Raw genomic sequence first — 72,089 nt, forward strand, 5'->3', positions numbered from 1 at the left:
ATGACACTTAAGCACAGAGACTTCGATCCATTGGGATCGGGTCGCTAGATTTTTAAAGCGTGATAAAATGCTGATTCTTTTCAAAGAAGATTAATAGACAAATTACCTAGGTTTTCCTAATTTTTCAGAATTGTTGGAGTAGCGGAAATATGGTTGGAGTACAGATTACTACAGACTGTTCTGTTTCTGACAAATTCTGTTTTCAATGCATAGTTTGCTTGTTTTCTAGTTTCTATGGCTTATATTGCTCAATATAAATTGTGGAAATGATATACTATAGTAGGCATTACGTTGAAACAATTATGAATCTTGTCTTTGACAGTAACAAAGTGAAATGGTTTGCTCTTTATCATACTAAGCCATCTCACAAAGTTCCGTTAAGTTTTGTATGATTGAAGTTTTTAAGTTTTGAGTGAGATGTCGATATTAGGAGAATCAGGAGTGACAAGACCCTAAGCTTGGGGATGCTGAAGGCACCCCAAGGTAATATTCAAGGAAGATCCAAGCAACTAAGCTTGGGGATGCCCCGGAAGGCATCCCCTCTTTCGTCTCCAACATTATCGGTAACCTCACTTGGAGCTATGTTTCCATTCGTCACATGATATATGTTTTGCTTGGGGCGTCAATTTATTTTATTAGGACTTGCTTTCTGTTATTCAGAATAATATTTTGCATCTTTTATTTCAATAAAAATATCAAGTATAGCCTTTGCCATGCTTATCTTGCAAGTATATGAGTTGCTGTTTCAAAACAGAAAGTTTATCGATGTTGCAAAATTTCCCTAGAAAAGTCAGAATCTGATACAATGTTGAAACTTTTTGCACAATAAGCTCTATTAAATTTTCTATAGTGTGTTAAATTTTCAGAAGTTTTTGAGTTGAATAAGTATTGGTACTCTTACATTCTTTACAGACTGTACTGGTTTGGCAGATTGCTGTTATGTTTGGATTGTTTGCATATGTTTGCTTATTTAATGATTCTATTTGAGGATAGGAGTATTACATATGCAGATGCATTTAGTATGCAATGTTGAATAATAATTTTAGTGATTTGCTACTGTAGAGAATGGTAAGGTTTTTGCATTGGTTTATACTAACTTATCTCGCGAGTTCTTGTTGAGTTTTGTGTGGATGAAGCTTTTGAGATGTAGGAAAACCGTGATATCATAGGAATTAAGGAGACACAAAAGTTGGAGCTTGGGGATGCCCAAGGCATACCAAGATAATATTTCAAGAAGTCTCAAGCATCTAAGCTTGGGGATGCCCCGGTAGGCATCCCACCTTTCTTCTTCAACAATTATCGGTTAGTATCGGTTGAGTCTAAGTTTTTGCTTCTTCACATGATGTGTGCTATTCTTGGAATGTCATTTTATTTTGTTTTTCTTGCTGTTTTAATAAAATGATTAGATCTGAAAGTTTTTGAATAAGAGAGAGTCCTCAAATGGCTACCTATTTACTTAACTACTCGCTCGATCTTCACTTATATCTTTTTGGAGTAGCTTGTCATTTGCTCTAGTGCTTCACTTATATCTTTTTGAGCAGGGTGTGCTTTACTATTTTTGAAGAAATTCTCTCTGGCTTCACTTAAATTAATTTAAGAGAAATAAATACATGAAAATTAGTTCCAAAGTGATAGATATCCAAGAAGGATATAATAAAAACTTCCATGAAGATCATTGGACAAAATAAACTTGATTCATCGTAATAGTTTTGAGATATGATGATGTGATATGTGAGTCATGTTGATGAGTAATTATGCTTTAGTAAGAATATTGGTGTTAAGGTTTGTGATTCCCTATGCAAGCACGAAAGTCAATAGTTGTGCAATGAAATTACATCCTACTTGTGGTGCATTATTTGGTGTTAATTATGCCCAATGCTTGCTTATGAGATTATTCGTTTCTTGGTTGGTCGCTTCTCAATCTTTTGCTAGCCTTGATTTTGCACTAAGTATGATCACTACTTGTGCATCCAAAATCCTTTAAACCAGTTTTGACACATGAGTCCACCATAGCTACCTATCTACGGTATTCTTTTGCCGTTCTAAGCAAATTTGTATGTGCCATCTCTAATTTTCAAAATAAATTTCTCTTTTGTGTGCCCGTACCGCTCGCGAGGCAGTGAGGGGTGGCCAATATTTTCCATGCTAGATGGGTTATTATCACGATGAGTGTTTATTCACTTGTCATTGCACGTGAGTAAGGCAACGGTATTAGGGATGCCCAGTCCCGATATAAAAGATGAATTTACGTTATGTTGTCAAATAATAAATTCCTTGGAAAGTGTTGGTATGGAGGGCACCCGTGGATACGGTTAGCCATGGAAAGTGAAAGTATGGTGGAAAAAGGAATAAACTTTATTTTCTGCTTGGGAACCACCTATGATATATCTAGCATGGAAAGTGTAGGGAGCTCGAAGTCGTTTTCATTGGTGGGAAAAGTATGCCTCTCAAAATGTTTTTATCTCTCAATTTTCGCTATGAGCTCTGGCACCTCTACAAATCCCTACTTCCCTCTGCGAAGGGCCTTTCTTTTACTGTATGCACTTTTTATTTTTAATTTGAGTCTCCATCTTCTCTTATAAAGCACCAACTAGGAGCACTATGATCATACTTGAGCATTGGGTGTAGCTAATATGCTAGTGTGTTTCATGAAATGATTGAGCATGATGGGCTAGGGATAACTTATTTTAGCGTTGGCATTTTGAAAGACATGGTTACTTGTTGGTATGCTTGAGTATTTAAGTGCTCATGTCAAAACTAGACTATTGCTTTGAACCATATAAAAGTCCAAATGTCCATGCTATAACGAAAAGAATATGAGATGACATGTTAGGCAGCATTCCACATAAAAAAATCGGTTTTTATCATTTACCTACTCGAGGACGAGCAGGAATTAACCTTGGTGATGCTGATTTTTTGATTGTTCCATGCTGTTATATTATCATTCTTGGATGTTTTACAATCATTTTATAGCAACTTTATATCATTTTTTGGGACTAACCTATTGACCCAGTGCCCAGTGCCAGTTGTTATTTTTTGCTTGTTTTTACATCGTAGGAAATCAATATCAAACGGACTCCAAACAACGCGAAACTCTTTGTGGATTTTTTATGGACCAGAAGACCACCAGTGGGCCAGAAAAGCACCTGGGGGTGCCCCGAGGGGGGCACAACCCACCTCGGTGGCCTCCCGCACCCCCTCTTTGCCCTATAAAATCCAAAGTATTCCAAAAACCTTGGGGGTTAACCTTGATCAGATGTTCTGCCGCCGCAGGCCTTTGTAGCCACTGAAAACCAATCTAGACCCCGTTCCGACACCCTGCCGGAGGGGGAATCATCTCCGGTGGCCACCTTCATCATCCCGGCGCTACCATGATGAGGAAGGAGTAGTCCACCCTCGGGGCTGAGGGTTTGTACCAGTAGCTATGTGTTTAATCTCTCTCTCTCTCTCTCGTGTTCTTGAAATTTCACGATCTTGATGTATCGCGACCTTTGTTAATACAGTCGGATCATATGGTGTTTTCCCCTCTCTATCTTGTTGTGATGAATTGAGTTTTTCCCTTTGAGATTTCGTTGTTATCGGATTGAATACTTTTATGGATTTGAGATCACTTGATATATGTCTTGCATATGAATACCCGTGGTGACAATGGGGCAGCATATTGATTCACTTGATATGTGTTTTGGCATTCAACTCGCGGATTCCCGCGGTGACATTGTGGTAATCTACGCATATGGGTTGATGCACATTCTCGTCTTTTGTTTCTCCGGTAGAAATCTTGGGGCACTCTTTGAGGTTCTTTGTGTTGGATTGAGTATTATGAATCTGAAATTATTTGGTGTTATTTTAGTACAAACTCTTGGATAGATCGATCGGAAGGAATAACTTCGAGGTGGTTTCGTACCCTACAAACGATTTCTTCATATGTTCTCGGCTAGATAGGAACTTCGGAGTGATTCTTTGTTGCACGTTGAGGGATGGGTAGATGATCCAATTATATTAGCATTGTTGAGAGATTGCACTAGCGAAAGTATGGACCCTAGGCCTCAATTTTAAGCATTGTAGTACCGTTTTTGTGCCTGTTTACTATTTGCTACCTTTCCATTTTTATTTATTCAGATTATAAAAATATATTTCTACCATCCATATTATAATTTTATCACCATCTCTTTGCCGAACTAGTGCACCTATACAATTTACCATTGTATTCGGTTTGTTGGGGACACAAGAGACTTTTTATTATTTTGTTGCAGGGTTGCTTGAGAGAGACAATCTTCATCCTACACCTCCTACGGATTGATAAACCTTAGGTCATCCACTTGAGGGAAAGTTGCTATTGTCCTACAAAACTCTGCGCTTGGAGGCCCAACACGTGTCTACAAGAATAAAGTTGCGTAGTAGACATCAATGGGCTGAATCAAGAACGATGAACTAACCATATTTACAAAAACAAAATAGGTTGAGTTCATACCAGATTTTCCTTATCTCAACCATTTCATCATATATCATCATTATTGCCTTTCACTTGCACGACCGAACGGTGTGGATAATAATAAGAGTGCACGTGCATTGGACTAAGCTGGAATCTGCAAACATTTATTGAAAGGAGAAGACAAGGTAATATGGGCTCTTTGTTAGATCAACAATAATGCATATCAGAGCCACTCAACATTTTCATCGTGGTCTTCTCCTCTCGTCCCAAAGAAAAGAAAAATAATTTCAAAGAAATACACCAATTTTTTTTGAAGTTTTTGTTTTCTGAAGAAAGTAAAATAAGAACGAGAAAAACTATTTACATGGGAAAGCTCCCGACAAGCAAAAGAAGAACAAGAAATCTTTTTGGGTTTTATTTTAATACTACTACTAAATAAACTTAAAAAGAAAAACTGAAAAGAAGCTATAACTATTTTTTTTGGATTTTCTCAAAGTTTTTCAAACCCACAAGAAGAAAGTGAGAAAAATAGACTAACATGGATGATACAATGAAAAGGAATGAACACCGAAAACTGAAATGAGTGTGTGAACATGAATGTAATGTCAGTGAGAAATATGTACTCCCCCAAGCTTAGGCTTTTGGCCTAAGTTGGCCTATGCCCACGGATGGCCTGTCGGATATCCAAAGTTGTAGTCGGGGTTGTACTCGGATGCGGTAGCTAGTGCCTGAAGGGCTTTAGCATGGAGGCGAGCAACCTCCACCTCTCTCTCATACTCGTTCGCCTCCTCTCTTATTGTAAAGTATCTTCGTTTTACCTGAAAGTTAAAGAACGCAGGAGCAGGAATGGTAATATGGACAAGATGCTGCCTGTCAAAGATCAGTCGGTACAGGAGGGACCGTTCGTTCCTCTCAAGAAACTAGTAGCGCACCATAGCATTATAATCAAGAAAAGCAGTTGGTAACTCAATGCCATTCTCCCTTATGGATACCCCAAGATAATTGTGACGCCCCCGATTTGACCGTACACTAATCATGCACGCAAATGTGTACGATCAAGATCAGGGACTCACGGGAAGATATCACAACACAACTCTACAACATAAATAAGTCATACAAGCATCATAATACAAGCCAGGGGCCTCGAGGGCTCGAATACAATTGCTCGATCATAGACGAGTCAGCGGAAGCAACAATATCTGAGAACAGACATAAGTTAAACAAGTTTGCCTTAACAAGACTAGCACAAAGTAGCAACGATCGAAAAGGCAAGGCCTCCTGCCTGGGACCTCCTAACTACTCCTCGAAGCCGAACTCCATGTAGAATCATCCTCGGGATCTCTAGCTCCTGAACTCCAGCATCTGGTTGCGACAATCCGGTATAGAAAAAGGGGAAAGAGGGAGAAAAGCAACCGTGAGTACTCATCCAAAGTACTCGCAAGCAAGGAGCTACACTACATATGCATGGGTATATGTGTAAAGGGCCATATCAGTGGACTGAACTGCAGAATGCCAGAATAAAAGGGGGATAGCTAGTCCTGTCGAAGACTACGCTTCTGGACATCTCCATCTTGCAGCATGTAGAAGAGAGTAGATTGAAGTCCTCCAAGTAGCATCGCATAGCATAATCCTACCCGGCGATCCCCTCCTCGTCGCCCTGTTAGAGAGCGATCACCGGGTTGTATCTGGCACTTGGAAGGGTGTATTTTATTCAGTATCCAGTTCTAGTTGTCATAAGGTCAAGGTACAACTCTGGGTCGTCCTTTTACCGAGGGACACGGCTATTCGAATAGATAAACTTCCCTGCAGGGGTGCACCACATAACCCAACACGCTCGATCCCATTTGGCCGGACACACTTTTCTGGGTCATGCCCGGCCTCGTAAGATCAACACGTCGCAGCCCCACCTAGGCTCAACAGAGAGGTCAGCACGCCGGTCTAAACCTATGCGCGCAGGGGTCTGGGCCCATCGCCCTATGCACACCTGCACGTTGCGTATGCGGCCGGAAGCAGACCTAGCCCCCTTAATACAAGCGCGAGCTTACGGTCCAATGCGGCGCGCGCCACTCAGTTGCGGACGTCAAAAGAGCTTCGGCTGATACCACGACGTCGGGATACCCATAACTACTCCCACGTAGATGGTTAGTGCGTATAGACCAAATGGCCAGACTCAGATCAAATACCAAGATCTCGTTAAGCGTGTTAAGTAACCGCGAACGCCGACCAGGGCTAGCCCACCTCTCTCCTAGGTGGTCTCAACCTGCCCTGTCGCTCCGCCATAAAGTAACAGTCGGGGGCCGTCAGGAACCCAGGCCCACCTCTACCGGGATGGAGCCACCTGTCCTTTCAGCCCCCTCATCAGAATCACTTGCGGGTACTCAACGAGCCGACCCGACTTTAGTCACCACATGTGTCATGTATATAATGTATAAAGTATATACCCGTGATCACCTCCCGAAGTGATCACGGCCCAGTAGTATAGCATGGCAGACGGACAAGAGTGTAGGGCCACTGATGGAACACTAGCATCCTATACTAAGCAGTAGGATAGCAGGTAAGGATAACAACTGTAGCAACAAAGACAGGCTATGCATCAGGATAGGATTAACGGAAAGCAGTAACATGCTACACTACTCTAATGCAAGCAGTATAGAGAAGAATAGGCGATATCTGGTGATCAAGGGGGGGGGGGGCTTGCCTGGTTGCTCTGTCAAGTAGGAGGGTTCGTCAACTCCGTAGTCGAACTGGGGTTCGCCGGTAGTCTCGGGGTCTACCGGAAAGAAGTAACGGAGGGGGAACACAATAAATAACTGAGCAATCAAAACAACACAAAGCGTAACATGACAATACGCGATGCTAGGTGTGCCCTAACGCGGTAGTAGGTGATATCGGCAAAGGGGGGAAATATCCGGGAAAGTTTTTCCCGAAGTTTGCATTTTTCGGACAAATGAAACGGTGGGGGAAAGTTGCAAGTTTGCTATGCTAGGGACGTCTGGCGGACGAACGGACTACGTATTCGGATTCGTCTCGTCGTTCTGAGCAACTTTCATGTATAAAGTGTTTTTATCCGACTTATAGATTATTTTATATGATTTTCCAAAGTTTTTAAACATTTTCAGAAATTCCTGGAATTAAATTAATTTGAAAATAATTTAAACGCTAAATGCTATGGGTACACAGAAGTGTACCCAGAGATGTTCATGTGTGGCTGACAAGGGGGCCCAGTTGACTGGGTCAACTGCCCAGTCGGCAGAGGCTGACTGGTGGGGCCAGGGGGCTGAGTCAGCATGTACAGTCAGCAATTTACCAGTCAACGTTGACTGGTCAACAGGGTCAGCGGGGCCCACATGTCATTGACTCCTACCTTTTAACAGGGTCTTGTTTTAATTTAATTTATCCTAATTAGTAGGTGGGGCCCTACTGTTAGTGTCTATTAGAGGTTAGCTAGTTTGGCTAATTAGATTAGTTCCTAATCTAATCTACTGGGGCCCGCGTGTCGGTGGCACGTGCTGCTCACGCACGAGCACACCCAGAGGCGGGGCGCCGGCGGTTGGCGAACGTGGCCTACGGCCATGGCGGAACGGCTCCGGTGAACCACGGCGGAGGGGCTCCGGGAAGCTACGAGAGCAGCGGCGGCTGGAGTCGTCGCGGGCGGGGCCAGCGGCAGGCAACACGGCCGGGCGGCACGGGCGGAGTCGGGGGCCCGACGGGAGCGGCGGCGGTGGGCACGCACAAGGATGGTGCGCGGGTCTGCGGGGACCGAGCGCGGCCACGGCGTTGGGACGGAGGGGGGAAGACGGACGGGGCCCGATGGGGAGCTCACCCCCGTTGAAGAGAAGAGGGCGGCGAGGCGCGGGGAGGACCGACGAAGGAGAGGCGGGGACGACACGGTCCGGTGAGGGAGGTCCGAGAGGTGACGGGGTTCGGCGTCGATCGGCGCAGGTGGCGGCGGGACGCGCCGGGCGGTGGCGTCGCGACGTCGGGAGTGAGCGAGGTGCGCCTGCGTCGTGGAGGGCGGCGGTGCTAAGGGAGAGCGAGGGGAAGGGAGGTCGGGCGTGGAGGCGCCTGGCGGCGGGGGGAGGCGCCAGGGGCGCGATCCAGATGTGGATCGTGGGGGGGGGGGGAACGGGGACCATGGGGGGAACGAGGTGGGAGTGGGGGTAGGTCATGTGGGTAGTTAGGGTTTGGGGGGTGGGGGTTATACAGCCGGGGTGGGCCAGCTGGGCCGCGTGGGTGGCCAGCTGGGCCTGTTGGCCCAGTTGGCTGGGGGGGTCCTTTTCTTTTCTTTTTCTTTTTTGTCTTTCTCTTTTCTTATTTTTGCCTTTTTTTTAGTTTCCTTTTATTTTAGTTTTAGTAAATTACCAAGGTGGCACCTAAATAGATTTTACAAATTATGCCACTGCCACAATAGTTTAATACTTATAACAATTTAGTTTTGAAAATGTTTATTATTTTTAAAGCATTTAAATAATTGTATTTGCTACTGTTTTATTCATTTTAGAGTATTTTATACATTTTATAAAAGTGTGGTTTCTCCACCATAATTACCTATGCAATATTTGGTTCACTCCGAACATTTTAGTTTTAATATTTGAAAAACTTTTATTGTTTGCTTTTATTTAAATTTTGAATTTGTTTCAGTTCTGAACTATCGAGAGTTTATCAACAGTAACCGCGGTGACATGGCATCATTAGTGGGGGATCACTGTAGCTTAATTATCCGGGCGTCACAATTCTCCTCCACTACAAGAAATCTCGTCCCGAGATTTAAGAGGGGAGTAAGGGGGGAAGGTTTGGTAACGAATCTAGCGGGTCTTCTCATCCTGGCTTGCACTTCTGGAAGAGGCTGGTCCAATACATTGATGTCTTCATTTCTCTGCTTCGGTCATCATGATGAAGTCGGCGTCCTTTCTTCAGGAACTCCATCGTACTTACGAAAGAATAAGGGGTGGGCATTCTGGGAGAACGGGCCTTGGCAAGGTTGTCTATCGGGTCGACAACATCGAGGAAGGTGGCAAAAAGTAACCCTCGAATCGAAACTTAAGAAAATATCGAGAACAAAGTAAGGAGGTAACCTGGGAAGTTTCGAGCGGGCAGGCAATCGTTCGATGCCTGTTATAGGGCGTGAAAGGGTCAAAACAACGGGAATAAGTATTGTGCCCGATATCAGACCTGAAGGTGGCTCGTGAATTACATACGAGGCCAGGTGCGAGGAACAACCTTGGAAACAGGGGGTGTACATAAGAGTCAGGTTTCGATCCTGTGGAACTGTGGGTTATGGGCCCACCATGTGGGTTAAAAGTAGGAAGGGCGGTGACATCTTGCACGATCATGATAGCAAGGCATGGCAGAGGGTAGCCTGTCAGTTATATGTCAGCAACATCGTCGGTACCAAGGGCGAGGGACGAGGAGAACCATTTTCCTGCTCGTTGAAACGAGGCGGACCATTAGGCAAAGTTCTCGTCCATCGGTGGTTACCGAAATGTCACCAACAATAATAACAGGATCTTACTGACAGAGTTGTACACCGAGGTGTTTACATAAGCAGGAGAATATTACTGCTTAGATCATATAGATCACCAGAAAGGTTAAATCAAACAATGGAAAGGAAAATATGATTATCAGATTAAACAGAAGAATGGAAAGGAAAATGTGTTAAAACACATATTTCAAGGGTATATTCTTCCCAAGGGTAAGCAGAGCATGATATCCATGACGGGATATAACGTAGAAAACACTTTAGGTACGGGAGAGAAATTTCATGACATTACCGATACAACGGTGTGTGGATAATTGAGCAGGAAACAATTAGCTTTGGGCTTCAAATGTTCCTGTTTAAAATCAGAGTACCATAGACATGCTTCGAGATAGCATTGACATGGTCAACAGGTGAAGATCAGACTTTGGAAACAAAAAGGATCCATCAGGAACAACTTATAGAGTAAGTCTTACAATTTCCTCATGGAAGAATAGCTAACCTTGCTAAAAAGTAAAACTTATAACAATAGGTCCTCCCGCCAGGTGTGTTAGGCATGACATCACCTTACCGGGTCATAAATAGGCCAATGTTATAACTCTTGGAAATATGTTCCAACCATCATATCTGACCGAGATTCAGATCTGATTGATGTCAGGATAACTCAGACTCAGGATCCCTGAGAAGAAAAGGTGCAACACAAATTGTCAAAACGACATCGAAGATTCTCGGGAGATGAACTATGGAAGCGAGTTCCGAACAAGGGTTCATAATTAAATCAAGGAGAGGTGAGGAGGTGACTGCTTGACTCAGCGACAATCCATTGAGATTTCCAAAAGATGGATTTCCACCACTATGTGAACAAGGAGATAACATTAGCTAGATCGAATGACTTAATGATGTATGCTCGAGGAAAACATACACAGTTAAACATTGGTTGAAATGTGCACCCGAAATATGGGCTAGGTAGCACAATCAATGTTCGAATGATGATTCATTAAGCCATAGACGTAGAATGAAACTATAAACCAATGACTTCAAAGCAATAGGGTTGCTAGAAGTTTAGAATTTACACATCACAGACCATTTGTTGGTATTCCTTTTAGAAACAACATGGGGACCAAGAAATAATGGTGACGGGGAGAAGTATCACTGTACCAAGATGTCATGCGAGGTGGTGAAATTCTTACGACATACTTGACATGAAAGATGGTAATACTCCAAGGTAAAGAAGAACAATTGCTGGATAGCAAGGAACTCAAGGTATAACACCAAACATGAACAAGCTTGTGTTGGTGGGAAGGCAATAAAGTGGTCGATGATAACACAGATCATCGAGGGCAAGGATGGTATTTCTCATCATGAACTCAATCGATATCCTGGAAGAGCGCATAAGGTTGATGATGATCACGACACATTTGTCGAGAGATTTCATGAAGATGTAATCAATCAGCGACGACATCAAGTCAAAGGAATGATGAAGCAGACGGTTATTGGAACCATGGGTAGGACACACGCTTGAAAGAAAGCTTGTTGTTCAAGGTGAAATGGTATGAGAGGAAGATCGGCGTAATCTTAGCTCATCATCGAAAGTTATGCTCCGGGGTTAAGGACCAGGTAGCACAGTTAAAATTTAGCACGCTAATGATATAGCCGATCAGGCTAGGAATGACTTAATGATTATTAAACTCGTAAGCAACGAAAATTACCTAGAGTTATTGAATCGGGGTGCGGACTTGATTCACTATTCGGTGTTCTCGGTTGACAAACAACCCAGAGCCCATGAAGTGACAAAGACAAGGTAAGGTAGTACTTCATCAAAGTTTATAAGATGTAGTGCAATGGAAAGATATCCCCGAGATACCAGGGGTAATACTCAAAGGTAGATCATAATAGAGGTTGGGCAGGCGTATTGACCTGCAGAAGACAAGTGATTTAACTTGTCCAAGAAATGGTATTTAAAGGAGAACATGGTCAGAAATCACGATCATAAATGATCGAACCACGGATACAAGGGGATAATTATTTTAAGAGAAGCTTCCATGATAAGGTATACATCGTGTCCATGGGCATGAACACAGGGTTCAATGTCGACTCCCACTTGTTCAACGCATAACCTTTCATTTACTTCTCATTTTTCAAAGAAGTTGTAGTGTTGAAATTTTATCTGGCAAAATACCAGAAGAGTATGACTCATGAAAGCTTTCGAGTTCACACATATTATGGACGACATAGGTTCAACCCATCGGGGCATCGTGGAAACATATACCACAACTTCGGAGTAAATAATACAAGCTCGAAAGTAGAGCATGGTTCACAAAACGGATGATACAATTTACCAAAGGCATTATATACCCATGGAAAGGCTCACAAGGTCATTCAATAGGAAGGACACTGTCGGATATAATCCAAGAAAGGAACCGATGGTCCACAAGGGATCTGATGTGAGCATCGGTACTCAACCAGAGGAAGAAGAATACAAGGAGATCTGATTATAGAAACAACTGACTAACTCAAAGTTCAAATGCAAAAGAATTATGATTTCCAAATCATGGGGTCAGAAGCAACGCTCTGATCAAGGATGGATAAGTTGAGTAGGCTTAGGGGTACAATCGATGACTATTTGATTGGTCGAGATCCAGCTCATGTTAAAGATGTGTGAGCCGGAAGGATGAATTCTAGGATCTGATTGAGGATTGCGAGCATTCGCAACCTATTGAATCAATGGACTCAAAAAGATAATGACAAGAGATGCCAATAAGATTATGAGAATTAAGATTAATCATAATGCAAGTAAGCAAGAATTTCAAGAGCAAAAAGGCTCCTGAAGATTTTCGGAAGATCGAATGATATCTTGAACACTTTTGTGAAATACTTGAATCAACTGGGGATGACCGGATACTCGGTAAGTGCTAGAAATTATCCGTAGTGGTATTCATGTGGCAAAGAACAGCAAGGCAGTAAGCTCAAAAGATTCTCGGAGCAGCAAAGAGAATTTTGGGGTATCTTGTAATAACAAGATCAACTGGGAAACATTGTATGAGTGGCGAGTATACGTGGTTATCCATAGGAGTTTATCGATGAAAGGGAATTGCAAAAGCGATAAACACAAGTTCTCGGGTTATCAGCGGAGAGTATCTTCAGGGTCTTCTCGGGCAGCAGACGATCATCAGTAATAAGGGGCTCTCCGGGTGAAAGTGATAACGAGATCCTAATGTTAGATTTAGCAAAATTCATTTAACCCGAGTAGAAAAGAGATCAGAGTCCCAGAGTATAGACAAGGAGTAAAAGATCCTAATACCACCCAATGGCAACGTGGGCCCGTAAGCCACACAACCATGTTAGTAAAAGTTTTTCAATGACTAGACTCGACTTCGGCCAAGGAGTGTGGAAAGGGGGATTCCTACAGGCAGTCGGCTCTGATACCAACTTGTGACGCCCCCGATTTGACCGTACACTAATCATGCACGCAAATGTGTACGATCAAGATCAGGGACTCACGGGAAGATATCACAACACAACTCTACAACATAAATAAGTCATACAAGCATCATAATACAAGCCAGGGGCCTCGAGAGCTCGAATACAATTGCTCGATCATAGACGAGTCAGCGGAAGCAACAATATCTGAGAACAGACATAAGTTAAACAAGTTTGCCTTAAGAAGACTAGCACAAAGTAGCAACGATCGAAAAGGCAAGGCCTCCTGCCTGGGACCTACTAACTACTCCTCGAAGCCGAACTCCATGTAGAATCATCCTCGGGATCTCTAGCTCCTGGACTCCAACATCTGGTTGCGACAATCCGGTATAGAAAAAGGGAAAAGAGGGAGAAAAGCAACCGTGAGTACTCATCCAAAGTACTCGCAAGCAAGGAGCTACACTACATATGCATGGGTATATGTGTAAAGGGCCATATCAGTGGACTAAACTGCAGAATGCCAGAATAAAAGGGGGATAGCTAGTCCTGTCGAAGACTACGCTTCTGGACATCTCCATCTTGCAGCATGTAGAGGAGAGTAGATTGAAGTCCTCCAAGTAGCATCGCATAGCATAATCCTACCCGGCGATCCCCTCCTCGTCGCCCTGTTAGAGAGCGATCACCGGGTTGTATCTGGCACTTGGAAGGGTGTATTTTATTCAGTATCCAGTTCTAGTTGTCACAAGGTCAAGGTACAACTCCGGGTCGTCCTTTTACCGAGGGACACGGCTATTCGAATAGATAAACTTCCCTGCAGGGGTGCACCACATAACCCAACACGCTCGATCCCATTTGGCTGGACACACTTTTCTGGGACATGCCCGGCCTCGTAAGATCAACACGTCGCAGCCCCACCTAGGCTCAACAGAGAGGTCAGCACGCCGGTCTAAACCTATGCGCGCAGGGGTCTGGGCCCATCACCCTATGCACACCTGCACGTTGCGTATGCGGCCGGAAGCAGACCGAGCCCCCTTAATACAAGTGCGAGCTTACGGTCCAATGCGGCGCGCGCCACTCAGTTGCGGACGTCAAAAGAGCTTCGGCTGATACCACGACGTCGGGATACCCATAACTACTCCCACGTAGATGGTTAGTGCGTATAGACCAAATGGCCAGACTCAGATCAAATACCAAGATCTCGTTAAGCGTGTTAAGTAACCGCGAACGCCGACCAGGGCCAGCCCCACCTCTCTCCTAGGTGGTCTCAACCTGCCCTGTCGCTCCGCCATAAAGTAACAGTCGGGGGCCGTCAGGAACCCAGGCCCACCTCTACCGGGATGGAGCCACCTGTCCTTTCAGCCCCCTCATCAGAATCACTTGCGGGTACTCAACGAGCCGACCCGACTTTAGTCACCACATGTGTCATGTATATAATGTATAAAGTATATACCCGTGATCACCTCCCGAAGTGATCACGGCCCAGTAGTATAGCATGGCAGACGGACAAGAGTGTAGGGCCACTGATGGAACACTAGCATCCTATACTAAGCAGTAGGATAGCAGGTAAGGATAACAACTGTAGCAACAAAGACAGGCTATGCATCAGGATAGGATTAACGGAAAGCAGTAACATGCTACACTACTCTAATGCAAGCAGTATAGAGAAGAATAGGCGATATCTGGTGATCAAGGGGGGGCTTGCCTGGTTGCTCTGTCAAGTAGGAGGGTTCGTCAACTCCGTAGTCGAACTGGGGTTCGCCGGTAGTCTCGGGGTCTATCGGAAAGAAGTAACGGAGGGGGAACACAATAAATAACAGAGCAATCAAAACAACACAAAGCGTAACATGACAATACGCGGTGCTAGGTGTGCCCTAACGCGGTAGTAGGTGATATCGGCAAAGGGGGGAAACATCCGGGAAAGTTTTTCCCGAAGTTTGCATTTTTCGGACAGATGAAACGGAGGGGGAAAGTTGCAAGTTTGCTATGCTAGGGACGTCTGGCGGACGAACGGACTACGTATTCGGATTCGTCTCGTCGTTCTGAGCAACTTTCATGTATAAAGTTTTTTTATCCAACTTATAGATTATTTTATATGATTTTCCAAAGTTTTTAAACATTTTCTGAAATTCCTGGAATTAAATTAATTTGAAAATAATTTAAACGCTAAATGCTATGGGTACACAGAAGTGTACCCAGAGATGTTCATGTGTGGCTGACAAGGGGGCCCAGTTGCCTGGGTCAACTGCCCAGTCGGCAGAGGCTGACTGGTGGGGCCAGGGGGCTGAGTCAGCATGTACAGTCAGCAATTTACCAGTCAACGTTGACTGGTCAACAGGGTCAGCGGGGCCCACATGTCATTGACTCCTACCTTTTAACAGGGTCTTGTTTTAATTTAATTTATCCTAATTAGTAGGTGGGGCCCTACTGTTAGTGTCTATTAGAGGTTAGCTAGTTTGGCTAATTAGATTAGTTCCTAATCTAATCTGCTGGGGCCCGCGTGTCGGTGGCACGTGCTGCTCACGCACGAGCACACCCAGAGGCGGGGCGCCGGCAGTTGGCGAACGTGGCCTACGGCCACGGCGGAACGGCTCCGGTGAACCACGGCGGAGGGGCTCCGGGAAGCTACGAGAGCAGTGGCGGCTGGAGTCATCGCGGGCGGGGCCAGTGGTAGGCAACACGGCCGGGCGGCACGGGCGGAGGCGGGGGCCCGACGGGAGCGGCGGCGGTGGGCACGCACAAGGATGGTGCGCGGGTCTGCGGGGACCGAGCGCGGCCACGGCGTTGGGATGGAGGGGGGAAGACGGACGGGGCCCGACGGGGAGCTCACCCCCGTTGAAGAGAAGAGGGCGGCGAGGCGCGGGGAGGACCGATGAAGGAGAGGCGGGGACGACGCGGTCCGGCGAGGGAGGTCCGAGAGGTGACGGGGTTCGGCGTCGATCGGCGCAGGTGGCGGCGGGACGCGCCGGGCAGCGGCGTCGCGACGTCGGGAGTGAGCGAGGTGCGCCTGCGTCGTGGAGGGCGGCGGCGTCGCGACGTCGGGATTGAGCGAGGTGCGCCTGCGTCGTAGAGGGCGGCGGCGCTAAGGGAGAGCGAGGGGAAGGGAGGTCGGGCGTGGAGGCGCCTGGCGGCGGGGGGAGGCGCCAGGGGCGCGATCCAGATGTGGATCGTGGGGGGGGGGAACGGGGACCGTGGGGGGAACGAGGTGGGAGTGGGGGTAGGTCGTGTGGGTAGTTAGGGTTTGGGGGGTGGGGGTTATCCAGCCGGGGTGGGCCAGCTGGGCCGCGTGGGTGGCCAGCTGGGCCAGTTGGCCCAGTTGGCTGGGGAGTCCTTTTCTTTTCTTTTTCTTTTTTGTCTTTCTCTTTTCTTATTTTTGCCTTTTTTTAGTTTCCTTTTATTTTAGTTTTAGTAAATTACCAAGGTGGCACCTAAATAGATTTTACAAATTATGCCACTGCCACAATAGTTTAATACTTATAACAATTTAGTTTTGAAAATGTTTATTATTTTTAAAGCATTTAAATAATTGTATTTGCTACTGTTTTATGCATTTTAGAGTATTTTATACATTTTATAAAAGTGTGGTTTCTCCACCATAATTACCTATGCAATATTTGGTTCACTCCGAACATTTTAGTTTTAATATTTGAAAACTTTTATTGTTTGCTTTTATTTAAATTTTGAATTTGTTTCGGTTCTGAACTATCGAGAGTTTATCAACAGTAATCGCGGTGACATGGCATCATTAGCGGGGGATCACTGTAGCTTAATTATCCTGGCGTCACAATAATTAGCCAAACGGGTGATACGTCTCCAACGTATCTATAATTTATGAAGTATTCATGTTGTTATATTATAATTCTTGGATGTTTTACAATCATTTTATAGCAACTTTATATCATTTTTTGGGACTAACCTATTGACCCAGTGCCCAGTGGCAGTTGCTGTTTTTGCTTGTGTTTTACATCACAGGAAATGAATATCGAACGGGGTCCAATCACCATGAAACTTTTTGTGGATTTTTATGGACCAGAAGACAACCAGTGGGACAGAGAAGCACCTGGTGGTGCCCTGAGGGGGGCACAACCCACCAAGGCGCGCCTGGGGGCCCAGGCACGCCAAGGTGGATTGTGCCCACCTCGGTGGCCTCCTGCATCCCCTCTTTACCATATAAATTCGCAAATATTCAAAAACCCTAGAGGTTAACCTAGATCACAAGTTCCGCCGCTGCAGGCCTCTATAGCCACCGAAAACCAATCTAGACCCTATTCCGGCACTCTGCCGGAGGGGGAAATCATCACCGGTGGCCATCATCATCATCCTGGCGGCCACCACGATGAGGAGGGAGTATTCCACCCTCGGGGTTGAGGGTTTGTACCAATAGCTATTTGTTTAATCTCTCTCTGTCTCGTGTTCTTGATGGCACGATCTTGATGTATCGGGGGCTTTGTTAATATAGTTGGATCATATTGTGTTTTCCCCTCTCTATCTTGTTGTGATGAATTGAGTTTTCACTTTGAGATTTCGTTTTCTTGGATTGAATACTTTTATGGTTTTAAGAGCACTTGATATATGTCTTCCATATGAATACTCATGGTGACAATGGGGTATCGTATTGATTCACTTGATATATGTTTTGGCACTCAACTCGCGGATTCCCAAGGAGACATTCGGGTAATCTACGCATAGGGGTTGATGCACATTCTTGTGTTTGTTTCTCCGGTAGAAATCTTGGGGCACTCTTTGAGGTTCTTTGTGTTGGATTGAGTATTATGAATCTGAAATTATTTGGTGTTATTTTAGTACGAACTCTTGGATAGATCGATCGGAAAGAATAGCTTTGAGGTGGTTTCGTACCCTACACGTAACTTCTTCTTATGTTCTCCGCGAGATAGGAACTTTGGAGTGATTCTTCATCACACTTTGAGGGGTGGCTATATGATCCAATTAGATTAGCACTGTTGAGAGATTGCACTAGCGAAAGTACGGACCCTAGGCCTCATTTTCAAGCATTGCAATACCGTTTGTGCTTCGTTTTATCAATTGCTACCTTGCTGTTTTTTATTGTTACTATTACAAAAATCAATATCTACTATCGTTACTACACTTTTATCACCATCTCTTCACTGAACAAGTGCACCTATACAATTTACCATCGTATTTGGTGTGTTGGGGACACAAGAGCCTTTTATTATTTGGTTGGAGGGTTGTTTGAGAGAGACCATCTTCCTCCTACGCCTCCCACAGATTGATAAACCTTAGGTCATCCACTTGAGGGAAAATTGCTATTGTCCTACAAAACTCTGCACTTGGAGGCCCAACATGTGTCTACAAGAATAAAGTTGCATAGTAGACATCGAGCTCTTTTCTGGAGCCGTTGCATGGGTGGTGAGTGCTTGAAGGTATATCTTTAGATCTTGCAATTGAATCTTTTAGTTTCTTGTTTTATCACTAGTTTGGTTTTATAATAGAAAACTACATAAAAATGGAATTGAGGTTGCATCATATTATTGATCATCTTTATAATATCTTTCTTGAAAATGATGGATCGGAAAATTGTGCTCAATTGTTAGAAGAAGAAGTCAATAAAATGTTTGGCACAAAATATTTGAATGACGAGCATGATTGCAATGTTGTTAGTATGAATTCTTTGAATATCCAAAATGCTAAAGATGATTGCACAAGTCATGAGAAAAATGATTTTTATAAGCATGTCAATTTTTGTGGAGTGCATAAAGTTTGTGAAGACGTGCCTTATAGGGAAGATAGATTATGTAAGAAGCATAAACTTGATAGAACCAATTCTTTGCTCAAAGTGATATACGAACTTGCTACAAAATTATGTTCTCTTTGTCCTATTACTTGTGAACTTTCCAATAAGGTTGGTCATCTTAATTTCCAATGCAAACTCTTTCATGATCGAATCGTGTCCAAATATTGCAATAACTTGATCACCCTAGAACTTTATAATGAACTTTGTTTATTTTTGGGGAGTGAAATTGACATATAAAAATAGTTGGTTTGAAGTATTCATTCTCATGGACGACATTGAAACTAAACTAATATATATATATATATATATATATATATATGTTTTGCATGGTAAATTGCAATGAGAATGCTTATATTGCCAACTACAGAAAGATGGGAAAACCAATAGAATATAAAAGGAATATTAATGAAAGGGTAAAGATTTCCGCTTTCCCTCCTATTGTCTCTCATGATGAAATAGGTGACGAGGAGGAGCTCCCTATTCAACCAATCTCATCAATAAGAAGTTTGAAAAAATTAATTAAACCCACACGTGAGGTGTTGAAGAAGAAAAGGAAAAGAAGAAAGAATAGAGGTAAAAGGTATCTCTCCCAAATAATGTTACTCCTATTACTGTTATGCCTCATGAAAATGAATCAAAAATAATTGTGGAAGATGATGCACTTGATGATGATATTGCTTCTATGTCTTATGGCACAATGTCCGAGAGCACCATTGATGATGATTTTGTTATGCCTATTACTTGTTGTGATGATTATGATTGGGAAGATAATGATACTTCTTATAATCTTGGAAATCTTTTTGGCACCAACTTGGGAAATTATGATGATAGCAATTGTTATACCATTGCTGCTATTCATACTATTAATGATGAGAATGATTATGCTTATGATATGCCAAGCCACAAGCTTGGGGATGCTATGTTTGATGAGAATGACATGTTTGAGAATTTATTTGCTGCAATTAATGTTTGTCCCAATCTCGGGGATGCTATGCTTAATGAAGATGATATTTTTAGTCCCCTTACCTTGAATGATCAAATTCGCTATGATGATTGCATGCCTCCCACTTATGATGATTATTGTGGTGATACTTATGTTATAAAAAGTAGTGATAATTATTGTCTTAATTATGAATATCCTTTTACTGAACATTACTCTTTTAATGTGGGAACAATTTATAGTATTCGAGTTTCCTATGATACTCCCAATATTATGAATGAGAATAAAATTGCTTATATGGAGATTAATAAATTTTCTATGCTTTTGGATCATGAAAAGAATGCTTTATGTGATGGTTATATTGATGAATCTATTCATGATGCTATTGAAAATTATTATGAGAGATGAACTTATGATTCATGATGCTCTCTTTATGTTTCAATTCTTATCTTTTATGTGAGCATCATTGAAATCATCATGCCTAGCTAAAAGGCATTAAAGAAAAGCGCTTGTTGGGAGACAACCCAACACTTTTACCTACTGTTTTTGTTTTTTCACATGATTATGCTACTGTAGTGATCATGTTTTATTACTTTTGTTTCAATAAAGTTCCAGGTAAAGCTTTTGGATAGTGTGGATGATAGTTGACTCGAATCTGTGCAAAAAACAGAAACTTTTGCGTCCAGTGCAGAAATTCTTATATTTTACTGGAACATGGAAAAATTCTGAAATTCTTGTACAGGTGATAGATATACAAATTCTCTACGATGTCGTAATTTTTCGGAATTTTTGGAGTAGCAGAAATATGGTTGGAGTACAGATTACTACAGACTATTCTATTTTTGACATATTCTGTTTTCAATGCACAGTTTGCTTGTTTTGTAGTTTATGGCTTATATTGCTCAATATAAATTATGGAAATGATATGCTACAGTAGGCATTGTGTGGAAACAATTATGTATCTTGTCTTTGACAGTACCAAAGTGAAATGGTCTGCTCTTTATCATACTAACCTATCTCATGAAGTTCCGTTAAGTTTTGTGTGACTGAAGTTTTTCAGGTTTTGGGTGAGATATCGATAAGAGGAGAATAAGGAGTGACAAGACCCTAAGCTTGGGGATGCCCAAGGCACCCCAAGTTAATATCCAAGGAAGATCCAAGCAACTAAGCTTGGGGATGCCCCGGAAGGCATCCCCTCTTTCGTCTGCAACATTATCGATAACCTCACTTGGAGCTATATTTTCATTCGTCACATGTTATAAGTTCTACTTGGTGCATCATTTTATTTTAGTAGGATTTGCTTTATTTTATTTAAAATAATATTTTGGATCTTTTTTTTCAATAAAAATTCCAAGGATAGCCTGTGCCATGCTTATTTTGCAAGTCTACATGTTGCTGTTTCAAAACAGAAAGTTTACCGCTGTTGCAAAAATTCCCTAGAAAAGTTAGATTGTGATAAAATGTTGAAATAAGCTCTGATAAATTTCTACAGTTTGGTAAATTTTCATAATTTTTGGAATTTAATACGTATTGATACTCTTGCATTCTTTACAGACTGTACTGGTTTGGCAGATTGCTGTTATGTTTGCATATGTTTGCTTGCTTAACGAATCTATTTGAGGATAGGGGTATTAAATATGCAGAGGTATTTAGTATCAATGTTGAATAACAATTTTAGTGATTTGCTACAGTAGAGAATGATAAGGTTTTTGCATTGGTTCATACTAACTTATCTCACGAGTACTTGTTGAGTTTTGTGTGGATGAAGCTTTTGAGACTTAGGAAAACCGTGATATGAGAGGAATTAAGGAGACACCAAAGCTCAAGCTTGGGGATGCCCAAGGCGCCCCAAGATAATATTTAAAGAAGTCTCAAGCATCTAAGCTTGGGGATGCCCCGGTAGGCATCCCACCTCTCTTCTTCAACAATTATTGGTTAGTATCGGTTGAGCCTAAGTTTTTGCTTCTTCACATGAGTTGTGCTATTCTTGAAATGTCATTTTTTTGTTTTGCTTGCTGTTTTAATAAAATACTTAGATCCGAAAGTTTTAAATAAAAGAGAGTCTTCAAATAGCTACCCATTTACATAACTACTCGCTTGATCTTCACTTATATCTTTTTGGAGTAGCTTGCCATTTACTCTTGTGATTCACTTATATCCTATGAGTAAAGTGTTGAATAAGTTGAATATAATGAAGCTGAAATTATATGTTCATATCATACCTAGTGGTATCTTCACATTGGGTTTAGAAAGTGAAATCTTTTGAAGCTTGACAATCACAATATTGGTCATACTAGCAATTCCTGAATGATTACTACAAGGAAGAGAACCTTCACATGCAAATACACTATCTTGGAAATCTTTTGTGATTGTGAGCCCCCATCAAAATATTATATGCCAAAATTGTTGACGTTGGACAAGGAATACAATGTAATGGTTTATATTTGTTCATGTTCACATAGAAGTTATATTGTCATAGATCCTTCAATACGTGGTGCTTGGCCCCCATCTTTGCTAGCCAAAAAATTCTTCACCAAGTAGAGATACTACTTGTGCATCCAAAAACCCGTAAACCCAAATCTTATCTTCAAGAGTCTACCATACCTACCTAAGGATTGAGCAAGATCCTTCAAGTAAGTTTTCACCGGTGCAATAAGGCAATAAAAATTGCTTCTAAAAGTATTAGATCATTTAGTGTAAGGGAAAAAATGAGCGTTGTACGAACTTGTGATGGCAAAGTAATAAAAGCGACAGACTGCATAATTAAGGTTGCTATCGTAAGGGGCAAGATGGCGTGACGTTCTTTTGCACTAAGGGTTGAGAATACAAACAAAAAGCGCATGGCAACCTATGCTTCCCTCTGCGAAGGACCTACCTTTTACTTTTATATATTTACTTTAATACAAGAGTCAAAGTTTTTCTCTCTATTCCTTTTTATTGTTCTCTTTTGGCAAGCATCATGTGGTGAGGAAAGATCTAGGAACATATATCCAGTTGGATATGGGTAGCATGAGTTATTATTGTTGACATCACCCTTGCGGTGAATACGTTGGGAGGCGAAATTATAAGCCCCTATCTTTCTATGGGTCCGGTTGAAACGTTTTGCGCATGTGTATGCGGTGAGTGTTAGCAATCATAGAAGACTATATGATGGCTGAGTGTGTGGAGCTCTTACTTAGACTCTGTTGAATAAGTTGAATTGCAATTGCTTGGTGACTAAGAATATAGGTTGTTGAGTTTCAAGAGAATTCATTGTTTGAACCTTAACATGTGAATTGGTTGCTACTTTAACATGAGAAACTTCATGAGAAAGAATAGTTGTTATGATGCTAGGAAAAGTGATTGAAATTGTCATTGATCAAACTTGTGCACCTTGCTAGCATTCACACTTCATAAATTATTTCTTTTATCATTTACCTACTCGAGGACGAGTAGGAATTAATCTTGGGGATGCTGATACGTCTCCAACATATCTATAATTCATGAAGTACCCACCTCGGTAGGGGTTGTGCCCACCTCGGTGGCCTCCCGCACCCCCTCTTTACCCTATAAATTCCCAAATATTCCAAAAACCCTCGGGGTTAACCTAGATCAGATGTTCCACCGCTACAAGCCTCTGTAGCCACCAAAAACTAATCTACACCCCATTTCGGCACTCTGCCGGAGGGGGAAATCATCACCGGTGGCCATCTTCATCATCATGGCGGCCACCACGACGAGGAGGGAGTAGTCCACCCTCGGGGCTGAGGGTTTGTACCAGTAGCTATGTGTTTAATCTCTCTCTCTCCCTCTCGTGTTCTTGATGGCACGATCTTGATGTATCAGTGGCTTTCTTAATATAGTTGGATCATATGGTGTTTTCCCCTCTCTATCTTCTTGTGATGAATTGAGTTTTCCTTTGAGATTTCATTTTATCGGATTGAAATTATGGATTTGAGAGCACTTGATATATGTCTTGCATATGAATACTCGAGGTGACAATGGGGTATTGTTTTGATTCACTTGATATATGTTTTGGCACTCAACTCATGGATTCCCGAGGTGACATTGGGGTAATCTACTCATAGGGGTTGCTGCACGTTCTTGTCTTTGTTTCTCCGGTAGAAATCTTGGGGCACTCTTTGAGGTTCTTTGTGTTGGATTGGGTATTATGAATCTGAAATTATTTGGTGTTATTTTAGTAAGAAATCTTGGATAGATCGATCAGAAAGAATAGCTTCGAGGTGGTTTCGTACCCTATAAATAATTTCTTCTGATGTTCTCCGCTAGATAGGAACTTTGGAGTGATTCTTCATCGCACTTTGAGGGGTGGTTATATGATCCAATTATATTAGCACTATTGAGAGATTGCACTAGCGAAATTATGGACCCTAGGCCTCATTTTCAACCATTGCAATACCGTTTGTGCTCCGTTTTATCAATTGCTACCTTGCTGTTTTTTATTATTACTATTACAAAAATCAACACCTACTATTGTTACTACACTTTTATCACCATCTCTTCGCCGAACAAGTGCACCTATACAATTTACCATTGTATTTGGTGTGTTGGGGACACACGAGACTTTTTATTATTTGGTTGCAGGGTTGTTTGAGAGAGACCATCTTCATCCTACGCCTCCCACGGATTGATAAACCTTAGGTCATCCACTTGAAGGAAAATTGCTACTGTCCTACAAAACTCTACGCTTGGAGGCCCAACACATGTCTACAAGAATTAAGTTGCTTTGTAGACATCAACGGGTTGCATAAATCCCACCAAAGAAATCTCCATCCTTAGCATTAAGATGTAACCTCCTTGCAATAATAGCCCCCCAGTTATACCGTTTATCACCCATTACTGCACGCTTGAGGACACTAAGATCTGAATCGCAAAGGTGGCTATGATCATGTTTACCATTAATGAATCTACCTATGAAAAGAGCAAAATAATGTATGGCAGGAAAGTGAATGCTCCCTACGGTGGCTTGTGTAATATTTCTAGTTTCTCCCACAGTGATGCTAGCAAGGAAATCGTTATATTCAGTTTTGTGAGGCTCACTATGAGTGCCCTAGTTTCTCCCACAGTGATGCTAGCAAGGAAATCGTTATATCCAGTTTTGTGAGGCTCACTACGAATGCCCCATTGTGGGATTTTGCATGCATCATTAAAACTATCTAGGTCCATGGTATAAGATTTATCATAAAGATCAAACAAAACAGAATGTGTGTTATGCTTGGATGTAAATTCAAACCTCTGCACAAAAGACTCAGCAAGGTAATAGTATTGCCTACACTTATCTGTAACGAAGTCTTGAAGGTCAGTGTTTTGTTTGTACGCAACAAATTCCTCCTTGAAACCAGCATGCACCATGAATTCATCCAACGGCCATTCACAAGGCCGCACATGAGCCTCCCTTGGTGGTTCGAAATCGGGCTCACGAATCGTGAGCCTAGGGGCTTTCTTGCTTGAGGAACCACCTTGGTATATTCTCCTAAACATTTTTCTTCCTTTGAAAAAATTATGAAATTTTTAGTGACTCAAAATAAAAGTGAACGAAACTCGAAAAAATTGATAGCAACTACTCCCACAAGTGCCTAGTGGCTACAACATGCATAAAAACTACTTGGGACCATATAAATTTGACATGCAAGCTCAAGAACAAGGTCGCCACAGCAGCAAAAAATTGCAATATATAAAGCACTAGAACAAAAACTAATTGGACCATTGGAGGAGACACATACCAAAGAACAATCTTCCAAAACAGTTTTGCAAATGGAGCTTTGCACAAGGAGATCGAAAATGGCAGCAAGACGAGAAAGAACACAGGTTTGAGCAACGGGATGATTTTTTTCTGGAGGAAGACGAAGTGGATAGGTACTGTAATAAGTGAGGGGGACCCACGTGGGACTCACAAGGCAGGGGGCGCGCCCTCCACCCTTGTGGCCCACTAGTGCAACCCCTTGGTGTGTTCTTGAAGGAAATATGCCCTAGAGGCAATAATAAAGTTGTTATTTATATTTCCTTATATCATGATAAATGTTTATTATTCATGCTAGAATTGTATTAACCGAAAACTTAGTACATGTGTGAATACATAGACAAACAGAGTGTCACTAGTATGCCTCTACTTGACTAGCTCGTTAATCAAAGATGGTTAAGTTTCCTAGTCATAGACATGAGTTGTCATTTGATGAACGGGATCACATCATTAGAGAATGATGTGATTGACAAGACCCATCCGTTAGCTTAGCACTATGATCGTTTAGTTTATTGCTATTGCTTTCTTCATGACTTATGCATGTTCCTATGACTTTGAGAGTATGCAACTCCCGAATACCGGAGGAACACTTAGTGTGCAATCAAACGTCACAACGTAACTGGGTGATTATAAAGATGCTCTACAGGTGTCTCCAATGGTGTTTGTTGAGTTGGCATAGATCGAGATTAGGATTTGTTACTCCAATTGTCGGAGAGGTATCTTTGGGCCCCCTCGGTAATGCACATCACGACAAGCCTTGCAAGCAACGTGACTAATGAGTTAGTTGCGGGATGATGCACTACAGAACGAGTAAAGAGACTTGCCGGTAACGAGATTGAACTAGGTATGATGATACTGACGATCGAATCTTGGGCAAGTAACATACCGATGACAAAGGGAACAACGTATGTTGTTGTGCGGTTTGACCGATAAAGATCTTCGTAGAATATGTAGGAACCAATATGAGCATTCAGGTTCCGCTATTGGTTATTGACCAGAGGAGTGTCTCAGTCATGTGTACATAGTTCTCGAACCCGCAGGGTCCGCACGCTTAACGTTCGGGGATGATTGGTATTATGAGTTTATATGATTTGATTTATCGAAGGTTGTTCGGAGTCCCGGATTAGATCACAGACATGATGAGGAGTCTCGAAATGGTTGAGACATCAAGATTGATATATTGGACCATGTTGTTCGGACACCTGAAGTGTTCCGGAGAGTTTCGGATAAAACCGGACTGCCAGAGGGTTACCGGAACCCCCCGGGAAGTTAATGGGCCACCATGGGCCTTAGAGGAGAGAGGGCCTGCGAGGAGGTGGCGCACGCCCCCAGTCTGAATTGGACAAGGGGTGGGGGCGGTGCCCCCCTCCTTCCTTCTCTCCCCTTCCTCCTTCCTTCCCCTCCTTGTTGGACTAGGAAAGGGGGGAACCTACTCCTAGTAGGAGTAGGATTCCCCCACCCTTGGGCGCGCCCCTTGAGGCCGGCAGGCCTCCTCCATTCCTCCTTTGTATACGGGGGAGGGGGGCACCCCATAGCCACACAAGTTGATCTTTTAGCCGTGTGCGGTGCCCCTCCACAGTTTCACACCTCGGTCATATCGTCGTAGTGCTTAGGCGAACCCCTGCGCCGGTAAATTCATCATCACCGTCACCACGCCATCATGCTGACGGAACTCTCCCTCGGCCTCAACTGGATCAAGAGTTCGAGGGACGTCACCGAGCTGAACGTGTCCTGATCGCGGAGGTGCCGTGTGTTCGGTACTTGGATCAGTTGGATCGCGAAGACGTTCGACTACATCAACCGCGCTACTAAACGCTTCCGCTTTCGGTCTACGAGGGTACGTGGACACACTCTCCCCACTCGTTGCTATGCTTCTCCTAGATAGATCTTGCGTGATCGTAGGTAAATTTTTTCAAACACTACGTTCCCCAACAGTGGCATCCGAGCAAGGTCTATGCGTAGATGTTATATGCACGAGTAGAACACAATGAGTTGAGGGTGATAATAGTCATATTTCTTACTAGCAACATCTTACTTTGATTCGGCGGTATTGTTGGATGAAGCCGCCCGGACCGACATTACATGACCGCGTTCATGAGACTGGTTCTACCGACGTGCTTCGCACACAGGTGGCTAGCGGGTGTTAGTTTATCCAACTTTAGTTGAATCGAGTTTGACTACGCCCGGTCCTTGTTGAAGGTTAAAACAACACACTTGACAAAAAATCGTTTTGGTTTTGATGCGTAGGTAAGAATAGTTCTTGCTAGAAGCCCATAGCAGCCATGTAAAATTTGCAACAACAAAGTAGAGGACGTCTAACTTGTTTTTGTTGGGCTTGCTGTGATGTGATATGGTCAAGATGTGATGATATATAAATTGTTGTATGAGATGATCATGTTTTGTAACAGTTATCGGCAACTGGCAGGAGCCATAAGGTTATCTCTTTATTGCATGAAATGCAATCGCCATGTAATTGCTTTACTTTATCACTAAGCGGTAGCGATAGTCGTAGAAGCAATAGTTGGCGAGACGACAATGATGCTTCGATGGAGATCAAGGTGTCAAGCCGGTGACGATGGTGATCATGACGGTGCTTTGGAGATGGAGATCAAAAGCAAAAGATGATGATGGCCATATCATATCACTTATATTGATAGCATGTGATGTTTATCCTTTATGCATCTTATTTTGCTTAGTACGGCAGTAGCATTATAAGATGATCTCTCACTAAATTTAAAGGTATTAGTGTTCTCCATGAGTATGCACCGTTGCTATAGTTCGTCGTGCCGAGACACCAGATGATGATCGGGTGTGATAAGCTCTACGTTCACATACAATGGGTGCAAGCCAGGTTTGCACACGCAGAATACTCGGGTTAAACTTGACGAGCCTAGCATATGCAGATATGGCCTCGGAACACTTAGACCGAAAGGTCGAGCGTGAATCATATAGTAGATATGATCCACATAGTGATGTTCGCCATTGAAAACTACTCCATCTCACGTGATGATCGGACATGGTTTAGTTGATATGGATCACGTGATCACTTAGATGATTAGAGGGATGTCTATCTAAGTGGGAGTTCTTAAGTAATATGATTAATTGAACTTTAATTTATCATGAACTTTGTACCTGATAGTATTTTGCATGTCTATGTTGTTGTAGATAAATGGCCCGTGCTACTGTTCCATTGAATTTTAATGCGTTCCTAGAGAAAGCTAAGTTGAAAGATGATGGTAGCAACTACATGGACTGGGTCCGTAACTTGAGGATTATCCTCATTGCTGCACAGAAGAATTACATCCTGGTAGCACGCTAGGTGCCAAACCCACTGCAGGAGCAACACCAGATGTTATGAACGTCTGGCAGAGCAAAGCTGATGACTACTCGATAGTTCAGTGTGCCATGCTTTACGGCTTAGAACCGGGACATCAACGACGTTTTGAACGTCATGGAGCATACGAGATGTTCCAGGAGTTGAAGTTAATATTTCAAGCAAATGCCCGGATTGAGAGATATGAAGTCTCCAATAAGTTCTAGAGCTGCAAAATGGAGGAGAATAGTTCTGTCAGTGAGCATATACTCAGAATGTCCGGGTACCATAATCACATGACTCAGCTCGGAGTTAATCTTCTGGTTGATAGTTTCATTGACAGAGTTCTTCAATCACTACCACCAAGCTACAAAAGCTACGAGATGAACTATAATATGCAAGGGATGGATAAGACAATTCCCTAGCTCTTCGCAATGCAAAAGGCTGTGGAGGTAGAAATCAAGAAGGAGCATCAAGTGTTGATGGTCAACAAGACCACAAGTTTCAAGAAGAAGGGCAAAGGGAAGAAAGGGAACTTCAAGAAGAACGGCAAGCAAGTTGCTGCTCAAGTGAAGAAGCCCAAGTCTGGACCTAAGCCTGAGACTGAGTGCTTCTACCGCAAAGGGACTGGTCACTTGAAGCGGAACTGCCCCAAGTATTTGGCGGATAAGAAGGATGGCAAAGTGAAAGGTATATTTGATATACATGTTATTGATGTGTACCTTACTAATGCTCGTAGTAGCGCCTGGGTATTTGATACTGGTTCTGTTGCTCATATTTCCAACTCGAAACAGGGGCTATGGATTAAGCGAAGATTGGCTAAGGACGAGGTGACGATGCGCGTGGGAAATGGTTCCAAAGTCGATGTGGTCGCCGTCGGCACGCTACCTCTACATCTACCTTCGGGATTAGTTTTAGACCTGAATAATTGTTCTTTGGTGCCAGCGTTAAGCATGAACATTATATCTAGATCTTGTTTGCTGCGAGACAATTATTCATTTAAATCAAAGAATAGTGGTTGTTCTATTTTTATGAGTAATATCTTTTATGGTCATGCACCCTTAATGAGTGGTCTATTTTTATTGAATCTCGATAATAGTGATACACATATTCATAGTTTTGAAGCCAAAAGATATAAGTTTAATAATGATAGTGCAACTTATTTGTGGCACTACCGTTTAGGTCATATTGGTGTAAAGCGCATGAAGAAACTCCATGCTGATGGGCTTTTGGAATCACTTGATGCTTGCGAACCATGCCTCATGGGCAAGATGACTAAAACTCCGTTCTCCGGAACAATGGAGCGAGCAACAGACTTGCTGGAAATAATACATACTGATGTATGCGGTCCATTGAGTATTGATGCTCACGACGGGTATCGTTATTTTCTAACCTTCACAGATGATTTGAGCAGATATGGGTATATCTACTTAATGAAACGTAAGTCTGAAACATTTGAAAATTTCAAAGAATTTTAGAGTGAAGTGGAAAATCATCGTAAAAAGAAAATAAAGTTTCTACGATCTGATCGTGGAGGAGAATATTTGAGTTACGAGTTTGGTCTTCATTTGAAACAATGTGGAATAGTTTCGCAACTCACGCCACCTGGAACACCACAGCGTAATGGTGTGTCCGAACGCCGTAATCGTACTTTATTAGATATGGTGCGATATCTGATGTCTCTTACTGATTTACCGCTATCGTTTTGGGGTTATGCTTTAAAGACGGCTGCATTCATGTTAAATAGGGCCCCATCTAAATCTGTTGAGACGACACCATATGAACTATGGTTTGGTAAGAAACCCAAGTTGTCGTTTCTTAAAGTTTGGGGCTGCGATGCTTATGTGAAAAAGCTTCAACCTGATAAGCTCGAACCCAAATCGGAGAAATGTGTCTTCATAGGATACCCAAAGGAAACTGTTGGGTACACCTTCTATCACAGATCCGAAGGCAAGATATTCGTTGCAAAGAATGGATCCTTTCTAGAGAAGGAGTTTCTCTCGAAAGAAGTGAGTGGGAGGAAAGTAGAACTTGATGAGGTAATTGTACCTACTCCCTTATTGGAAAGTAGTTCATCACTGCAATCAGTTCCAGTGATTCCGACACCAATTAGTGAGGAAGCTAATGATGATGATCATGAAACTTCTGATCAAGTTACTACCGAACCTCGTAGGTCAACCAGAGTAAGATCCGCACCAGAGTGGTATGTATCCTGTTCTGGAAGTCATGTTACTAGACCATGACGAACCTACGAACTATGAGGAAGCAATGATGAGCCCAGATTCCGTGAAATGGCTTGAGGCCATGAAAGTTGAGATGGGATCCATGTATGAAAACAAAGTGTGGACTTTGGTTGACTTGCCCGATGATCGGCAAGCCATAGAGAATAAATGGATCTTCAAGAAGGAGACTGACGTTGACGGTAATGTTACTGTCTACAAACCTTGACTTGTTGTGAAAGGTTTTCGACAAGTTCAAGGAGTTGACTACGATGAGACCTTCTCACCCGTAGCAATGCTTAAGTCCGTCCGAATCATGTTAGCAATTGCCGCATTTTATGATTATGAAATTTGGCAAATGGATGTCAAAACTGCATTCCTTAATGGATATATTAAATAAGAGTTGTATATGATGCAACCAGAAGGTTTTGTCGATCCAAAAGGTGCTAACAAAGTGTGCAAGCTCCAACGATCCATTTATGGACTGATGCAAGCATCTCGGAGTTGGAATATACGCTTTGATAGTGTGATCAAAGAATATGGTTTTATACAGACTTTTGGAGAAGCCTGTATTTACAAGAAAGTGAGTGGGAGCTCTGTAGCATTTCTGATATATTATGTAGATGACTCATAACCCACAAGTATAGGGGATCAATTGTAGCCTCTTTCGATAAGTAAGAGTGTCGAACCCAACGAGGAGCTAAAGGTAGAAAAAAATATTCCCTCAAGTTCTACCGACCATCGATACAACTCTACGCACGCTTGACGTTCGCTTTACCTAGAAAAAGTATGAAACTAGAAGTACTTTGTAGGTGTTTTTGGATAGGTTTGCAAGAAAATAAAGAGAACGTAAATAAAAGCTAGGGGCTGTTTAGATGAAGACACAACTAAATTAGTTTTAGTAGAGAGCTTTTTGTTACGAGAAAGTTATTTGTCCCTAGGCAATCGATAACTAAACCGGTAATCATTATTGCAATTTTATATGAGGGAGAGGCATAAGCTAACATACTTTCTCTACTTGGATCACATGCACTTATGATTGGAACTCTAGCAAGCATCTGCAACTACTAAAGATCATTAAGGTAAAACCCAACCATAGCATTAAAGCATCAAGTCCCCTTTATCCCATACGCAAACAACCTACTTACTCGGGTCTGTGCTTCTGTCACTCACGCCTCCCACCATAAGCAAATCATGAACATATTGCAAACCCTAAAGCGGGAATCCCTCACGCTTGCGCGACACGGAGAGCACCATAGGACAGCACCAATAATAAAACATGCAACTCAAACCAATCTTGATCATCAAACAGCCCATAGGACAAAACGGATCTACTCAAACCAAGCTTGATCATCAAACAGCCCATAGGAAAAAATGGATCTACTCAAACATCATAGGATAGCCATACATCATTGGGAAATAATATATAGCGTTAAGCACCATGTTTAAGTAGAGATTACAGCGGGTAAGAGAGAGGTTACACCGCTGCATAGAGGGGGGAAGAGTTGGTGATGATGGCGGTGAAGTTGTTGGTGAAGATTGCGGTGATGATGATGGCCACGGCGGCGTTCCGGCGCCACCGAAAGAGAAGGGGAGAAGGGGCCCCTTTCGTCTTATTCTTCCTTGACCTCCTCCCTAGATGGGAGAAGGGTTTCCCCTCTCGTCCTTGGCCTCCATGGCGTGGGAGGGGCGACTGCCCCTCCGAGATTGGATCTGTCTCTCTGTCTCTCTTTGTTTCTGCGTTCTGTTCTGCTGCCCTTTCACCGTTTCGTATATATATGGAGATCCGTAACTCCGATTGGGCTGAAACCCTCGTCGTGATCTTTTTCCAAAAATTAGCTTTCTTGCGGCCGAAGAAGGGCATCAACCGCCTTACGGGTGGCCCACGAGGGTGGGGGCGCGCCTGCCTGGAGTGGCCGTGGGCCACACCCTCGTGGCCACCTCGGGCACCGTCCCGCGTTGATTTTCTTCCCAAAAATCACAAATATTCCAAAATAATTCTCTGTCCGTTTTTATCCCGTTTGGACTCCGTTTGATATGGGGTTTCTGCGAAACATAAAACATGCAACAAACAGGAACTGGCATTGGGCACTGGATCAATATGTTAGTCCCAAAAATAGTATAAAAAGTTGCCAAAAAGTATATGAAAGTTGAATAATATTGGCATGGAACAATCACAAATTATAGATACGACGGAGACGTATCAGCATCCCCAAGCTTAATTTCTGCTCGTCCTCGAGTAGGTAAATGATAAAAAAGATAATTTTGATGTGGAATGCTACCTAGCATAATCTTGATCATGTATCTAATCATGGCATGAATATTAAGACACGAGTGATTTAAAGCAATAGTGTATCATTTGACATAAAAACAATAATACTTCAAGCCTACTAATAAAGCAATCATGCCATTTCAAAATAACATGGCCAAAGAAAGTTATCCCTACAAAATCATATAGTCTGGCTATGCTCCATCTTCACCACACAAAATATGCACATCATGCACAACCCCGATGACAAGCCAAGCAATTGGTTCATACTTTTGACGTTCTCAAACCTTTTCAACTTTCACGCAATACATGAGCGTGAGCCATGGACATAGCACTATAGGTGGAATAGAATATGATGGTGGAGGTTGTGTGGAGTAGACAAAAAGGAGAAGATAGTCTCACATCAACTAGGCGTATCAACGGGCTATGGAGATGCCCATCAATAGATATCAATGTGAGTGAGTAGGGATTGCCATGCAATGGATGCACTAAGAGCTATAAGTGTATGAAAGCTCAGACTGAAAACTAAGTGGGTGTGCATCCAACTTGCTTGCTCATGAAGACCTCGGGCGTTTGAGGAAGCCCATCATCGGAATATACAAGCCAAGTTCTATAATGAAAATTCCCACTAGTATATGAAAGTGAAAGCATAGGATACTCTCTCTATGAAGAACATGGTGCTACTCTGAAGCACAAGTGTGGTAAAAGGATAGTAACATTTCCCCTTCTCTCTTTTTCTCTCATTTTTTCCTTTTTTTTCTTTTTTTGGTGGGCTTCTTTGGCCTCTTTTTTTTATTTGGGCTTCTTTGGCCTCTTTTATTTTTTTTGTAAAGTCCAGAGTCTTATCCCGACTTGTGGGGGAATCATAGTCTCCATCATCCTTTCCTCAATGGGGCAATGCCCTAATAATGATGATCATCACACTTTTATTTACTTAGAACTCAATATTACAACTCGATATCTAGAACAAAGATACGACTCTATATGAATGCCTCCGGCGGTGTACCGGGATGTGCAATGATCTAGCGTAGCAATGACATCAAAAAATGGACAAGCCCTGAAAACATCATGCTAGCTATCTTACGATCATGCAAAGCAATATGACAATAAATGCTCAAGTCATGTATATGATGATGGAAGTTGCATGGCAATATATCTCGGAATGGCTATGGAAATGCCATGATAGGTCGGTATGGTGGCTGTTTTGAGGAAGATATAATGAGGCTTATGTGTGACAGAGTGTATCGTATCACGGGGTTTGGATGCACCGGCGAAGTTTGCACCAACTCTCTAGGTGAGAAAGGGCAATGCGCGGTACCGAAGAGGCTAGCAATGATGGAAGGGTGAGAGTGCGTATAATCCATGGACTCAACATTAGTCATAAAGAACTCACATACTTATTGCGAAAATCTATTAGTCATCAAAACAAAGTACTACGTGCATGCTCCTAGGGGGATAGATTGGTAGGAAAAGACCATCACTCGTCCCTGGCCGCCACTCATAAGGAAGACAATCAATAAATAAATCATGCTCCGACTTCATCACATAACGGTTCACCATACGTGCATGCTACGGGAATTACAAACTTCAACACAAGTATTTCTACAATCCACAACTACCCACTAGCATGACTCTAATATCACCATCTTTATATCGCAAAACTATTGCAAGGAATCAAACATATCATATTCAGTGATCTACAAGTTTTATGTAGGATTTTTTGACTAACCATGTGAATGACCAGTTCCTGTCATCTCTCTAAATAGATATAAGTGAAGGAAGAGAATTTTAATTCTTTCTACAAAAGATATGCCCACGCTCTACCAAATATAAGTGAAGCAAAAGAGCATTCTACAAATGGCGGTTGTCTAAGTGAAGAGAAACAGGCAATCCAAACTTCAAATGATATAAGTGAAGCACATGAAGCATTCTATAAAGCCATACTCAAAAGATATAAGTGAAGTGCAATGAGCATTCTATAAATCAACTGTGGACTATTTCATACCAGCATGGTGCGTAAAAGAAAAGTGAAAACTAAAGCAAAAGACGCTCCAAGATTGCACATATCGCATGAACGAAACGAATCTGAAAACATACCGATATTTGTTGAAGAAAGAGGGGATGCCTTCTGGGGCATCCCCAAGCTTAGACGCTTGAGTCTCCTTGAATATTTACTTGGGGTTCCTCGGGCATCCCCAAGCTTGAGCTCTTGCCTCTCTTCCTTCTTCTCACATCGAAACCTTCTCGATCATCGAACACTTCATCCACACAAAACTTGAACAGAAAACTCAGTAAGATCCGTTAGTATAATAAAGAAAATCACGACTCTAAGTACTGTTGCAAACCAATTCATATTTTGTTTTTGCATTGTGTCTACTGTAATATAGATTTTCCATGGCTTAATCCACTGATATAAATTGATAGTTTCATCAAAACAAGCAAACTATGCATCAAAAACAGAATCTGTCTAAAACAGAACAGTCTGTAATAATCTGAACATTCACCATACTTATGGTACTTGAACAATTCTGCCAAAATTAGGAAAAATAAACAATTCGTATAGAAATACAGTTCAAAAAGAATCAGAACCATTTGGCGTTCCAGTAAAAAATGTAAAATCGAACACTACAGCCAAAGTTTCTGTCCTGCACCGTACGAACCAACAAGCATCGTAAACATCCTAAAGGCAAACCTTGTCACATTAATTTTATAATACAATGGAATTTTACAAGGGGATAATTATTTTTATTGAAAAGTTTCTGTAATCAAGATTCACAAAGTTTCCGTGAGCATGAACAAAGTTCAAGGCTAGCTCCCACTTCAACAATGCTTGTCTCTCTCACTTTCACTTTCCTTTTTGAAAAAGTTTTGGGTTCCCCTCTTTATTCTTGTTGTTTTTAAACTATATGAAAGCACTCAACAGAAATAAATGACTCTCTAAAACTTTTGGGTTGTCTCCCTGGCAGCGCTTTCTTTAAAGCCATTAAGCTAGGCATATAGTGCTCAAGTAGTGAATCCACCCGGATCCCAAGGTATATCAAAGCCAACTTTAATTAGCAATGATTTGTAATTTAGTAGTGAGCACAAAGCAACATATATCATGTAATGACGAAGTCTAACTCTCTTCCTATGAATCGGCATGCCATAAAAGAACAATTCATGCACACATAGTAAAGGCCAATGCATAGTATAAACAGTTTCTTGCAATTTTATCGTGTGGGAAACATAGAGAGGTGGAGATATAGTTCCTCTCTCATAATAATTGCAAGTAGGAGCAGCAAGCACATGCATATTATACTCATCAAAATCATCATGTGTAGTAGTAAAAGGCAACCCATCAATATAATCCTTAATAAGCACAAACTTCTCCGATATAGTGTAGTCGGGAGAGTTCAAAAAGATAATAGGACTATCATGCGTGGGTACAATAGCAACAATTTCATTTTTAACATAAGGAACTATAGCAAGTTCATCACCATAAGCATAATTCATATTGGCATCTTGGCCACAAGCATAGCAAGCATCATCAAAAAGGGATATTTCAAGAGAATCAACGGGATCATAGCAATCATCCTTTGGTAAGCACGAAGGGGAATTAACCAATGTATGAGTTGAAGAGTTACTCTCATTAGAAGGTGGGCACGGGTGATCAATCCGCTCTTCCTCCTTTTGTTCTTCGCTCTCCTCCTCATCTTTTTCATCCAATGAGCTCACAGTTTTATCAACTTCTTCTTCCATAAATTCCTGCAAAATATTATTCTCTTCTTGGACAGCGGAGACTTTCTCAATAAGTGCATTAATATCAGAATTGTATTCATAATTCTCATAGCAATATTTGAGGATAGCTAAATTTTCAGGTCTATAAATGGCATCATCAAAATCTTCAAACTCTTTAAACATAGATTCAATTTCATAAGCACCCATAAAATCAACAAATTCTTCTATTTGTTCCACATCATAGTAATCATATATACCATTAGCATAAGAAGCTAAGGTTTTATTATCATTAAATTTGCATGAAAAGGGAAGGTGTGGAGCCTTCATCCTAGAGCAACAAGTATAATCATAACTCAAGCATAGTTGCCTGGCATACCACTTTAATATATGAATTTGATCCCATAATTGTTTCCCTTTTTGTGTGAAGCGGTAATCCCTAAAGTATTCACGTTGATCCAACGTTACTCCCATTACATAATTGAATGGGGTTTTCTCAGGATTATTAAAGTAGTACATAATATCTTTCACATAACCAGCATCGAGGGTTTTAGGAGGTTCCTCATCTCCATGAGTAGCAAGTACACCTAATTTTTTTGGTATTTCGTGTTCCATATCCATAACTAAAGATAAAGAACAACTAAGAACATCAAATAAAAATTACTTAGTGATAAAGCAAACAAGCACACACGAGAATATTCACCCCACGCTATTGCTCCCCGGCAACGGCCCCAGAAAAAGGTCTTGATAACCCACAAGTATAGGGGGTCAATTGTATCCTCTTTCGATAAGTAAGAGTGTCGCACCCAACGAGGAGCTAAAGGTAGAACAAATATTCCCTCAAGTTCTATCGACCACCGATACAACTCTACGCACGCTTGACGTTCGCTTTACCTAGAACAAGTATGAAACTAGAAGTACTTTGTATGTGTTTTTGGATAGGTTTGCAAGAAAATAAAGAGCGCGTAAATAAAAGCTAGGGGCAGTTTAGATGAAGACACAACTAAATTAGTTTTAGTAGAGAGCTTTTTGTTACGAGAAAGTTATTTGTCCCTAGGCAATCGATAACTAAACCGGTAATCATTATTGCAATTTTATATGAGGGAGAGGCATAAGCTAACATACTTTCTCTACTTGGATCATATGCACTTATGATTGGAACTCTAGCAAGCATCCGCAACTACTAAAGATCATTAAGGTAAAACCCAACCATAGCATTAAAGCATCAAGTCCCCTTTATCCCATACGCAAACAACCTACTTACTCGGGTTTGTGCTTCTGTCACTCACGCCACCCACCATAAGCAAATCATGAACATATTGCAAACCCTAAAGCGGGAATCCCTCATGTTTGCACGACACAGAGAGCACCATAGGACAGCACCAATAATAAAACATGCAACTCAAACCAATCTTGATCATCAAACAGCCCATAGGACAAAACGGATCTACTCAAACATCGTAGGATAGCCATACATCATTGGGAAATAATATATAGCATTGAGCACCATGTTTAAGTAGAGATTACAGCGGGTAAGAGAGAGGTTACACCGCTGCATAGAGGGGGGAAGAGTTGGTGATGATGGCGGTGAAGTTGTTGGTGTAGATTGCGGTGATGATGATGGCCACGGCGGCGTTCCGGCGCCACCGGAAGAGAAGGGGAGAGGGGGCCCCTTCGTCATCTTCTTCCTTGACCTCCTCCCTAGATGGGAGAAGGGTTTCCCCTCTGGTCCTTGGCCTCCATGGCATGGGAGGGGCGAGAGCCCCTCCGAGATTGGACCTGTCTCTCTGTCTTTCTCTGTTTTTGCGTTCTGTTCTGCTGCCCTTTCACCGTTTCGTATATATATGGAGATCCGTAACTCTGATTGGGCTGAAACCTTCGTCGTGATCTTTTTCCAAAAATTAGCTTTCTTGCGGCCAAAGAAGGGCATCAACCGCCTTACGGGTGGCCCACGAGGGTGGGGGCGCGCCTGCCTGGAGTGGTCGTGGGCCCCACCCTCGTGGCCACCTCGGGCACCGTCTCGCGTTGATTTTCTTCCTAAAAATCACGAATATTCGAAAATAATTCTCTGTCCGTTTTTATCCCGTTTGGACTCCATTTGATATGGGGTTTCTGCGAAACATAAAACATGCAACAAACAGGAACTGGCACTGGATCAATATGTTAGTCCCAAAAATAGTATAAAAAGTTGCCAAAAAGTATATGAAAGTTGAATAATATTTGCATGGAACAATCAAAAATTATAGATACGACAGATACGTATCAATGACATATTGTTGATCGGAAATGATACTGAATTTTTGAATAGCATAAAAGGATACTTGAATAAGAATTTTTCAATGAAAGACCTCGGTGAAGCTGCTTATGTATTGGGCATCAAGATCTATATAGATCAAGACGCTTAATTGGACTTCCACAAAGCAAATACCTTGATAAAGTTTTGAAGAAGTTCAAAATGGATCTAGCAAAGAAAGGGTTCTTGCCTGTGTTACAAGGTGTGAAGTTGAGTCAGACTCAATGCCCGACCACTACAGAAGATAGAGAGAAAATGAAAGTCATTCCCTATGCTTCAGCCATAGGTTCTATCATGTATGCAATGCTATGTACCAGACCTGATGTGTGCCTTGCTATTAGTTTAGCACGGAGGTACCAAAGTAATCCAAAAGTGGATCACTGGACAGCGGTCAAGAACATCCTAAAAGGACTAAGGGTATGTTTCTCATTTATGGAGGTGACAAAGAGCTCGTCGTAAATGGTTACGTCGATGCAAGCTTTGACACTAATCCGGATGACTCTAAGTAATAAACCGGATACGTATTTATATAAAATGGAGGAGCTATAAGTTGGTGCAGTTCCAAGCAGAGTGTCGCGGCGGGATCTACGTGTGAAGCAGAGTACATAGCTGCCTCGGAAGCAGCAAATGAAGGAGTCAGGATGAAGGAGTTCATATCCGATCTAGGTGTCATACCTAGTGCATCGGGTCCAATGAAAATCTTTTGTGACAATACTGGTCCAATTGCCTTGGCAAAGGAATCCAGATATCACAAGAGAACCGAGCACATCAAGAGACGCTTCAATTCCATCCGCGATCAAGTCAAGGACGGAGACATAGAGATTTGCAAGATACATACGGATCTGAATGTCGCAGACCCGTTGACTAAGCTTCTCTCACGAGCGAAACATGATCAGCACCAAGACTCCATGGGTGTTAGAATCATTACTATGTAATCTAGATTATTGACTCTAGTGCAAGTGGGAGACTGAAGGAAATATGCCCTAGAGGCAATAATAAAGTTGTTATTTATATTTCCTTATATCATGATAAATGTTTATTATTCATGCTAGAATTGTATTAACCGGAAACTTAGTACATGTGTGAATACATAGACAAATAGAGTGTCACTAGTATGCCTCTACTTGACTAGCTCGTTAATCAAAGATGGTTAAGTTTCCTAGCCATAGACATTTCTTGTCATTTGATGAACGGGATCACATCATTAGAGAATGATGTGATTGACAAGACCCATCCATTGGCTTAGCACTATGATTGTTTAGTTTATTGCTATTGCTTTCTTCATGACTTATGCGTGTTCCTATGACTATGAGATTATGCAACTCCCTAATATCGGAGGAACACTTAGTGTGCTATCAAATGTCACAATGTAACTGGGTGATTATAAAGATGCTCTATAGGTGTCTGCGATGGTGTGTGTTGAGTCGACATAGATCGAGATTATGATTTGTCACTCCAATTGGCAGAGAGGTATCTCTGGGTCGGCTCGGTAATGCACATCACTATAAGCCTTGCAAGGAATGTGACTAATGAGTTAGTTGTGGGATGATGCACTATAGAACGGGTAAAGAGACTTGCCGGTAACGAGATTGAACTAGGTATGATGATACCGACGATCGAATCTCGGGCAAGTAACATACTGATGACAAAGGGAACGACGTATGTTGTTGTGCAGTTTGACTGATAAAGATCTTTGTATAATATGTAGGAACCAATATGAGCATCCACGTTCTGCTATTGGTTATTGACTGGAGAAGTGTCTCGGTCATGTCTACATAGTTCTCGAACCCGTAGGGTCCACACGCTTAACGTTCGATGATGATTGGTATTATGAGTTTATGTGATTTGATGCACCGAAGGTTGTTCGGAGTCCCGGATGAGATCTGGGACATGAAGAGGAGTCTCGAAATTGTCGAGACATAAAGATTGATATATTGGACCATGTTGTTCGGACACTGGAAGTGTTCCGGAGAGTTTCGGATAAAATCGGAGTGCCGGAGGGTTACCGGAACCCCCCCGGGAAGTTAATGGGCCACCATGGGGCTTAGAGGAGAGAGGGCCGGCTAGGAGGTGACGCGTGCCCCCCAGTCTGAATTGGACAAGGGGTGAGGGCGGCGCCCCCTCCTTCCTTCTCTCCCCTTCCTCCTTCCTTCCCCTCCTTGTTGGACAAGGAAAGGGGGGAACCTACTCCTAGTAGGACTAGGATTCCCCCCTGGGTGCGACCCTTGAGGCCGGCCGACCTCCTCCCTCCCTCCTTTATATACAGGGGAGGGGAGCACCCCATAGACACACAAGTTGATCTTTTAGCCATGTGCGGTGCCCCCCTCCACAGTTTCACACCTCGGTCATATCGTCGTAGTGCTTAGGCGAAGACCTGCACCGGTAATTTCATCATCACCCTCACCACGCCATCGTGCTGACGAAACTCTTCCTCGGCCTCAACTAGATCAAGAGTTCGAGGGACGTCACCGAGCTGAACGTGTGCAGATCGCGGAGGTGCCATGCGTCCGGTACTTGGATCGGTTGGATCGTGAAGACGTTCGACTACATCAACCGCGTTACTAAACGCTGCCGCTTTCGGTCTACGAGGGTACATGGACATACTCTCCCCGCTTGTTGCTATGCTTATCCTAGATAGATCTTGCATGATCGTAGGTAAATTTTTTGAAATACTATGTTCCCCAACAGTTCTCAGTGCCAAAAATTCTCAAATATTCTATAAAAATCATACTAAATTTTCAGGGAATTTGGAGAACTTTTTTTTCGAGACATTTTTTATTGCACGGATAATTCAAAAAACAGACGAATACTACTATTTTTGCTTTATGTACTCTAAATAACAGAAAGTAAAAAGTGGGTACAGAAAGTTGTGCTTTCTAAACTCATCCATCTCATGTCCATCAAAAGGAATCCATTAACAAGGTTGATCAAGTCTTATTAACAAACTTCTTCTGAATGACATGAAACCGGTGAATTTTTGAATAACACTAGGTTACCTCAACGGGGATATGTGTGTCCCCAACAATAAGAATATCATATTTCTTCTGGACAGTAGGAAGAGGGAATTCAAAACCTCCAATAGTGATTGTTGAAAATTTTCCAATAGAATTGATACTATTCACTTGAGGTTGTTTCCTCGGAAAGTGTATCGTATGCTCATTACCATTAACATGAAAAGTGACACTGCCCTTGTTGCAATCAATAATAGCCCCTGCAGTACTGGAAAAAGGTCTACCAAGGATGATCGACATACTGTAGTCCTCGGGAATATCAAGAATAACAAAGTCTGTTAAGATAGTAACGTTTGCAACCACAACAGGCACATCCTCGCAAATACCTATGGGTATAGTAGTTGATTTATCAGCCATTTGCAAAGAGATTTTATTAGGTGTCAACTTATTCAATTCAAGTTTACGATATAAATAGAAAGGCATAACACTAACACCGGCTCCAACATCACATAATGCAGTTTTAACATAATTTCTTTTAATAGAGCGTGGTATGGTTTGTATTCTTAGATCTGCTAGTTTCTTTGGTATTCCACCCTTAAAAGCATAATAAGCAAGCATGGTGGAAATTTCAGCTTCCGGTATCTTTCTTTTGTTAGAAAAAATATCTTTTATATACTTAGCATAAGGAGACATTTTCAGAATATCAGTCAAGCGCATACGTAAAAAGATAGGTCTAAACATTTCAGCAAAGCACTCAAAATCCTCATCATCCTGATTCTTGGATGGTTTAGGAGGAAAGGACATGTGTTTCTGAACCCATGTTTCTCTTTCTTTACCATGTTTCCTAGCAATGAAGTCTCTCTTATCATAACGCTGATTCTTTGATTGTGGGTTATCAAGATCAACAGCAGGTTCTACCTCCACATCATTATCATTACTAGGTTGAGCATCAACATGAACATCATCATTAACACTAGCACTAGGTTCATGTTCATCACCAGGTTGTGTCTCAGCATCAGAAATAGAATTATCATTTGGATTCTCAGGTGTGTCTATAACAGGTTCACTAGAAGCATGCAAAGTCCTATCACCTTTGTTTTTCCTTTTAGAAGAACTAGGTGCATCAGTATTAATTCTCTGAGAATCTTTCTCAATTCTCTTAGGATGGCCCTCAGGATACAAAGGTTCCTGGGTCATTTACCACCTCTAGTCATAACCCTAACAACATTATCATTGTTCTTACTATTCAACTCATCTAACAATTCATTCTGAGCCTTGAGAACTTGTTCTAGTTGAGTTTTCACCATGGAAGCATGCTTACTAATAATCCTAAGACCATTAACAGTTCTACTCATATAATCACCCAAGCAGTCAAGCATATAAGCATTATGTTTCAATTGCCTACTAACTTAAGCATTGAAATTTTCTTGTTTAACAATAAAGTTATCAAACTCATCCAAGCATTGACTAGCAGACTTATTATGAGGAATATCACCATCATCAAATCTATAGAAGGAATTTACCTCTACTACCTGTGTTGGGTTATCAAGACCACGTATTTCTTCAATAGGTGGTAAATTCTTAATATCTTCAGCTTTAATACCTTTCTCTTTCATAGATTTCTTTGCCTCTTGCATATCTTCAGGACTGAGAAATAGAATACCTCTTTTCTTCAGAGTTGGCTTCAGAGTTGGTTCAGGAAGAGTCCAATCATTATAATTACTCAATATATTATTCAATAGCTATTCATCTTGCTCAATAGTATGTTCCCTGAAAACACAACCAACACAACTATCCAGGTGGTCTCTGGAAGCATCGGTTAGTCCATTATAAAAGATATCAAGTATTTCATTTTTCTTGAGAGGATGATCAGCCAAAGCATTAAGTAATTGGAGAAGCCTCCCCAAGCTTGTGGGAGACTCTCTTCTTCAATTTTTACAAAGTTAAATATTTCCGTTAAAGCAGCTTGTTTCTTATGAGCAGGGGAATATTTTTCAAAGAAGTAGCAAATCATATCCTGGGAACTACGCATACAACCAGGAGCAAGAGAATTAAACCATAACTTAGCATCACCCTTTAATGAGAAAGGAAACAACTTAAGAATATACTAATAGCAATTTTTTCCTCATGAGCAAATAGGGTGGCTATATCATTGAATTTAGTAAGATGTGCCACAATAGTTTCAGATTCATAACCATGGAAAGGATCAGATTCAACCAAAGTAATTAACTCAGGATCTATAGAGAATTCATAATCCTAATCAGTAACAAAGATAGGTGAAGTAGCAAACTTAGGATCATATTGCATTCTAGCATTCAAAGATTTTTCTTTCCACTTGCATAATAATTTCTTAAGATCATCTATATCCTTACAAGAAAGAAAGTCCCTAGCTACCTCTCCATCCATAGCATAGTTTTCAAGGGGAGATTATTCAACCCAAATTTATTGATTCGACACAAGGGAAGCCATAGAATATCCTCAAGTATTGGCAGATGAGTTGTCACTTCAACCACACCTGAAAGACTTAATTTCTGCAGCAAAGTATTTAGTATCAAAGTAATATGGAAGTAACGGTAATGGTGGCAAAAGTAACAGTAGCCATTTTGTAGTGATTGTAACAGCAGTAGCAATGAATGTAACTTAGCAACGATCAATATGTGAAAAGCTCATAGGCAATGGATCGACAATGATAATTGTGTTGGACGATATTCATCATGTAGCAGTTATAACCCAGGGTGACACAGAACTAGCTCCAATTCATCAATATAATCTAGACATGTATTTCCTATATAGTCATACGTGCTTATCGAAAAAAACTTGCGTGACATCTTTTGTACTATCCTCCCGTGGCAGCGAGGTGTAATGCCCCGAGTCTGATGCGCCAGGTGTCTTCTAGTTATTCACCGTCGTTGCCATGTCATTCTCTTGCATGTTGCTATTTGCCATGTCGTCCTGTGCATTGCATCCTCATGTTTTCAAAATTTGCATCCGGTCACTTTCTGTGTTGTCCGTTTTGGAATCCGACACTCTCACATGCCCCCGTCGCACCTCTCAAATCTTGTTTTGTGAGCGGGAGAAAACCGTTCTCGGAATGGGCCGAGATTTGTCGAGTGGTCTTGGCATATCACCGGTAGACCGCCTATCAAATTTTGTTCCATTTGGAGGTTGTTTGATGCCCCAACGGTTAACCGCGTTAACCGAAATCCCCTTTCTCTTTGCAGCCCAGCACCCATCCCACTAGCCCATCAAAACCCCGTCCATTCTCTCCGTCGTTGGATCACGATCGTGTGGGCGAAAACCGCACCTCCATAGCCATCTCCTAGCTCCCTCTACCTATAAATTAGCCTCCCCCTCCATTTTGCGGATCAAACCCTAGCACCCACCTCCTCCGCGCCGCCGGACATGTCCGCCGACGGCCGGACACATCCACCCGCTGGCCGCAGCCAGTCAGAAGGCGCTACTTCATCCCGTCGGGCCTCCTCTCTCTCCCCGCACCGCCAAGCCCGCCTGGGCCTCGATCTGGGCTCCGAGGCCCGCCGCCACCCGCCGCCGGGCCCGAGCGCCGCCGCCGTACTCCGCCCCGCCTCGCCGCCGTTCGCCTCGTGCCGCCGGACTCCGCCCGCGCCCGCCGCCTCTCAGCCTCCACGTCGCAGCCAGCCGCGGCGGCGGCGCCCGCCACCCGTTCGCTACCGCCACACCACGCCTCGCCGTCGATCTGCTCCGCGCCATCACAGGATGATCCAAACGCACGCCCGCGCCCTGGACCACGCCGTCCCGGATCCGCCCCGTCCCAGTTTTTCCCCGAGGTCCAATTTTCTCCAAGTCCCTGGCACATCAGCATCATGTTGCATTTTTGTGAGGCTCATAACCTTGTGCTTGTTACTACAATTGGAGTGTATGATATGTAAAATTGTTCATCTCTTGCTTCTCTACATGCTAGTGTCATTTGTATGCCGTAATCATCGTTGCAAAAGTGCTAAATGATATAAACTGCTGAAGATTGTCATAACTTGCTGATTTGTCTTTTTCATATCATTTTGTGTGTTATCTTTTGAGCATCATGTCAACATGTTTTAGGATCATATTCATGCCATATTTACAGTGGTGCAATCCATGTATTTTGTGTGCCTTGTGGTGAGTGCATGAAGCTTGTGAAATGAGCTACTTACTTTTGCTGATTTCTGCGACGATGATTTCTGCTGTCTATGAACCTGTTATCATTTGCATATTTGCCATGATGTTTTGAGCATGTTCTAATGGTTTCTATCAGTAGCTCATTGTTCATGTTTTGTTTTCCTCTACATGTAAATGCTTTCCATGCCCTATGATGCCTTATTTATCTCCTGTACGATATGTTTGCATTGCCATGAACATGCCTAAATGATGTTCCAGTTTTCTGTTAACTTCATGATGCCATGTTGTGAGCTTGTTATTAATTAGTCTATGCCTCTTTTGGAGATTCTCCAATTACATGAATTGAAGTATGCTATGATTACTTTCTCCGCATGCCAAGTTTGATAATTTTGGACTTCATATCACCTCTGTTCCAAGCTTGCAAACATGCTATGATGATGTTGCTGTTTTTACACTTGCTGAAACTGTTACAACATTCAAACTTGTCTTGATGGTTCCCACTAGTCCATGAGCCATATGTTTATGATGTCTGGATGTTATTTGCTCCTTTTTATGTGTACCTTGATGCCATGCCCTTAGTTGCCTTATAACTTTCTGTAGTTTGTCTCTTTCTTGCTCTCAAGTTGCCATCATGCCAATATGTCAACCTGTTAACAGTATGTTCCATTTTGCAAGAATCATAGTAATTACTCCACGCATCATATGAACTTGTGCCCATGTACTAAGTTGAATTCTATCATGTCTACTACATTCCCATGTCTTCTTAATGATTACTAAAGTTGCTATGCTTGCTGTTATGTGCCTCCAAACTCAGCATCATAACGTTATTGCTTTGCATTCCCAGATTTCCTCCAAGTCTGAGAATCTATTGTTAACTTGCAATCTTGTCTTGATAAATTCCATTGATCTAGGGGTTATATGTAGATGCTTAGTGATCATGTTTTTCCATGTTTTACCTGTACTTTAATTCCATGCTTTTGTTTGCTATGATCTTGCACTGTAGCGTGCTTGTTTCATGCCTCCAACATGTCAACATGTTATTGCTGCTCACATGTATGCCCTGTTTTTCACAAAGTCATAATCTGTGTTATTAAGTTACTTTTTGCATTGATCATCTTGGATTAATCTTTATTCCTATGAACCTGAACCTTAATGTTATAAGCATGTAATCTGTACTTTGAGTGAATATCATGTTTATGCCCATATGTTTCCTGTAGCATGTTGTTTCCTTGATTGGAAAGTGCCTAGTTGCTGTTTTGGACAGCTTGTCCCACTACTGCAGGATGCTGCTAACGCGACAGTAGATCAGAGACCCTTTCACGAAACTGTGTGCGATGCATCAATCACAAACGGGGATGTAAAACAACCGTCAAAAAAGGTGCAAAACATTTGCAATGGAGGATGCATCAAACACGGTTCAGATCTTAGTTGCGTGTGCGATCCAGGGCATACGGTTCAGTCCAATGAACTGTTTGCGATGATACGGAACAAAAGAAACGGGCAGCCTGATGAAGGCATGTGCGATATAGAGGATACAGTTCACTCGGATGAACTATTTGTGATTAGGCAACACAAAAGAAACGGGCAGCCGGATGAAGGTGTGTGCGATATACAACATACGGTTCACTCGGATGAACTGTTTGTGATTTGGCAACACAAAAGAAACGGTCAGCCAGATCATGGTGTGTGTGATTGAGGGCATACGCTTCAGAAGGATTAACTGTTTGCGATTAGGCAACAAAACAGAAATGGGCAAGCCAGATCAAAGTGTCTGCGATTGATGGCATACACTTCACATGGATGAACTCTTTGCGATTAGCCACAACAAATGAAACAGTTAGATAGATCAAACTGTGTGTGCTAGACGGGCACACCCATTCTAATTAAAAGAAGCATGTGCGATGGTAATAACGAGCACGCACGGTTGTTGGAACAAGACGTGTGCTGACATTGCATATTGTGGTGCACCCTATGGTGCAAACGCCACGTACGCGGCCGAGAAGGCGTACGTGCCCACGTTACGCATTTTGGGAATACTGCCACACTTATAACCGTCAGTATAGTTTGAGCATGTGTCCTATCACAATTTTTTTAGAAGAACAGGGAGGCCGCGTCCCGTCCCATTCTAAATTGCAAAGCTGTTCACACCGATCAAAACCTAAACGGTTTCCCACTTAGGAGCGTATTACTAGGCGGTTATAAATACTACTACTCCAAGATGACTGTACGTTCCTCCTTGTCGGTGGAAAACGACACCTATGGGATCACAAGAATCCCTACTACAGTTGCCGGGCCGCGGGGTCGTGAGAAGAGCAGGATTAACAGTCAACACAAGTATCGTTTACCTAGGTTTGGGCCGTGAGGATGCGTAAAACCCTAGTCCTGCTTTGGTGGATGTATTGAGAGTTCTTGAGCTTTCGAACTAGCTACGGTGGCTGTGTAGTTCAAAAGAGCCGAATCCCCCTCCAGTACGCCATGGGCGTCCATTTATAGTCGAAAGGGGCTGCCACAGTGGCACACAGGAGGTGGAAAGGTATATAGTGTTGCGAGCTTATCGCCCGTGTTATAGGACAAGACGCATTTAATGTGTAGCTTAGGTGTCCCTTAGCTTTATCGGGGACGGGAGCGAGGCCCGTCCCGTGCGTTGCCGCCTCGCCTTCCTTCGACACGCGACCAGGTCAGCGATGCATGCGGCGCCATGTAGGCAGGCAGGCAGCTGAGGTGGCGCAGTGGTAGGGTCTTCACGAAGATCTGCATGCCACCACGCAGGTGCTTGCTGAGTTGGCGTAGGGGCCGCCCGTCGCCACGTAAGCGCCTGCCCAGCTGGTTGAGCTAGCAGCTGCTTGGGGACGATGGTGGAGTCTTAGTCGACGTGGGCCTGGCTGTGGCCCCGCTGACGCCCTCGGCAAGGGCCTTGCCGGGGGCCCGGCAAGGGTCTTGCCGTGGCGTTGTAGTCGTCTGGCAAGGCGCTTGCCGGGGGTCTTGTGGATCTCCTCGGCAAGGATCAGGCCGCGGGTCGCCGTCTTCTGGTTCTCACCTGATTTCATATATCTATGGTCTTGACAAAGATCTGCATGCCACCACGGAGGTGCCTCCCAAGCCCTGGTCCCAATGCAGTTGGTTGGGTTGGGACCCGTGGGCTCAAGGGTGGATCACTTTGCTGGCGTCGGGCGTGCCGCTCCGGCAAGGCCCTTGCCGGGGCCGCCGAGGTTGCCCCGGCAAGGGCCTTGCCGGGGGAACCTGCTTCACCCTTCTGTCCTTTGTTTTTTTGTCTTGGCGTTGCCTTGGCCGTCTTGTCCCTTTGGCTTCTCTCCGGCTTCCATCCCTTGTCCTGCTAAGAGTGGCCGTGGCGCGTGGCTCCGACTGCCCGTGCACAAGTAAAGGGGTACGAAGGAGTGCCCCCACTTTTGTACACCGACAGGAGCCCCCGGGCCTGGGCCACACATAAGCACAACACGTTGTTGGGCCTGGCCCAGAACGGTGCGCGGGCAGGTGGGGCGGATTTTACCGCAGTAACTCTTCGTCCGCTGCGCTTCCCCACGACCCACGTTGAACGGGCAACGTGGGGAGGGGGGCGTGCATGACGTGGGTGGCATGCGTGGGGCGGTTCTCGCACTCATGCGTCACATCTTAGTTAATGGGAAAGGAGGTGGCCCGCTCCTTCCCTATAAAAAGGAATAACCGCGGGCGCGCTGCTCACTTTACCCCCTCCCCTGCGTCTTCTCCAATCTCAGAGCCGCCGCCTCTTGGGGAACGTAGTAAATTCAAAAAATTTCTACGCACATGCAGGATCATGGTGATGCATAGCAACGAGAGGGGAGAGTGTGTCCACGTACCCTCGTAGACCGAAAGCGGAAGCGTTATGACAACGCGGTTGATGTAGTCGTACGTCTTCACGATCCAACCAATCCAAGTACCGAACGCACGGCACCTCCGAGTTCTGCACACGTTCAGCTCGATGATGTCCCACGAACTCTGATCCAGCAGAGCTTTGAAGGAGAGTTCCGTCAGCGCGACGGCGTGATGACGGTGTTGATGATGCTACCAACGCAGGGCTTCGCCTAAGCACCGCTACGATATTACCGAGGTGGAATATGATGGAGGGGGGCACCGCACACAGCTAAGAGATCAATAGATCAATTGTTGTGTCTCCAAGGGGTGCCCCCTCCCCGTATATAAAGGAGTGGAGGAGGGGGAGGGACGACCCTCTCTATGGCGCGCCCTAGGGGAGTCCTACTCCCACCGGGAGAGCCCTTCCAAGTAATAGGAGTAGGAGTCAAGGAAAGGGAAGAGAGAAGAGAAGGAAGGAGGGGGCGCAGCCCCTCCCGCTAGTCCAATTCGGACTAGGCCTTGGGGGGCGTGCAACCTCTCCTCTCTCTTTTCCCTAAAGCCCAATAAGGCCCATATACTCCTCGGCGAATTCCCGGAAATCTCCGGTACTCCGAAAAATACCCGAATCACTCGGAACCTTTGCGATGTCCGAATATAGTCGTCCAATATATCAATCTTTACGTCTCAACCATTTCGAGACTCCTCTTCATGTCCCCGATCTCATCCGGGACTCTGAACTACCTTCGGTACATCAAAACACATAAACTCATAATACAAATCGACACCAAACGTTAAGCGTGCGGACCCTACGGGTTCGAGAACAATGTAGACATGACCGAGACACGTCTCTGGTCAATAACCAATAGCGGAACCCGGATGCTCATATTGGCTCCTATATATTCTACGAAGATCTTTATCGGTCAAAACACATAACAACATACGTTGTTCCCTTTGTCATCGGTATGTTACTTGCCCGAGATTCGATCGTCGGTATCTCAATACCTAGTTCAATCTCGTTACCGGCAAGTCTCTTTACTCGTTCCGTAATACATCATCATGCAACTAACTCATTAGTTACAATGCTTGCAAGGCTTACAATGATGTGCATTACCGAGTGGGCCCAGAGATACCTCTCCGACAATCGGAGTGACAAATCCTAATCTCGAAATACGCCAACCGAACAAGTACCTTCGGAGACACCTGTAGAGTACCTTTATAATCACCCAGTTACGTTGTGACGTTTGGTAGCACACACAGTGTTCCTCCGGTAAACGGGAGTTGCATAATCTCATAGTCATAGGAACATGTATAAGTCATGAAGAAAGCAATAGCAACATACTAAACGATCAAGTGCTAAGCTAATAGAATGGGTCAATTCAATCACATCATTCTCCTAATGATGTGATCCCGTTAATCAAATGACAACTCATGTCTATGGTTAGGAAACTTAACCATCTTTGATTAACGAGCTAGTCAAGTAGAGGCATACTAGTGACACATTGTTTTGTCTATGTATTCACACATGTATTAAGTTTCCGGTTAATACAATTCTAACATGAATAATAACATTTAACATGAAATAAGGAAATAAATAATAACTTTATTATTGCCTCTAGGGCATATTTCCTTCAGTCTCCCACTTGCACTAGAGTCAATAATCTAGTTCACATGGCCATGTGATTTAACATCAATAGTTCACATCTTTATGTGGTTAACACCCATAGTTCACATCGATATGTGACCAACAACCAAAGGGTTTACTAGAGTCAGTAATCTAGTTCACATCGCTATGTGATTAACACCCAGAGAGTACTAAGGTGTGATCATGTTTTGCTTGTGAGATAATTTTAGTCAACGGGTCTCTCACATTCAGATCCATAAGTATTTTGCAAATTTCTATGTCTACAATGCTCTGTAGGGAGCTACTCTAGCTAATAGCTCCCACTTTCAATATGTATCCAGATTGAGACTTAGAGTCATCTGGATCAGTGTCAAAACTTGCATCCACGTAACCCTTTACGATGAACCTTTTGTCACCTCCATAATCAAGAAATATATCCTTATTCCACTAAGGATAATTTTGACCGCTGCCCAGTGATCTACTCCTAGATCACTATTATACTCCCTTGCCAAAATTAGTGGTAGCGTATACAATAGAACTGGTAAACAACATGGCATACTTTATAGAACCTATGGCTGAGGCATAGGGAATGACTTTCATTCTCTTTCTATCTTCTGATGTGGTCGGGCTTTGAGTCTTACTCAATTTCACACCTTGTAACACAGGCAAGAACTCTTTCTTTGACTATTCCATTTTTGAACTATTTCAAAATCTTGTCAAGGTATGTACTCAATGAAAAAACTTATCAAGCGTCTTGATCTATCTCTATAGATCTTGATGCTCAATATGTAAGCAGCTTCACCGAGGTCTTTCTTTGAAAAACTCCTTTCAAACACTCCTTTTATGCTTTCCAGAAAATTTTACATTATTTCCGATCAACAATATGTCATTCACATATACTTATTAGAAATGCTGTAGTGCTCCCACTCGCTTTCTTGTAAAAACAGGCTTCACCACAAGTCTGTATAAAACTATATGCTTTGATCAACTCATCAAAGCGTATATTCCAACACCGAGATGCTTGCACCAGTCCATAGATGGATTGCTAGAGCTTGCACATCTTGTTAGCACCTTTAGGATCGACAAAACCTTCTGGTTGCATCATATACAACACTTCTTTAAGAAATCCATTAAGGAATGTAGTTTTTACATACATTTGCCAGATTTCATAAAATGTGGCAATTTGCTAAAATGATTCGGACAGACTTAAGCGTCGCTACGAGTGAGAAAATCTCATCGTAGTCAACACCTTGAACTTTGTCAAAAACCTTTTTTCGACAAGTCTAGCTTTATAGATAGTAACACTACTATCAGCGTCCGTCTTCCTCTTGAAGATCCATTTATTTTCTATGGCTTGCCGATCATCGGGCAAGTCAACCAAAGTCCACACTTTGTTCTCATACATGGATCCCATCTCAGATTTTATGGCCTCAAGCCATTTCGCGCAATCTGGGCTCATTATCGCTTCCTCATAGTTTGTAGATTCGTCATGGTCAAGTAACATGACCTCCAGAACAGGATTACCGTACCACTCTGGTGCGGATCTCACTCTGGTTTACCTACAAGATTCGGTAGTAACTTGATCTGAAGTTACATGATCATCATCATTAGCTTCCTCACTAGTTGGTGTAGTAGTCACAGGAACAGATTTCTGTGATGAACTACTTTCCAATAAGGGAGCAGGTACAGTTACCTCATCAAGTTCTACTTTCCTCCCACTCACTTCTTTCCAGAGAAACTCCTTCTCTAGAAAGGATCCATTCTTAGCAATGAATATCTTGCCTTCGGATCTGTGATAGAAGGTGTACCCAACTGTCTCCTTTGGGTATCCTATGAAGACACATTTCTCCGATTTGGGTTTGAGCTTATCAGGATAAAACTTTTTCTTATAAGCATTGCAACCCCAAACTTTAAGAAACGACAACTTTGGTTTCTTGCCAAACCACAGTTCATACCATGTCGTCTCAACAGATTTAGATGGTGCCCTTTTTAACGTGAATGCAGCTGTCTCTAATGCATAACCCCAAAACTATAGTGGTAAATCGGTAAGAAACATCATAGATTGCACTATATCCAATAAAGTACGGTTATGACGTTCGGATACACCATTATGCTGTGGTGTTCCAGGTGGCACGAATTTGTGAACCTATTCCACATTGTTTTAATTGAAGACCAAACTCGTAACTCAAATATTTGTCTCCGCGATCAGATCGTAGAAACTTTATTTTCTTGTTACGATGATTTTCCACTTCACTCTGAAATTCTTTGAACTTTTCAAATGTTTCAGACTTATGTTTCATTAAGTAGATATACCCATATCTGCTCAAATCATCTGTTAAAGTGAGAAAATAACGATACCCGCCGCGAGCCTCAACACTCATCGGACCGCATACATCGGTATGTATTATTTCCAACAAGTCAGTGGCTCGCTCCATTGTTCCGAAGAACGGAGTCTTAGTCATCTTGCCCATGAGGCATGGTTCGCAAGCATCAAGTGATTCCAAAAGCCCATCAGCATGGAGTTTCTTCATGCGCTTTACACCAATATGACCTAAACGGCAGTGCCACAAATAAGTTGCACTATCATTATTAACTTTGCATCTTTTGGATTCAATATTATGAATATGTGTATCACTACAATCGAGATCCAACAAACCATTTTCATTGGGTTTATGACCATAGAAGGTTTTATTCATGTAAACAGAACAACAATTATTCTCTAATTTAAATGAATAACTGTATTGCAATAAACATGATCAAATCATATTCATGCTCAACGCAAACACCAAATAACATTTATTTAGGTTCAACACTAATCCCGAAAGTATAGGGAGTATGTGATGATGATCATATCAGTCTTGGAACTGCTTCCAACACACATCGTCACTTCATCCTTAACTAGTTTCTGTTCATTCTGCAACTCCTGTTTCGAGTTACTACTCTTAGCAACTGAACTAGTATCAAATACCGCGGGGTTGCTATAAACACTAGTAAAGTACACATCAACAACATGTATATCAAATATACCTTTGTTCACTTTGCCATCCTTCTTATCCGCCAAATACTTGGGGCAGTTCCGCTTCTAGTGACCAGTCCCTTTGCAGTAGAAGCACTCAGTTTCAGGCTTAGGTCCAGACTTGGGCTTTTTCACTTGAGCAGGAACTTGCTTGCCGTTCTTCTTGAAGTTCCCTTTTCTTCCCTTTGTCCCTTTATTTGAAACTAGTGGTCTTGTTAACCATCAACTCTTGATGCTCTTTCTTGATTTCTACCTTCGTCGATTTCAGCATCGCGAAGAGCTCGGGAATTACTTTTGTCATCCCTTGCATAGTATAGTTCATCATGAAGTTCTAGTAACTTGGTGATAGTGACTAGAGAATTCTGTCAATTACTATCTTATCTGCAAGATTAACTCCCACTTGATTCAAGCAATTGTAGGACCCAGACAATCTGAGCACATGCTCACTGGTTGAGGTATTTTCCTCCATCTTGTAAGCAAAGTACTGTCAGAGGTCTCATACCTCTCGACACGGGCATGACTATGAAATACCAATTTCAACTCTTGGAACATCTTATATGCTCCGTGGCATTCAAAACATTTTTTAAGTCCCGGTTCTAAGCCGTAAAGCATGGTGCACTATACTATCAAATAGTCATCATACCGAGCTTTTGTCAAAACGTTCAAAACGTCTGCATCTGCTCCTGCAATAGTTCTATCACCTAGCGGTGCATCCAGGACATAATACTTCTGTGTAGCAATGAGGATAATCCTCAGATCACGGAGCTAGTCCGCATCTTTGCTACTAACATCTTTCAACTTATTTTTCTCTAGGAACATATCAAAAATAAAATAGGGGAGCTAAACGCGAGCTATTGATCTACAACATAGACATGCTAATACTACCAGGACTAAGTTCATGATAAATTAAAGTTCAATTAATCATATTAGTTAAGAACTCCCACTTACATAGACATCCCTCTAATCATCTAAGTGATCACGTGATCCATATCAACTAAACCATGTCCGATCATCACGTGAGATGGAGTAGTTTTCAATGGTGAACATCACTATGTTGATCATATCTACTCTATGATTCACGCTTGACCTTTCGGTCTCAATGTTCCGAGGCCATATCTGCATATGCTAGGCTCGTCAAGTTTAACCTGAGTATTCCGTGTGTGCAACTGTTTTGCACCCGTTGTATTTGAACGTAGAGCCTATCACACCCGATCATCACGTGGTGTCTCAGCATGAAGAACTTTCGCAACGGTGCATACTCAGGGAGAACACTTATACCTTGAAATTTAGTGAGATATCATCTTATAATGCTACCGACAATCAAAGCAAAATAAGATGCATAAAAGATAAACATCACATGCAATCAATATAAGTGATATGATATGGCCATCATCATCTTGTGCTTGTGATCTCCATCTCCGAAGCACCGTCATGATCACCATCGTCACCAGCGCGACACCTTGATCTCCATCGCAGCATGGTTGTCGTCTCGCCAACTATTGCTTCTACGACTATCTCTATCGCTTAGTGATAAAGTAAAGCAATTACAGGGCGATTGCATTGCATACAATAAAGCGACAACCATATGGCTCCTGCCAGTTGCCGATAACTCGGTTACAAAACATGATCATCTCATACAATAAAATATAGCATCATGTCTTGACCATATCACATCACAACATGCCCTGCAAAAACAAGTTAGACGTCCTCTACTTTGTTGTTGCAAGTTTTACGTGGCTGCTATGGGCTGAGCAAGAACCGTTCTTTCCTACGCATCAAAACCACAACGATAATTCATCAAGTTAGTGTTGTTTTAATCTTCTCAAGGACCGGGCATAGCCACACTCGGTTCAACTAAAGTTGGAGAAACTGACACCCGCCAGCCACCTATGTGCAAAGCACGTCGGTAGAACCAGTCTCGCGTAAGCGTACGCGTAATTTCGGTCCGGGCCGCTTCATCCAACAATACCACCGAACCAAAGTATGACATGCTGGTAAGCAGTATGACTTGTATCGCCCACAACTCACTTGTGTTCTACTCGTGCATATAACATCAACGCATAAAATCAGGCTCGGATGCCACTGCTGGGGACGTAGTAAATTCAAAAAATTTATACGCACACGCAGGATCATGGTGGTGCATAGCAACGAGAGGGGAGAGTATGTCCACGTACCCTCGTAGACCGAAAGCGGAAGCGTTATGACAACGCGGTTGATGTAGTCGTACGTCTTCACGATCCGACCGATCCAAGTACCGAACGCACGGCACCTCCGAGTTCTGCACACGTTTAGCTCGATGACGTCCCACGAACTCCGATCCAGCAGAGCTTTGCAGGAGAGTTCCGTCAGCGCGATGGCGTGATGACGGTGTTGATGATGCTACCGACGCAGGGCTTCGCCTAAGCACCGCTACGATATTACCGAGGTGGAATATGGTGGAGGGGGCACCGCACACGGCTAAGAGATCAATAGATCAATTGTTGTGTCTCCAAGTGGTGCCCCCCTCCCCGTATATAAAGGAGTGGAGGAGGGGGAGGGCCAGCCCTCTCTATGGTGCGCCCTAGGGGAGTCCTACTCCCACCAGGAGTAGGATTCCCCCTTTCCTAGTAGAACTACGAGCCCTTCCAAGTAATAGGAGTAGGAGTCAAGGAAAGGGAAGAGAGAAGAGAAGGAAGGAGGGGGCGCAGCCCCTCCCCCTAGTCCAATTCGGACTAGGCCTTGGGGGCCGCGCAGCCTCTCCTCTTTCTTTTCCCTAAAGCCCAAAAAGGCCCATATACTCCTCGGCGAATTACAGTAACTCTCCGGTACTCCGAAAAATACCCGAATCACTCGGAACCTTTCCGATATCCGAATATAGTTGTCCAATATATCGATCTTTACGTCTTGGCCATTTTAAGACTCCTCGTCATGTCCCCGATCTCATCCGGGAATCCGAACTACCTTCGGTACATCAAAACACATAAACTCATAATACAAATCGTCACCGAACGTTAAGCGTGCGGACCCTATGGGTTCGAGAACAATGTAGACATGACCGAGACACGTCTCCTGTCAATAACCAATTGCGGAACCTAGATGCTCATATTGGCTCCTACATATTCTACGAAGATCTTTATCGGTCAAACCGCATAACAACATACGTTGTTCCCTTTGTCATCGGTATGTTACTTGCCCGAGATTCGATCGTCGGTATCTCAATACCTAGTTCAATCTCGTTACCGGAAAGTCTCTTTACTCGTTCCGTAATACACCATCCCACAACTAACTCATTAGTTACAATGCTTGCGAGGCTTATAGTGATGTGCATTACCGAGTGGGCCCAGAGATACCTCTCCGACAATTGGAGTGACAAATCCTAATCTGGAAATACGCCAACCCAACAAGTACCTTCGAAGACACCTGTAGAGTACCTTTATAATCACCCAGTTACGTTTTGACGTTTGGTAGCACACAAAGTGTTCCTCCGGTAAACGGGAGTTGCATAATCTCATAGTCATAGGAACATGTATAAGTAATGAAGAAAGCAATAGCAACATACTAAACGATCAAGTGCTAAGCTAATATAATGGGTCAAGTCAATCACATAATTCTCCTAATGATGTGATCCCGTTAATCAAATGACAACTCATGTCTATGGTTAGGAAACTTAACCATCTGTGATTAACGAGCTAGTCAAGTAGAGGCATACTAGTGACACATTGTTTTGTCTATGTATTCACACATGTATTAAGTTTCCGGTTAATACAATTCTAGCATGAATAATAAACATTTATCATGAAATAAGGAAATAAATAAAATTTATTATTGCCTCTAGGGCATATTTCCTTCACCGCCCCCGTTCTTCCTCCTTCTCGAGCTCTCGCCTTCGCCCGCCGCCGCTGCGTCTCCGCCGTCTTTTGTCTCTTGCTCCCCCCAGCCACCATGGCGCCCAAATCCACCAAGGGCAAGGGAGTGGCCAAGGACGCCGGAGCGACGGAGCCGCCGGAGAGTGCATTGGCGGCGCAGCGGACGCAGCTCGCCTACTTCCCCTCGACGGTAGACGTGTTCGAGCTTCGGGAGGCCTTCAAACCCCTGTGGAGGGTGAAGACGGGGGAAGAGACGACGGGGCATCCACCCACGCGCGTCATCCCCACCAATTGCGCTGAGGCCGCTTCAAATCGGTACCCTTTCTTTGTCGACTACTTCTCCTACGGGCTCTGCCCCCCTTCTCCGACTTCTTCAATGACGTCATGCACACCTACGGCTTCCATCTTTTGGATTTTACTCCGAATGCTATGGCGTGCATGGCTCTTTTCGCGTACCTCTGCGAGGGCTTCGTCGGGATGCATCCCAACACGGCGCTCTTCCGCCACTACTTCTTCCCTCGAATCCAACCGGGGGGCGCCATTTCTGGTTGTGACGCCTGGATCCCACGGGCCAAGGGGGCATACCCGGAGGGCGCCATGAAGGAGAGGTGGGAAGAATGGCGGGGCCGGTGGTGCTGGATTGAAGAGAAGGACCCGCCGAACTTTTGCCGTGTCCGCGACGTGCCGCCGGTTCGCCGGGGAGACTGGAGCGACGTTGACGCTGATGATGTGAAGCTCACGGTCGCCACCACCAGGATCCTTCGCCTTACCAAGGCCGGGCTCACCCTTGAGATGATCGGGGCGGATTTCATCCGTTGCCGGATCGCTCCGCTGCATAACAAGGGGAGGCCGGCCTGGCTCTTCACGAACGCCTCCGACATCAAGAGGCTTCGCCCCGGCCTCGACCACAACTTCACGGTGATGGGGCACGCCCACTTCTGCCAGCGGCTCTTCCAGCTCGACGTGAACCGCGACGGCGAGGTCGAGTGGACCAGCAAGGCTGCGAGGGCCGCCGTGAAGGCCGGCAAGGTCCCCAAGGGGCCCTTGTTCAAGTTGCCGGCATGAGTGGTCCCGCTGAGCAACAACTCGCGCCGGACCGACATCATCGCCATGATGCCGGACTTCAACGTGCATGGCCTTAACTCGAGCTGGGTCGAGCCGGAGGAAATTCAAGTGCAGGAGTTCTTCGACACCTTGCATGAGGGGTACGTCACCGCCGAGCCGCGGCTCGTCCAGGACACCACCCAGGCGGAGCTGGACTACATCGCCGCCAGGGCGATGGAGGCGAACCTTGCTGAGGAGGCCGGCAGCACCGGTGGCGTGGAGGACAAGGCCGCGGCGGAAGCGGAGGAGAAGGAGCTCGCCCAGTGGGCGGAGGTCGCTGGGGAGGTCAGCAGCGCCGGCACCGGGGCTCCTCTCGTCGAGGAGGCGGTCGACGAGTCATTGGAGGAGGAGGCCAAGGCTGTTGACCCTCCGGTCACGAGGAGAGGGCAAGTCCTGCGGCGGGCCACTTCTGGCGAGCCGGTACGGCCGTCAAGGCCGCGCAGCGGCCAAAGTCTGTGGAGGAGTCCGCGCGTCAGACGAGGCCGCGACGGCGAAGAAGGTGGTGAAGGCCGCGGTGGCGAAGAAGAAAGCATCTGCCTCCTCTTCATCCAAGCGCGCGCAGACTCCACCCCTCCCCTCCTCCGGCAGACGTCGACGCGGATGTCACCTTTGATTTCGGGTCCCTCAGCCCAAGGAGGAAGAGGAAGGCAATAGAGGAGGAGGTGGATGACGAGTAAGTATCTTGCTCCTTTCTGTCATCTTCGTCTCCTCAATCTGTGCCGCTTGTCTTGACTTGTTCTCATCCTTGCAGGGATGCGGAGACGCTGGCCCAGAGGGTGAAGAGTGCCAAAGCCTCAGTGGGGGGCCAGCCCCTGGCGGGTACTTCGAGGGCACTACTGGTGGTGTTGAGCAGCCCGGACAGCAGCCCCCGGCACAGCCCCCAGCGTAAGTTCATCGCTCACCCCCCGTCAACATGTGTTGGGGGCACGATCTCTTGGTGCTGACCTTGCTGTGGCCGCAGGAGGAGGACAGCAGCAGGAGGAGCCACAGAGGGCCACCCCCAACACGCCGCCCCCGTCGACCACGCCGCCCCAAGGGGCGTCCCCGGCAAGGGCGCCAAGCACCGAGCCCACACACATGGAGGAGGAGGAGAGCTCGGGCGCCGGTGGATTCGCCTCGGTGCCAAATGTTGGCGGGAAGGGCACCTCTGCTTCCCAGCTCGGCATTGGTATGCCGTTCGCCTTTCGTCCCTGTTCTTTTTCTTTCCTTGCTGGCTCTTGGCCTTGGCTTTGTCTCATCCCCTACCTGGCGCGCCAAAGATGTCGGTGGAAAACGACACCTATGGGATCACAAGAATCCCTACTACGGTTGTCGGGGCGCTGGGTCGTGAGAAGAGCAGGATTAACAGTCAACACAAGGATCGTTTACCCAGGTTCGGGCCGCGAGGATGCGTAAAACCCTAGTCCTGCTTTGGTGGATGTATAGAGTGTTCTTGAGCTTTCGAACTAGCTACGGTGGCTGTGTAGTTCAAAAGAGTCGAATCCCCCTCCAGTACTCCATGGGCCTCCTTTTATAGTCGAAAGGGGCTGCCACAGTGGCACAAAGGAGGTGGAAAGGTATACAGTGCTACGAGCTTATTGCCAATGTTACAGGACAAGACACATTTAATGCGTAGCTTAGGTGTCCCTTAGCTTTATCGGGGACGGGACCAAGGCCCGTCCCGTCCGTTTGCCGCCTCGCCTTCCTTCGACACGCGCCCAGGTCAGCGATGCATGCGGTGCCATGTAGGCAGGCAGGCAGCTGAGGTGGCGTGGTGGTAGGGTCTTCACGAAGATCTGCATGCCACCACGCAGGTGCTTGCTGAGTTGGCGTAGGGGCCGCCCGTCGCCACTTAAGTGCCTGCCCAGCTGGTTGAGCGCAGCTGCTTGCGAACGATGGTGGAGTCTTGGTCGACGTGGGCCTGGCTGTGGCCCCACTGACGCCCTCGGCAAGGGCCTTGCCGGGGGCCTGGCAAGGGTCTTGCCGTGGCGTCATAGTCGTCCCCGGCAAGGCGCTTGCCGGGGGTCTTGTGGATCTCCTCGACAAGGATCCCGCCGAGGGTCGCCGTCTTCTGGTTCTCACCTGATTTCATTTATCTATGGTATTGACAAAGATCTGCATGCCACCACGGAGGTGCCTCCCGAGCCCTGGTCCCAACGCAGTTGGTTGGGTTGGGGACCGTGGGATCAAGGGTGCTCACTCTGCTGGTGTCGGGCGTGCCGCTCCAGCAAGGCCCTTGCCGGGGCCGCCGAGGTTGCCCCGTCAAGGGCCTTGCCAGGGGAACCTGCTTCGCCCTTTTGTCCTTTGTTTTTTTGGTCTAGGCGTTGTCTTGGCCGTCTTGTGCCTTTGGCTTCTCTCCGGCTTCCCTCCCTTGTCCTGCTAAGAGTGGTCGTGGCGCGTGGCTCCGACTGCCCGTGCACAAGTAAAGGGGTACAAAGGAGTGCCCCTACTTTTGTACACCAACACTCCTCAACTCCTCATCCACAAAAAGTCAAAACCAAACAAGTTATTCATCATCGTTCCCTTGCATCCGCCATGGCCAGCGTGAGTTCTGCGTCGAGAGATTGCCACCAGGGAGAGGCGAGCCTGGAAGCGGGAGCACGAGATATGTCCCGCCTTGCTGCGAAAGCAGCCAACATGTCCCACCGCACGACCGTAGCAGCTGAGAGGTCCCGCCACGCCGCTGCAGCAGCACGGAGGACCCGCCGCACCGTCGATGCAGCAGACTCGTCCGACCGTGCCGCAAAAGCAGAAGAGATGTCCCGCTGCGCCGCGAATGCAGTACAGATGTCCTCCCTTGCCGCGGCGACCTTGGAAAATGCCCCGCGGGCAGGCGAGGACTCTTAGAGGCGCATGCGTGCCCTCGTCCTTAGGCAGATTGATCAGATCTCCAGGTGGGAGAGGTTGCAGGATGACCTGAAAAGCCTCGTTTGAACAGTCTACCGACGTCATCCGGCAACTAAATGAGAGCAATGCGAAGATCCGGCCCGAGCGCGACCTGTTGAGGGCGAAGATCGTCGGAAGTGCGGAGTAGCAGGAGCAGACCACTGCCTTGTTGAAGAGGACCGATGTCATGGTCGAGAAACTTATGGACGAGAATAACAAGCAGCGCATCGAGCGCAGAAGGCTGGTGGAGGAATCCGTGGATGCTCTCAAGCAGCATCTTGAGGACAAGAAAGAGCTCGTCGCCGCTCGCCGCGGAGACTAGTTCCCGTGGCCTGCAGCAACGCATCAAGAAAGTAGAGATCAGCGAGCCAGATCGTTGTCTTCCTTCTTCTTTTGCCCTTGTGTATTTCGGGCGTTGCCGCATGTGGCTTTTTTAATTATGTTTCTAAATATGTAAGACAATTATTATCCACTGTCATCGTCCTTATATTCATCATGCTTGCTATAAGTCGCAGTCGATGCTATATAGGTCCGTCGGATCTTACATCAAGATCCGTGCAAAACTTTCTTTTCAGAATTTCATTTTTCTCTCTTAAATCTCAGTCCAGTGAGACATATAGCCACGCCGTAGAACAGGTGCTCGGGCGCCATTAATGGAGACGTTGGGAGGGAGGTGCGCGGCGGGTAGCGGTCAAAGGGCTCTCCTCCCAATGAGCACGTGCAGGCGTCTGATCGCACGCCTCCCGTACTCAAATAGCTACCCCGCACGGCACCTCCTAGCCAATAAAAAAAGCGGACGCGTGGCCGCACGTAATTGGTAAGTCGAACGCCCACGATTTCAATAATACTTGTGTTTCCGATTTGTAACGTGACATCACTTGTTCCAAAATGACTTTGTTGATTGTTAATGTGTGGGCCTTCGCAAATCGGACAGAAAAATTACCACAACATGTTGGTGCCATGTCATGAGACCATGCCAAGTTTCATGATTTTTAGGCGTGTCTTGGCATTACAGGAATTAAAAAAACCAAGTTTCTCAATCTTTCAGGCCGAGCCACGACGCCCAGATGTTTGAATTTCACTCCCATCTCTTGCATTGGACTTCAAAATTCACCCAAGGACAGACATGTGATTTTTCAAAGAACTTTGCTGCACTGGAGCATGTGCTTGTAGTTCAAATTTGAATTATGCACATTAAATCCCCAGAAACTCAATTAATGTATAACAAAGGCCAAACGAACCCGGAATAATTCCAAAATTTAGCACGGTACTTCTATTTGGTCTAATCTGGCTGTGTAAAAAAATAAGGTGGGAGAAGGCAGTGTACGTATGTCGTTTTGCACACGGAGGTGAAACATTCCCTCTCGGAACCACGAACCTTCTTGAGGGAAGCTCAGGTTTGCAAGAAGCTTACACCAAAGCTTGTCCCAATTCGGCCAGAAAAATTACCGCAACATGTTGGTGGCATGTCATGACACCATGCCAAGTTTCATGATTTTCAGGCGTGTTTTGGAATTACAGGAATTAAAAGACCAAGTTTCTCAATCTTTCCGGCCGAGCCACGACGCCCAGATGTTTAAATTTCACTCCAATCTCTTGCATTGGACCTAGCAATTCACCCAAGGACACACATGTGATTTTTCAAACAACTTTGGTGCACTGGAGCCTGTGCTTGCAGTTCAAATTTGAATTATGCACATTAAATGCCCAGAAACTCAATTAATGTATAAAAAAGGCGAAACGAGCCCAGAATAATTCCAAAATTTAGCACGGTACTTCTATTTGGTCTAATCTGGCTGTGTAAAAAAATTAAGGCGGGAGAAGGCAGTGTACGTACACGTTCCCTCTCGGAACCACGAGCCTTCTTGAGGAAAGCTCCAGTTTGCAAGAAGCTTACGCCAAAGCTTGTCCCAATTCGGCCAAAAAAATTACCGCAGCATGTTGGTGCCATGTCATGACACCATGCCAAGTTGCATGATTTTCAGGCATGTTTTGGAATTACATGAGTTAAAAAACCAAGTTTCTCAATCTTTACGGCCGAGCCACGATGCCCAGATGTTTGTATTTCACTCCCATCTCTTGCATGGGACCTAGAAATTTACCCAAGGACACACATGTGATTTTTCAAACAACTTTGGTGCATTGGAGCACGTGCTTTTAGTTAAAATTTGAATTATACACATTAAATGCGCACAAACTGAATTAATGTATAAAAAAGGCCAAACATACACGGAATAATTCCAAAATTTAGCACGATACTTCTATTTGGTCTAATCTGCCTGTGTAAAAAAATTAAGGCGGGAGAAGGTAGTGTACGTATGTTGTTTCGCACACGGAGGTGACATGTTCCCTCTCGGAACCAGGAGCCTTCTTGAGTGAAGCTCTGGTTTGCAAGAAGCCTACACCAAAGCTTGTCCGAATTCGGCCAAAAAATTTATTGGATCATGTTGGTGCCATGTCATGAGACCATGCCAAGTTTCATGACTTTCAGCCGTGTTTTGGAATTACAGGAATTAAAAAACCAAGTTTCTCAATCTTTCCGGCCGAGCCACGACGCCCAGATTTTTGAATTTCACTCCCATCTCTTGCATGGGACCTAGAAATTCACCCAAGGACACACATGTGATTTTTCAAACAGCTTTGGTGCACTGGAGCATGTGCTTTTAGTTCAAATTTGAATTATGCACATTAAATGCCCAGAAACTCAATTAATGTATAAAAAAGGCCAAACAAACACGGAATAATTCCTAAATTTAGCACGATACTTCTATTTGGTCTAATCTACCTGTGTAAAAAAATTAGGGGGGAGAAGGCAGTGTACATATGTCGTTTCGCACACGGAGGTGACACGTTCCCTCTCGGAACCAGGAGCTTTCTTGAGGGAAGCTCCGGTATGAAGGAAGCCTACACCAAAGCTTGTCCCAATTCGGCCAAAAAAATTACCGCAGCATGTTGGTGCCATGTCATGAGACCATGCCAGGTTTCATGATTTTAAGCCATGTTTTGGATTTACAGGAATTAAAAAACCAAGTTTCTCAATCTTTCCGGCCGAGCCACGACACCCAGATGTTTGAATTTCACTCCCATCTCTTGCATGGGACCTAGAAATTCACCCAAGGACACACATGTGATTTTTCAAACAACTTTGGTGCAATGGAGCACGTGTTTTTAGTTTAAATTTGAATTATGCACACTAAATGCCCAAAAACTCAATTAATGTATAAAAAAGGCCAATTGAACACGGAATAATTCCAAAACTTAGCACGATACTTCTATTTGGTCTAATCTGCCTGTGTAAAAAAATTAAGGTGGGAGAAGGCAGTGTACGTATGTCGTTTCACACACGGAGGTGACATGTTCCCTCTCGGAACCAGGAGCCTTCTTGAGGGAAGGTCCGGTTTGCAAGAAGCTTACACCAAAGCTTGTCCCAATTCGGCCAAAAAAATCACTGTAGAATGTTGGTGCCATGTCATGACACCATCCCAAGTTTCATGATTTTCAGCCGTGTTTTGGATTTACAGGAATTAAAAAACCATGTTTCTCAATCATTCCGGCCGAGCCACGACACCCAGATGCTTCAATTTTATTCCCATTTCTTGCATGGGACCTATAAATTCACCCAAAGACACACATGTGATTTTTCAGCAAACTTTGGTGCATTGGAGCATGTGCTTGTAGTTCAAATTTGAATTATGCACATTAAATGCCCAGAAACTCAATTAATGCATAAAAAATGCCAAACGAACCCGAAATAATTCCAAATTTAAACACAACACTCATGTACTAGTTGCATGTTCACTGTACGTAAATGCTCTAGCAATTCAAACACCATCCTTTCCCTCCGTAACACCATCTTGTCTTTCAAAACATAATGAAAAGTTCAGGTATACCACAAACAGTTTACTAGAAAGAATCGTGTTGGATGCGATATAAAATATCTTGGCGCACCGTCTTGTCTGGCATACGCAGGAAGCCTCGTCGTCTACAGTCCACCGCCCCCGCTTGAACCACACTTGCGCGCCTGTTTCTCGCGGCACCGAGCGAAATTTTTCGGCCACCGCGGAAATATCTATCTCCCCGCCCCCTCCCTCCTACCAAAAGCCACATTTCCACTGTGCCTCCTTGCTTTCCAAGTTCAAACCTTCACTGCTGCTTGCTGGCAGCTCATCCTCCTCGTCGGCGACCCTTCTTCTTGCACCGCCGCCTCCTCGCCGGCTACCCTTCTTCTTGCAGCGCCGCCTCCTCGCCGGTGACCCTTCTTCTTGTAGCGCCGCCTCCTCGCCGGTGACCCTTCTTCTTGCTGCGCGGCTTCCTTGCCATCGACCCTTCTTCTTGCTGCGTGGCCTCGTCGATATGGTCAGGTAATCCACACCCCACCCACACCATCCTCCTCCTTTCCCGTACCACATGCCCCGACTGACGGAGCGACACCTTCCACCGAAATCACTGCCCCCTCCTCCAATTAAGCACCGCCCACAGCCATTTTACATGCAGTATAATGTGGAGCTGAGTAGCATGCGGCCACACACGCGAACGTGGTCGCTATGGCTGACATGCGTGTCGACCGCCAAATCTTGGAAGAGCACCTCATCTTCGAGGCCACCGTCGACACCGCCGCGCGGTTGTCTACTTTAAAATACAGTTTGTGATGTTTTCTCGAGGCCACCGCTAGTGCCTTCTAGTGATTTGTCCTCTGTAATGTTAATATGCAATCTGATGTTCAGTTAACAGTTTGGTCCTCTGAAATGTAATGTTCAGTTAACACTTTGGTCCAACAATTGCTACATTTCGTAGTACTGTTTTCAAGCATTCTTTGTTTTGTTAACTATCTTATATTCTAGTAGATGTTTCTATTCTGCAATGTCGTGCTAAGTTAACTATTTTGGTTCATTTGGTCTGCTGTCCATTTAACTGTTTGGTTCAGTTCTGCAATTTGATTTTCATTTGTTGTGGGTACAATTTTGTATTGTTATGCATGTGACACCAATCGAATTTGGCTGTACTCAATACGTGTTCTACTGATAGTATGGCAACTCTCACTTAACCTGATCAAGATCTTCCTTATGTGTGTTGCAGGGAAACGATGGGAGACACTGTGGTTTACCATCGAGGTTTGTTCAAGCAGGGTCCCTTGGCTAATAGCACATTATTGTGCAGTTGCAGGAATCATTCTAATATTTAGGTTTCTTACAATTTTGTCTTGCACATGTAGGTCCTGCTGTCAGAGGCTTAGACCCACTGTTCGACCCATTTTGCATATGGGGAAAGAGATGTCCATGAATATCAGTCAAGTCAAGAAACTCAGAAAGATTGTTAGGATGAGGAAACTTGCGACGAATAACAACAAGATCTTTGTTTGCACAATGAAGAAGACATCAGTCACCTATAGGATGGTACCAACTCTTTTACCTTGTTTTTAGCCCTTGCGCCATTTCAAAATTTACAACGCCAATTCATGCATAGCTTTCTTTTCAGTACTTTTCAAAGTAGTTCACAGATGATTACCTCTCAAACCACCTGCATGGTCAAGAGGCCAGGAAGGTATTCATTCAGCACCCACGGTACAATATTGAAGTCTTGCTGAAGAGGACAACGGTTGGGCGGGCAATTATCCATAGCCACTGGCCTAAAGTTGCAAGGACATTCAACATCACCGAAGGCTCAATATTTGCCTTCCGCTTCTGCAGTTTCCCAGATGAGATTCATCTTTCTATTTACCGTGTATGATGCTACTTTCCAAAGGTTTTTGATGCTGCATGTGAAACTTGGTGCTGTTGTGTAATGGCGTAACTGAGTGCCGAAGCTATCTGATGTAATTTGATTATGAAATCCTTGTTGCTTTTATATGGATATGAAATATCTGGCGTGTTTTATAAGAAATATCTGTTTGATTAGTACATGGATTATCAATAATAGGCTAATTACCTTGCTTATTGGGGTTTTCTATTGCAAACGGTTACTCATACAGCACCGTGGGCGATGAACTCAAACAACCCACACGGTTTCTAGAAAGTAGGCATGTTCGATCAACTAACAATCACACACGGCTTCCGACAACGAATCGTTTGCATTAGGCCACCTTGCACAAACATTTCCACTCAAAGAACTATGTGGGATGTACATACCTACGGAAATGATTTTCTGGGATTCACCGTGTGGGATGTACATACCTACGGAAATGATTTCTGGGATTCACCGTGTGGGATGTACATTTCTATGGAAATGATTTCTGGGATTCACCGTGTGGGATGTACATACCTATGGAAATGATTTCTAGGATTCACCGTTTGGGATGTACATACGTACGGAAATGATTTTTGGGATTCACCGTGTGGGATGTACATACCTACGGAAATGATTGGGTTTCCATGCCTCGCCCGATCGCACACGGCCCCAGCCTGGGCCCCATGAGGGCCTATCCCCGATGATTTCTGGGTCATGTGGGAAGGACCCCCCTATCACCCACACTCACTTGGTGACGAGGGGTTTTAAACCGTTTGTCTAGGACGTCGCTGTACCAGTGTCCTTTAAACTTGTATTGAGTGTATGTGTTGAACTGTGGCTCCATTTGGAGCATGCTCTACATGAAACTTGCTTGGTTTTGTATGTAGTTTCATCATGCCATGTTGCACCCTTGTTTTCGAGTGTTTGCGATGTTGTTTTGCTTGCATTTGCATCAATGCCATGTTTAACTTGTTTTTCTCATATCTTTTAGGCCGTAGCTCCGAATTAAACGAACTTTATATGTAACTTGACTATAAAACCGCGTAGATCATCTTGGTGCACTTTAACTTGCTGTTTAACAACTTTAACTTAATGTTTTTTAGATCTGGACCAATTTTGAAATTTGCATATGAGGACTAGCCGGAATTGTTATATGTTGTTTCCAGCCTCATTTAAACTTGCTTTGGTGAGTTGTTCTTGTATGAATCATCTCTTGCCATGAGTAGCATCCTGTAGCCTTGTCATGCATCATACTTGGTTGAGCATCATGTCAAGTTTATGTGTTGTGTGTTTACCATGTTGTTTGCTTCTTTCCGGTTGTGCTCCTTCTCTATAGTTCTTGTTTTGTTGCGATTGTGTGGATTCGTTCGACTACATGGGATCGTCTTCTTCATGGACTCTTTCTTCTTCCTAGCGGGATTTCAGGCAAGATGACCGTTACCCTAGATCTCACTAGTATCTTTGCTATGCTAGTTGTCTCGATGCTATCGCTATGTTGCGCTACCTACCACTTGTTTATCAAGCCTCCCAAATTGGCATGATAGCCTCTTACCTTTTCACGCTTCCTAGCAAACCGTTGTTTGGCTATGTTACCGCTTTGCTCAGCCCCTCTTACAACGTTGCTAGTTGCAGGTGCAGTGCAGTTTGTTCCATGTTGGGACATGGATATCATGGGATATCACAATATCTCTTATTTAATTAATGCACATATATACTTGGTAAAGGGTGGAAGGCTCGGCCTTATGCCTGGTGTTTTGTTCCACTCTTGCCGCCCTAGTTTCCGTCACACCGGTGTTAGGTTCCTTGATTTTGCGTCCCTAAAATGGTGAGGGTTTATGGGCACCTCTTGACAGTTCGCTTTGAATAAAACTCTTCCAGCAAGGCCCAACATTGGTTTTAACATTTGCCATACTAATATTGAACTAAATAATTAATTGGCATAGGGCGTCATGAACCCGAGGATTCTTTCTACATACAGGGGGCAGTGCTGATGGTGCTGGTCCAAACTAGAGTTGTGTGCGGCTTCCCCTGGGGCAACTCGGGTCTCAGTTGCCGTACGCTGTGCTCATCCGGACGTGGCCTGAGACGAGATACGCGCAGCTACTATCAGGGTGTCGGCATGCCGGGAGGTCTTGCTGGACTTGTTTTACCATTGTCGAAATGTCTTGTGCACCGGGATTCCGAGTCTGATCGGACGGTCCCGCTATGGAGGATTGTCTCCGCAGAACGTGAGCTTGTCATGGGCTAAGTTAGGACACCCCTCCAGGGTTTAAACGTAAGTAGTTCATGATCACTTATTGATCATTACTAGTTTGCGACCGTTTGCGTAGTTTCTCATCTTACTCTGGTATTCGTAAGTTAGCCACCATACATTGCTTAGTCGCTTGCTGCAACCTCACCACTTATCCTTTCCATACCCATTAAGCTTTGCTAGTCTTGATACCCATGGTAATGGGATTGCTGAGTCCTCGTGGATCACAGATTACTACAACCATAGTTGCAGGTGTAGGTTATGCGATGATCATGACATGAGAGCGATGTTTACTTGTTTTGGAGTTCTTCTTCTTCTTCGTTGATCTTGGGTTAGGTTCCTGGTCGGCAGGCTGGGCTAGCAGGGTGGATGTCGTTTGAGTTTCTGTTTGTGTTTCATCCGTAGTCGGATGTTGTTCTCATGTATGATGTTTGATGTATTCTTGTGGCATTTGTATGCCCTTTGTATGTATCCCCAGTTATTATGTAATGGTACGATGTAATGATATCCACCTTGCAAAAGCATCTCCAATATGCGCTTCTATCCTTGGTGGGACCTTTGAGTTCCTTTAGGATAGAGTCGCATATTGGGCGTGACACGGGGTCCTAATGGAAACTAAGGGATATTAAGGCCTCCTTTTAATAGAGAACCGGACCAAAGCATTAGCACTTAGTGAATACATGAACTCCTCAAACTATGGTAATCACCGGAAAGAATCCCAATTATTGGCACCTTGGGGTATGCGGATCATAACTTGTAATAGGTGTCTACAACTTGCAAGATAGGATCAACAACACAAATATATTCTTGAAAACATAATAGGTTCATATTTGAACATCATTGCACTCATGCCCTAGTGACAAGCATTAAGCATAGCAAAGTCATAGCAACATCAATCTCAGAACATAGTGGATACTAGGGATCAAACCCTAACAAAACTAACTTCATTACATGGTAAATCTCATCCAACCCATCCCCGTCCAGCAAGCCTATGATGGAATTACTTACGCACGGCGGTGGGCATCATGAAATTGGTCATGGAGGAAGGTTGGTCATGATGATGGCAACGAATCCCCCTGTCGGGAGCCCCGAACGGACTCTAGATCAGCCCTCCTGATGAAGAACGGGAGGCGGCGGTGGCTCTATATCATAAAACGCGAT

The sequence above is a fragment of the Aegilops tauschii genome, chromosome 6 (genome assembly GCF_002575655.3).
Source record: "Aegilops tauschii subsp. strangulata cultivar AL8/78 chromosome 6, Aet v6.0, whole genome shotgun sequence".
NCBI classification, from domain to species: domain Eukaryota; kingdom Viridiplantae; phylum Streptophyta; class Magnoliopsida; order Poales; family Poaceae; genus Aegilops; species Aegilops tauschii.